The sequence below is a fragment of the Artemia franciscana genome, chromosome 2 (genome assembly GCF_032884065.1).
Source record: "Artemia franciscana chromosome 2, ASM3288406v1, whole genome shotgun sequence".
In the NCBI taxonomy this organism is placed as follows: Eukaryota; Metazoa; Arthropoda; class Branchiopoda; order Anostraca; family Artemiidae; genus Artemia; species Artemia franciscana.
In genome coordinates this window covers 20,914,761-20,986,849 of record NC_088864.1, presented here as the reverse complement: position 1 = coordinate 20,986,849, position 72,089 = coordinate 20,914,761, and the positions used below count along the sequence as shown (strand labels likewise).

The following is a 72,089-nucleotide window of genomic DNA, read 5'->3' as shown; positions in this document are numbered from 1 at the left end:
GGGGGGAAACAGAAATCTTGGAAAAGGAATAGAGTGAAAGATCGGGATGAAACTTGATGGGAAGAATAAGCACAAGTTCTAGATACATGATTGACATAATCGGAACGGATCCGTTCTCTTTGGAAGAGCGGGGGGTGTGTGTTAATTTGGAAAAATTAAGGTATTTTTAACTTATGAACGGTGACCGGATCTTAACGAAATTTGATATTTAGAAATTATTCCTGTCTCAGGGCTATTATTTCAAATTCCGACCAGATCTGTTTACATTGGGGGAGTTGAAGGGGGAAATTGGAAATCTTGGAAAATGCTTAGAGTGGAAGAACCGAGATGAAGCTTGGTGGGTAGAATAAGCAAATGTCGTAGATAAGTGATTGACGTAACCGTACTAGATTCGCTCTCTTTAGGGGAGTTGGGGGGTGGGATTCAGTGCTTTGGTGAGTTTGGTGCTTCTGGATGTGCTAGGACGATGAAAATTGGTAAGCGTGTCAGAGAGCTGCACAAATTGACTTGATAAAGTCGTTTTCCTTGATTCGACCATCTGGGGGGCTAAAGGGAGAGCAAAAATTAGAAAAAATGAGGTGTTTATAACTTACGAGTGGGCGATCGGATCTTAATGAATTTTGATATTTAAAAGGACATCGTGACTCAGAGCTCTTATTTTAAATACCAACCGGCATTAAGCCTCTGATTTTCCTTTTAAATCAATCTATTGATTCTTTGAATTTTGTTAGAGCTCATACCATATGAGCTCTTGCCTCTTCTGACCTCGTCACAAGTGCCATATGAGCTCTTAGCTCTTATTTCTCAAAGTATTACCAAAATTCAAGCAATGATCCTTTAAACTAAAGTTTCTAAAAAAAAAAATTAAAGTTTTAAAGCTTCTGTATTAGCATTGCAAAAAACCAATCTTTTACAAAGGTTTATTCACGAGCTTCTTGTTTGACATAATACCATTCAAACGAGTTCTTAGGACAGTTTTTTACTTATTTCTCACGAAATGTCATTACTGTAGCCTCTTGTACCCTTCTTTCTTTTTCCGTTTCAGCAAAAGTAGGCTTTCCTGTCGAGACTATTCAGCCCTTTTCCTTTCGACTCACTATGTGGGTTGGAATGAGCTTCTCCAAGTGGTTGCTCCTTATTAATTTGAATCTGATTAGATATCGTGCAGTAAATCTTTTGATTCTAGGAGTTGAAATATCAGAGTATCATTGAGTTCTGTGCTATGTGTGCAGGTATGTTCAGCTAGACTCTTAGCTGATAGTGAGATTTTGTACTGTTTGAAGCACTTTAAAAATTTACATTGCAGGGTAAGCTGTGCAGACGTCAGCATATTATATTTAAATAGGCAATGGTCAATTGTTTCATCTTTTATATTACAATTTCGGCAAAGAGGGGATGAGGGAATTGAGCCACGTGAATTAGAAAACTGACATGAAAACGCCTGAAAATTTAGCAGATTTAAGCCTGACCGAATTCTTTTATATATTTTAGAGAGGTCCTTATTGGGGAAGTTTGGTTTGTTCTTATTTAACATTATCTCTGATCATATCCAGCGGGTCATTGGTCTCCCACTTGGCTGATCAATATTTAGAGGATTTTTTTGCAAATTCATCAGCCCAATGGATACTAGTTATACCTGAGTGGCTTGAAACATACCAAAGGTATCTTCTTATGCCACTTGAAGAAAGAGTATCATAGGCAGCGCAATAGCGCTGCCTAAGTAAGCAGCGATGAGGACACAATGTGTTAGTATTAATATTTTTTTTGTTAAGACCAGGGCACTTCGTATCGAAGGAATTGTCGTGGAAACTTCAAAAGGGGCTCATTTGATCGGAACTTGAAAGGGTTACTGCCCTTTTTAATAGTCGAAAGTGATTGGGGGCAACTAACCCCCTCCCACGCCCACCTTTCCCCAAACGAATTCAATCAAAGTTTCGAGATATCCATTTTATTCAACGGAATTGGAAGATCCGGAAATTAGGTCTTTGGGGAAGACACCCCCCTCCCAACAGCCCACAGGGTAAGTGTTGTAACTTATGAATGGGGGGAATTTAAGATTTACTTAGACAAGGTGATTTTATGAAATTCAGAGGGGGCTCAATGGATTTGTGATCAGAAGTTCCAATGCCCTCTAGGATTCAGGGTGATCGAAGGGCGGATGAACCTCCCCCCCCACACCACGTATTTTCACGAAATGTATCTGATAGATATTTTGAGATGGCCATTTGTTGTCGTAGAAACTTTAAAAAGGCTCACTCAAATGGAAATTGAAGGGGCTTCTGCCTCTTTCAATAGTTGAAAGTGACTAGAGGGCAGATAGCCCCCCTCCTACCCCCCACCATTTCCCGAAACACATCCAATCAAAATTTCGAGATAGCCATTTTGTTCAGCATAGTTATAAGGTCTGGAAATTATTTCTCTGAGGATGACAACCCCCTACAGCCCTCAGGGTATGGGTTGTAAATTATACCCCGGGGCATAAAGTTTGTATAGAAAGTGGTCGTATAAACTTCGGGAGGGACTCATTGGATTGGTAATCACAAGTTCTAGAGTCATTTTTAAGATCCAAAGGGATCGGAGTTTAGATACCCGCCTCGTATTTTCTTGAAATGAGTCTAATAGAAATTTTGAGATGGTCATTTGTTGTCATAAAAACTTCTAAAAAAGCTCATCCGATTGTGAATTGAGGAGGCTAGTACCTTTTTTAATAGTCAAAAGTGATTAGCGGGCACCTTACTCCCCTGCCACGTTCACTATTTCCCCAAACCCATCCAATCAAAATTTTTAGATAGCCATTTTGTTCTGCGTAGTTAAAAAGTTCGGAAATTATGTGTTTTCGGATGACAAGATCACCCATCTCACATCCCTCAGAGCAAGGGTTGTAAGTTATGCCCTGGAGGCATACAAAATTTTTACAGAAAGGGCGTATGTAACGAGCGATGTGGGCAAACTGTTTTCTTTTTTTTGGTTTTATACCATGCTACTTCGTATCGAAGTAAGGGAGACAGGGGCTTTTTCGGACGGGGGCATGATCGGACAAACGATATTGCTCGTTCAGATATCGATACAAAAATTTGACCAAAATGTCAGTAGATGGCGAGCATGTAACGCACGTTCGATCAAATTCTGACTAGAATTCAGTAATAAATGTTCCTTTGAGAGGGTCAGATGCAAATTTGGAGGTAAATTTAAATTTCTAGCTGCATGTTCCTTGTCAATTTTCAGGCGTTCTGCAAGCTTTAGGGGAAAGCAGTTTCGGCAGGTAAGAGAGTTATCTATTGGCTACTTTCTAATTATAAAGTAATGTATATAATTTCATATTTTTTTTTTTTGGCAGCCATCTTTTTATTAAAGGTCACTGTGGGGCATTTCCGGACACAGATTACGGGGCATGTACGGACATTATTTCTTGCCTGTCCGAAAATGCCCCCATCATGTGAAGTTCAAAGTGAAGTGTTAAAACTCTTGCCAGAGTTTGAAATAAAGCTGCACAGACCTGCACAAGTTTCACAATTATTCTTATCAGTTCTAATACTTTATTTCTTTTCAGAAAACGGTACGAATGTATCAGCGAAAACGAGACAAACCACCCCCTGATCTAGCAACGTTACAAAGAGCAGTCGCTTCGATCGTCAAAGATGGTAGCTCTATCAGAGCAGCTGCGGAGAACTTTGGACTCAAAAAGTCAACAGTTAATGATGCCCTTAGACGATACCGTGCTGAACTGGATGCCCAGCCCGATATTCTGGAAACTGATAAATCTCCGGCTAAGGTCCTGCCATCTGAGAGACGTGGATTTTGGCAAGTTTTTACTAGAGAACAAGAAAAGCAACTAACCGAATATTTAAAAGCAGCATCGCTGATGAATCATGGGCTGACAGGGCTTTCAACTCGTAAGCTTGCCTATGAGTTTGCAGTAAAGCTTAATGTGAAGATGCCCTTAACGTGGACGGAAAAGGGAAGGGCAGGCCTAGACTGGTTCTCTTCGTTTATGAAGAGAGGAAATGAGCTATCAATCCGGTCTCCAGAAAATACTAGTCAAGCACGTGCTTCCGGGTTTAATGCTCCAGTGGTCAGCAAGTTCTATGACAACCTAGCAGAAGTTTACAGCAGGCATAAGTTTCCACCTAGCAAAATCTGGAACTGTGATGAAACAGGTATCCCTACTGTTTTGGATCCCCCCAAGGTTGTAGCCAGGAAGGGGGCTAAGCAAGTCTCACAAATTGCTTCAGCAGAGCGGGGAGAGAACACGACTATGCTAGATTTCATCAATGCAGCCGGACGGGTTATCCCTCCTGTTTTTGTCTTCCCTAGAGTTCATGTGAATTGCCGGATGTATAACCTGGGCCCACCTGGAAGTTTAGGTCTGTCTAACAAAAGCGGCTGGATGACGGATGACAATTTCCTCCTCTCTATCAAGCATTTTCAAAGTGAAACAAAATCGACGAAGAAAGATCCTCACTTGCTTTTGATGGATAACCACGGCAGCCATATCTCCGTTGAAATTGTTCACTTTTGCAGAGAAAACGGAATTGTTGTGCTGACGTTCCCCCCACACTGTTCACATAAACTGCAACCCCTTGATATCAGTGTTTATGGACCTTTTAAAAACGGGCTACGTAATAGTTTCAACGAATGGCTTATAGCACATCCAGGTGGCAGAATATCGATCCATGAAGTAGCCGAGCTATCCCGACAACCGTTCCTAGATAAGTTCTGCCCCAGCAACATTGTTGCTGGGTTTCAAAGGCCCGGTATTTTCCCATTCAATCGTCATGCTTCTGGCGAATCAGATTTTCTCCCTGCTCTCGTTACTGACGTTCCACTAGCTGCAACTACTAACTCTACTACAGAGGCAGCAGATCACGGTGAAGTTATCCAGGACTCTGAACCTGAAGGTCCCGCTCCCGGTACATCCGGGACAGCTCCTATCACCCCCGAGTCTGTAAGGCCGCACCCAAGGATTGACCCAACAAAAAGAAATCCTTCGAATGGAAGAAAAAGAGGAAAAACCCGCATACTGACAGATACCCCTGAAAAAGAACAGCTGGAAAAAGAAAAGCACAACAGAGAAGCGAAGAAAGCCAAGAAAAAAACGCCACAAAAGAAAATCACTAAAACCAAGAAAATGGTCGGTCGTCGACAGACCAAGGTGGGAAATAAGCGAAAACCATCAGCTTTCATCAGGCTTTCAGTTTCGGAGACCAGTTCATCAGAACCCGAACTGCCAGATGACATTTGTGATGATGAGTCGGACATGTCACTTGATTTGGGAGAGGATGATGTTGTGGCGAGCGACAGACCGGTTTCTCCCATCCAAATCGGAAAGTTCGTTCTCGTCAAGTTTGAATTAGGAAAAAGCAAGTCCTCGTGTGTGTATTACGTTGGGCTAGTCGAGTCCATCGATAACGATGTTGCTGACGTCAAGTTTTTGAGAAAGATTGGCCCGAAGTTCGTATTCCCAGAGATTGAGGACAAAGCAACGGTCGACAAAAAGGATATTGTCCTAGTCTTACCAGATCCTAGTTCCTCAGGTGGGACAGCAAGATCCATTGCTGGACATGTGTTTTCATGTGATTTCTCAGCCTTTAATATAAAGTGATGGTTAAGTACCAGTACTTTTAATCACTTTTCTTACTTTTACACAAATATACGAAGTTTGTTAACACTTGTGCAGTACTTTTCTTTGAGAGTTGGGGCATGTCCGATCATGCCCCGGGGGTGTCCGAAAATGCCCCATGGCGGGGCATTTTCGGACAGCATGACCAAACTTGGGAAAATCTCATTTCTGAAAATGTGGTTGTAGGTAGGACAATGAGGTTGTTGGTGTGGATTGCCAAATAGTTTACCTTCCAAAAGGAAGTATAAACACAGTGATCGGTCCAGTACGGAAAATGACACAACCGAAAATCTGAAAAACGTCCGGAATAGCCCCGGTCTCCCCTAGTGTTAGATAATTCTAAAAGTACTCATTCGATTGGAAATTATAAGAGCCCTTGCCCTTTTCAATAGTCAAAAGTGACAAGAGGGGCCCCCTCCCAAGCCCAACATTTTACCAAACATATTCAATCAAAATGATAGCCATTTTGTTCAACAAAGTTGAAAGATCCGGATATTACATCTTTGAGGGTGACACCCCCCCCCAGAGCCCTCAGGGAAAGGGTTGTAAGCTATACCCTGCGGGCATTTAAGGTCTATATAGAAAGGGTGACTGTATAAACTTCGACGGGGGCTCATTTTATTGGTGATCAGAAGTTCTAGTGAAATTTTAAAAATTCGGAGTGGTCGGAGGGTGGATATCCCCCCATACTTCGTATTTTCCCGAAATGCATCTGATAGAAATTTTGCAATGCAACAAATTTGTAATTTGTTGTCGTTTATACTTCAAAAAGAGCTGAATCGATTGGAAACTGAAAGGGTCAGCCCCTTTTTAATAGTCAAAAGTGAGTGGAGGGCAACTAACCCCCTCCCACGCCCACAATTTCTCTAAACGCATCTAATAAAAATTTTGAGAGAGCCATTTTGTTCACCTTAGTTAAAAGGTCCGGAAATTATATCTTTGAGGATGAAAACCCCCTCCATTCACAGCTCCCAGGGCAAGGGTTGTAAGTTATGCCCTGTGGGCATATAAAGTTTTTATGGAAAGAATGGCCATATAAACTTTGAAGGGGGTCATTGGATTGGTAATAAGAAGTTTTAGTACCCTTTCAAAGATTCAGAGAGATCAGAGGGTGAATACCCCCCCACACACACACAAACACACACACCTCGTAATTTTCCTGAAATGCATCTGATAGGAATTTTGAGATGGTCATTTGTTGTCGTCGAGACTTCAGAAAAGGCTCATTCGATTAGAAATTAAAAGGGCCTTTTTTAACAATCAAAAGTGATTTGAAAGCAACAAGCCCCACGCCCACACCCATCAATTTCCGAAACACATCTAATTATAATTTTGAGATAGCCATTTTGTTCAGCATAGTTAAAAGGTCTGGAAATTGTGTCTCTGAAGATGACACCACCACCACCCCCTTCCAAAGCCCTTATTGCAAGGATTGTAAGTTATGCCCCAAGGGCATATAAGGTTTTTATGAAAAGACTGGTCGAATAAACTCCCGAGGGGTTCATTGGATTGGAAATCAGATGTTCTAGTTGCATTTTTTAGAGTCAAGGTGATCTTGTCCCCTCCCCCCCCCCCCCAAGACGTATTTTCCACAAATGCATCCAATAAAAGTTTTGAGATAGCCATCTGTTCAAAAAAAAAGACCAAAGATCATATAATAAGGCCTGTGAGATGGAAAGAATCTCCCATAATCTGGGAGTAAGTTCTAATACTAAACAATAGGTTAGAATAGTAAGTTATAATACTAAGTTAAACAATAAACAGCCGAGTCAAACTCAAAACAAGCAAAAATTACCATGAGTGGGGATGATAGCCCCCATGCCTTCTCAAGACCAGAACGTAACTTGCGCTTTACTGAAAACAAAATACATTTTAAGTGTTTTCACTTTTCTTACTTTCAAAACAAATTTATTAAAACTAAAAGGAATAAATGTCAGTATATGTCAAAAAGCCGACAATCCACGGTCATTTTTTTTTTTTTAGTAAAGCGTATGTACTTGACAAAGAAATACAAAGTAGAGACAATAGGGAAAATCTTTTCAAGACAGTGTAAATCAGTTCTGCGGATATTTCGGCCTTATGTCCAAGGGCCGTCTTCAGCACAATACAAGAATAAGAGAGAAACAGGGACTTCGGGGAATACTCACTAAATTCTTTATACTCAAACTTAATTAAAATGATCTAACAAAATATTTTACTAAACCGATCTATAATAGTACTGAACCAACTACGAAAAGACCTTTGAGATAGGCTGCTAAACTAGCAAGATTGGCTCTAAGAAATTGCATCTAATCATTTTGTTCTCTTTAGTTTGAATGAGTTTATATTCTCATTTCATTCTTTTCGCCAGTCTTGGTTGAACTTCGTTGAAGTAAGGATGCTAGGGCTATTTTTAAAACAAGTTTTTAAAAAGTGATTTAATTATTTAGTTTTAATTCTCACAATTTGATGTAAGTTCATTTATATATATATATATATATATATATATATATATATATATATATATATATATATATATATATATATATATATATATATATATATATATATATATATATATATATATATATATATACATATATGTATATATATATATATATATATATATATATATATATATATATATATATATATATATATATATATATATATATATATATATACATATATATATATATACTAGCTGTTGGGGTGGCGCTTCGCGCAACCCCAACACCTAGTTGGTGGGGCGCTTCGCGCCCCCCCAAGCCCCCCCGCGCGCGTAAGTCGTTACGCGCCATATTAGTTATGCGCCATTGTAGTTGTGTCCCTGTGTCCCACCTGTGAATATAGATAGATTTATATATGTGTTTCAAACTACGTAAAAATTGCGAATAAACAACATTCTTGGCTTTCCCATTGTCTGTGCATATACAAAGCCGTATGTACTAATAATGACGTCATATGCAAACGCTCTTTTTACAAACAAAAAAACATGCATCCACACAACTCGTTTTTATATAGATAGATAGATAGATAAATACAATACAAATTAACTGCGTAAAACTTGCGAATATACAACATTCTTCGCTGTCCAATTGTCGCTGCATATAAATACATTGTCAGGTTTACCGACCCTCGAACATGCAACGTACAATTGTCCATGGGAAAAACAATCAGTATTAAGATCTATACCACATTTTTCTAATGATTGACCTTGAGCTTTGTTAATGGTGATTGCAAATACTAATCGAATTGGGAATTGCAATCTTTTAAATTGAAAAAGCAGATCCGTTGGAATCATGGGAATGCGAGGAATAAGAACAGCCTCACCCTCATAAGGCCCTGTCAAGATTGTGGCCTCTATTAGGTTTTCCATTGTTTTTTTTACGGCAAGTCGCGTGCCATTGCAAAGCTTTGGTGGGTTGATATTTCTTAAAAGTATTATTGGTACGCCTATTTTTAGTTGTAGCACGTGTGGTGGAAACCCTGAAGGATCTATGGAATTTAAAAATTCAGATGGATAATTAACCGCTTCATTTGGTTCCAAAACTGTGTCGACTGACTTGTAAAGGACTGCCTGGTCTCGAATCTTGGTCAAAACAATATTGTTGATTTCGTGGACGTCTATATTTTTGGGTGCGAGAATCGCTCTTTCACTTAGCCATTTATTATTTTTATAATTTTTTAGAATATTCGGAAATACTTTTTCAATCAATTCATTTTTGGACGTCACTAAATTACAGAAATCAGCAGGTAGTTGTATACGTCCTGAAATTGAGTCTACTGTTTGACCAGAGTCATCGTTTTGCAATCGGACACGCATATTTGTAGTTAATTTTAATATTTTTACGTGTGCCCATAAATTAGAATTTTTTAGGCAAGCATTCATTTCGTCTGCAGGAGTTAAACTACGTAAAAATTGCGAATATACAACATTCTTGGCTTTCCCATTGTCTCTGCATATACAAAGCCGTAAGTACTAATAATGACATCATATGCAAACGCTCTTTTTACAAACAAACAAACATGCATACACACAACTCGTTTTTATATAGATAGATAGATAGATAGATAGAATACAAATTAACTGCGTAAAACTTGCGAATATACAACATTCTTCGCTGTCCAATTGTCGCTGCATATAAATAGATTGTCAGGTTTACCGACCCTCGAACATGCAACGTACAATTGTCCATGGGAAAAACAATCAGTATTAAGATCTATACCACATTTGTCTAATGATTGACCTTGAGCTTTGTTAATGGTGATTGCAAATGCTAATCGAATTGGGAATTGCAATCTTTTAAATTGAAAAGGCAGATCCGTTGGAATCATGGGAATGCGAGGAATAAGAACAGCCTCACCCTCATAAGGCCCTGTCAAGATTGTGGCCTCTATTAGGTTTTCCATTGTTTTTTTTACGGCAAGTCGCGTGCCATTGCAAAGCTTTGGTGGGTTGATATTTCTTAAAAGTATTATTGGTACGCCTATTTTTAGTTGTAGCACGTGTGGTGGAAACCCTGAAGGATCTATGGAATTTAAAAATTCAGATGGATAATTAACCGCTTCATTTGGTTCCAAAACTGTGTCGACTGACTTGTAAAGGACTGCCTGGTCTCGAATCTTGGTCAAAACAATATTGTTGATTTCGTGGACGTCTATATTTTTGGGTGCGAGAATCGCTCTTTCACTTAGCCATTTATTATTTTTATAATTTTTTAGAATATTCGGAAATACTTTTTCAATCAATTCATTTTTGGACGTCAATAAATTACAGAAATCAGCAGGTAGTTGTATACGTCCTGAAATTGAGTCTACTGGGAGCTTTCCGTTTCCAATTGTCAGCAATTGATCTGAAAATGTTTGACCAGAGTCATCGTTTTGCAATCGGACACGCATATTTGTAGTTAATTTTAATATTTTTACGTGTGCCCATAAATTAGAATTTCTGTTCTTGTAATTCCTCGGCACGCCTTCTTTTTTCACTTTCTCTTTTAGCAGCAAGTCTGCTTCCGCGTTGCTCTGGTAGTTCCTCGGCACGCTTTCTGTTCTTTTTTTCTCTATCAGCCTCAAGCCTGTTTCCTTGCTGTTCTTTTGATTCCTCGGCACGCTTTCTGTTCTTTCTTTCTCTATCAGCCTCAAGCCTGTTTCCTTGCTGTTCTTTTGATTCCTCGGCACGCTTTCTGTTCTTTCTTTCTCTATCAGCCTCAAGCCTGTTTCCTTGCTGTTCTTTTGATTCCTCGGCACGCTTTCTTTTCTGACTTTCTCTATCAGCAGCAAGTTTTTTGGCATAGACTCTTTGAGCATCTTCATCGGCTTTTGCCATGGTAAGTTCATCAGTCATTGTAAACTTAAACATTAATAGATTTCTACGTGAACATATGTCTTAAATATCTTGAATGACGTCACCGTCAAAGCAAAAATGACGACAACTAATTTCATGACGTCAGTCAACACAGAAACATGACGTCACCTGATCCACAGACAGACACACAGACAGACAACTTATTTTTATATATATAGAAATATATATATATATGTGTGTGTAGTCTCTCTCTTATTCTTGTATTGTGCTGAAGACGGCCCTTGGACATAGGGCCGAAATATCCACAGAAATGATTCCCACTGTCTTGAAAAGATTTTCCCTATTGTCTCTCCTTTATATTTGTTTGTTATGGAAAGTCAGTGTGATCTTCTCGCTATTTTCTTATGTACTTGAATTATCATGTGATTAGGTAGGTACATATTTGTCAATTCATTTATGTTTGTTGCTTTCTGTGGCTGTTGTAGGCTTATAGACTAAACTAAATTAATGTTTAATATGAAGAGACTAATATGTTAGGTGTTCTGTATGTTAGGTATATTGTTCATTTAACTTATGTTCTGAAAGTGATTTTATATTCCACTGAAGCATTGAAATGTGATGCTTTGTTGCTTTAGTTTTCATTTGACTGTGCTAGGAATAAAACAAGATCCATTTGTGTTTGAATTAGCATGTGATTGGGTAGGTACATGTTTGTCAATTCATTTATATTTGTTGATTTCTGTGGCTGTTGTAGGTTTATAGACTAAACTACATTAGTGTTTAATATGAAGAGACTAATATTTTACGTGTTAGCTTGTTTGGTTGTTCATCGGTCTTACCATTATTTAGAGGATTAATTCCTGGTAATACTACTAATTTAATTCTGCTTAGAGGGGTGGCCAGTAAAACATCTTCTCATTGAGTGAAGAGGATAGTTGGCTCAGCATTGGTGATTCTCTTTGGTAGGATTGTGAGCTGGGGTGTTTTGAGGAACGACCATGGTAGGGGGTGCTTGTTGCTTTGGTTAGATTCGGGTTGTGTGTACTGTGAGTGGTAGCCTTGGGTTTCATCAAGGGTGTAGTTTAGGGTGATTGGGCTGCATTTGCTTCCAGGGCTGCAAATGGACAAGGTATCTGCTGCTATTTGGGTTTTAATGCTCGTTTTTTTTTTATATGCAGGGCATAATGTTTTATTGGAAGGATCATGGGGACCTTTGCAGTTGATGCATGTTGGCTGATCATTTTTACAATTTAACATTCCTTGGGGTTGGGAACTCTTACATTTACTACAGGTTAATAAGATTTCACTGCATTTGTTTGTTGTGTGAACCCAGTTTTAGACGTTTTTTTGGCATTAGATTGGTTTTGGCTTGTAGGCTCTGTGTGCTTTTATTGGTCCAAAGTGGAATATCTGGCCTAGGATATTGCTTTTTTTTTCTAAGAGTGAATAGGAAAGACTTGCCTGACATTTTGCCATTAGTATCTGGTTTGCCCAGTTGGATGGCATCTGCAACCGGGATTGGGTTGCCAGTTCTGTCAGAGAGCCCTTCCTTCAGCTTCTGACTTGGTATTCGTAGAAAAATGTTATACACAACTATTTTAGTTGGGTAGTGGTTTGGAGTCCAGAGAGCAGACTTCTTATGGTCCTCTTTTTCTCTTACCACGTGGTTGATACTAAAGAACGACCTTCGGTAGTCAAATTTCAGAAATACGGATCACATGACCAAGATATCTCCACTTCCTATACTAGATCACTCTGGTTATTAGTGACTGAGATGCTTTCAGTTGTATAGTAGGGTTTGTTAATTTTTGGGACCGGTGGATATTGAGAATGCACCTTAAATACATTTTTTCGAACGCAAGAAGTTTCTTTTCAAGTTGTTGATCTATGTGCCAAGTTTCAAAATCATAGCAAAGAGGTCCTTGAAAGAACTTCGTGGGAGTCATTTTCATTTTCAGCATGGATAGTGATATACGTCCCCACCTCCATCATTGTCTTATCCATTGAATTTGACCCATCATATGAGCTTTGAGAGAGAATTAATCAGCCAAGGTGCGACAAATTTGGTTTTTAGGGATATTTGAGGTAGGGTCCGGGGGGAATTTGGGGGATGTTCTTAGCATTGCCTATTTGAACAAGCTTTAATGCCAACGAAGAAAATTTGTAATACCAGACCATCTGCACTCCTGTGCATCCACAAAAAAACATCCATAACAAAAGCTAAAAGTTCATATGGCACTTAGTGACGAGGTTGGAGGAGTCAAGAGCCAAGACTTCATATGACATGAGCTCTAGCAAAATTCTAAGAATCAACTGATTGATTTAAAAGAAAAATCAGAGGCTTAATGCCGCTGGGGTTTTAAAATAGTAGCTCGGAGACACGAGGTCCTTCTAAAATATCAAATTTCATTATGATCTGATCGCCCATTCGTAAGTTAAAAATACCTCATTTTTTCAATCTTTCTTCTCCCTCCAGCCCCCCAGATGGTCGAAATGGGAAAACAACTATTATCAAGTCAATTTGTGCAGATCCCTGACACGGCTACGACCAAACTCGCTAAGCACTGGAAATCCCCCCCCCAACTCCCCCAAAGAAAGCGGATCCGGTCCATTTATGTTAATCACGTATCTAAAACTAGTACTTATTCTTCCCATCAAGTTTCATCCCAATCTCTCCCCTTCAAGCGTTTTCCAAATTTAATTAAGATGCGATCACCCATTTGTAAGTCAAAAAACTTATTTTTCCTAATTTTTCCTCTCCCTTCAGCCCCCCCCCCCAAATGGGGGATGAAGCCACCAAGATTTAAAGCTTCCCCCTCCAACTCCCCCCAATGTCACCGGATCTGGTCGGTATTTAAAATAAAAAGCTACGAACCGCAAGATCCTTCTAAATATAAGATTTTATTAAAATACGAACACCCATTCGTAAGTTGAAAATACCTCATTTTTTTAGTTTTTCCGAATTAACCGTCCCTCCACTCCCCCAGATGGTCGAATCGGTGAAGAAACTATTTCTAATTTAATATGGTCTGGTCCCTGATAACTTTCACTGTCCTAACTTATCTGGAAGTGCCTGAACTAGCAAAACCAGGACCGACAGACCAAGAGAAATTTCAATTGCTATTTGTTACTTGGTAAATATCAAGAGCCATAAAAACAAACCACCACAGCGTAGTCCAGAGAGTGGTTTGGTGCACGATTTGTTGGATTTCCTTCTAATAACTCGAGATAGATATACACTAAATTTTTCTGTAAATTTCTTAAGATATTGCTGTTGCTGTAATTTGTATATCCTAATTTCAGTTTTAAGACATCTTCCTATTCTTCCAAAAAATATTCAACTATTATAAACATCCTGCACCTTGGTTCTTCTACTTTTTCCATTTTCACTACATCTTTCATCCTTTTGAATCATACAACTGAGCAAAATGAAACCTTTCTCTGATATTGAACATTTCTTCTTTGTCCAATTTTACCCCAATTTACGAGACCCAGTCTGTTTATTGTTAATTTGAATACCTATTCTCGAGCCCAAAACCTCCCGAAGAATGTTGCTTACAGATTTGTGAAAATTTCATACAAATGGTTCTTTTCCTGAACTATACTAAAAACACCAGGGGACTGAGCTTTGATAGTGAAACGAGAAATATACTTTCTATCTCTTTTGTGAGACAACCTTAGCCTAATTCCATTATATTTTATTTGGGAAACTATTTTCCATATTTACACTGACAATATTCTATAGGCCTACTACTGAAAATTAAATTGAATTTTAATTTGCTTTTAAAATATTTAGCACAAACACTCATCTACAGCAAAATTTATTATTACTATTCAAGTATTTGTGATGTCGTATAATATGAAAATTAAGGTCCTAACGAAATTTCCCAAAGTCATGGCCTATCTAGATCGTTTTTATGGCACTTGGTATCTATGGCACTTTGTGTCACCAAGTGACACAAAGCGATCGCAGATTCTATCGGTCTGTCTGTCCCGGTTTCGCTACTTTAGGCACTTCCAGGTAAGCTAGGACGATGAAATTTGGCAGGTGTATCAGGATTCAGACCGGATTAAATTAAAAATTGTTGTTGGCCCAATTTGACCATCTGGGGGGGGAGGAGTGGGGGCGGTTGAATCGGAAAAATTAGAAAAATGAGGTATTTTTAACTTACAAACGGGTGATCAGATCTTAATGAAATTTGATGTTTGGAAGGATATCGTGTCTGAGAGCTCTTTTTTTTAAATCCCAACCGGATCTGGTGACATTGGAGGGGGAGTTCGTGGGGGGGGAAGGAACCTAAAATCTTGGAAAACGCTTAGAGTGGAGGGATTGGGACGAAACTTAGTGGGGAAAATAAGCAAAAGTCCTAGGTATGTGATTGAAATAACAGGAACGGATCCGCTCTCTTTGGGGTAGTTGGGGGGGGGGGAGTTAATTCTGAAAAATTAGAAAAAATGAGGTATTTTTAACTTACAAACGGGCAATCAGATCTGAATAAAAATTAATATTTATAAGGTTATCGTGTCTCTATGCTCTTGTTTTAAATCCCAACCGGAACTGGTGACATTGGGGGGAGCCTAAAATCTTAGAAAACGCTTAGAGTGGAGGGATCAGGACGAAACTTGGCGGGGAAAACAAGCATAAGTCCTAGATACGTCATTGACGTAATCGGAACGGATCCACTCTATTTGGTGGAGTTGGGGGAGGGGGTTAATTGAGAAAAATTAGAAAAATGACGTACTTTTAACTTACGAAGGAGTGATCGGATCTTCATGAAACTTCTTATTTAGAAGGACCTCGTAACTCATATCTCTTATTTTAAATCCCAACCGGATCCAGCGTCATTGGGGGTGGGCAGTTGGGTGGGGGGGGACTGGAAACCGTAGAAAATACTTAAAGTGGAGAGATCAGGATGGAACTGCGTGGGGAGAATTAAAACAAAGTCCAAGATACGCAACTAACATAACCGAACCGGATCCGCTCTCTTTGGTGGAGTTGGGGGTGGGGGGGGGGGAATAATTCGGAAAAATTAGAAGAAATTAGGTTTTTGTAACTTACGAACGGGTGATCAGACCTTAATGAAATTTGATATTTAGAAGGATCTTGTGCTTTAGAGCTCTTATTCTAAATTCCGACCAGATCCTGTGACATTGGGGGGAGTTGGAGGGGGAAACCCGAATTCTTGAAAAACGTGAAAATTGGGATATCTTTATCTTACGAATAGGTTATCGGATCTTAATGAAACTTGATATATAGAAGGATCTTATGTCTCATATGCTCCCTTTCCGACTCGAATTGGATCCGGGGGGACATAGGGGTTGGAAATGGGAAAATAAATCTTGGACAACGGTTAGAGTGGAGAGATCGAGATGAAACTTGATGGGAAGAATAAGCACAAGTTTCAGATGTGTGATTGACATAATTGGAACGGATCCGTTCTCTTTGGAGGAGCTGGGGGGTGTTAATTTGGAAAAATTAGAAAATTCAGGTATTTTTAACTTAAGAACGGGTGACCGGATCTTAATGAAATTTTATCAAGGAGGCACACTCGTGCCTCTATAAAGAGGCGACACACGACAATGTTAAGCGATCTTCGGTTCCAGTGGTCGCAGACGGATGGGGAGGGATGCATTTCGTAGCCCGAGCTCCAACTAAGAAACATGCAAAATTTCATCCCCCTCCAACTTTTTCTTCATGGGGAAAATCTGGCCGAAAGTTTCGACCTGTCAACCCAAGCCCCCCTTTAACGTTGTCCGATCGGGCTGAAATTCACAAGTTAAGGTCCCCTAGGGCCCAGGAGCTTATCCGCGAAATTTCAGCTTGATCCGATAACTCCTTCCCTGTTTTCCAGAAACCACGCATAGCCACTTAAAATTCATTTACTTTTTTTTTCTAGACGCCTACAGGTCACATCCGACATCGGATCTGGGTGTACGAAGACTCATTCGATGCGGAATTCTCCGAGTAAGTGCCCATGAAAGATTCGTAGGAAAATCTTAACCCCCCGAAAGTTTCGACCCTCCAACCCCCCCCCCACCCCTTTTAACGTTGTCCGATCGGGCTGAAATTCACAAGTTAAGGTCCCCTACGGCCCAGGAGCTTATCCGCGAAATTTCAGCTCGATCCGATAACTCCTTCCCTGTTTTCCAGAAACCACCCATTAGCTATTTAATTAACGGATTTCTCTCCATAAGAGCCCATGTTAATTTGAAATTTTTAAAAACTATTGAGAAGTTATATTTACACACATGCAAGTTATTAGCTCAGTTGGTAGAGCGTGAGACTTTTAATCCTCGGGTCAAGGGTTCAAGTCCCTTACGGGCGGTTTTTTTTCACAACATCAAAAAAAATTTTGATAACACCTGGACAGCTTATCATTTGAGAGATAACAGAATATTAGCTTCTTATGAGCAAAAGAAACATTTCGGTCATTCTATCTATTTTTTTGCTATTTTATACAATGATTGAAAAGCGGGGGGGGCGGCGGCCACCCAAGTTCCTCTCCTAATTCCTGTACGAGGAGTACAGGAATTATTAAATTACATCCACCATGGATTGTAGAAAAACGTACAGAAATAATATGAAAAAAACTTCGTTTTCTTAAAGAGTTAAAGAGGCTGTGTCCCAAAGTCGAACCTTAAAACGTACAGGAATTAGAAGAGGCAGTTGGGGGGCTGCCGCCCCCCAAACCCCCAGCTTTTAAAGACTCTTTTGTACAGGTTTTTTGTTTTTTTGCTAACCCCCAGCTATTGGCTTCGGAAAGGCCCTCTTTTAATTAACAAAAAATTGAAATGAATGAATAATGGAATAACTTCGAAAAATGTTAAACACAAGAGGACAGGAGAACCATTGCGCCGAAACTAATAATTAGTAACAATGAAGTCCCCCCCCCAAAAAAAAAAACCTGTACAAAAGAGTCTTTAAAAGCTGGGGGTTTGGGGGGCGGCAGCCCCCCAACTGCCTCTTCTAATTCCTGTACGTTTTAAGGTTCGACTTTGGGACACAGCCTCTTTAACTCTTTAAGAAAACGAAGTTTTTTTCATATTTATTTAGAAGGAACTCATGTCTCAGAGCTCTTATTTTAAATAAGAGCTCTGACCAGATCTGTTGACATTGGGGGAGTTAGAGGGGGAAATCGGATATCTTGTAAAACGCTTAGAGTGGAAGAATCGGGATGAAGTTTGGTGGGTAAAATAACCGAATGTCGTAGATATGTCATTGACGTAACCGTACTGGATTCACTCTCTTTTGGGGAGTTAGGGGGTGGGGTTTAGTGCTTTGGCGAATTTGGTGCTTCTGGACGTGCTAGGACGATGAAAATTGGTAGGCGTGTCAGGGAGCGCACAAATTGACTTGATAAAGTCGTTTGCCCTGATTCGAGAATCTGGGAGGGGGGGCTGAAAGGAGATGAAAAAATAGAAAAAAAAGGTATTTATAACATACGAGTGGGTGATCGGATCTTAATGAATTTTGATATTTAGAAGGACATCATGACTCAGAGCTCTTAATTTAAATCCCAACCGGCATTAAGCCTCTGATTTTTCTTTTAAGTCAATCTATTGATTCTTAGAATTTTGTTAGAGCTCATACCGTATGAGCTCTTGGCTCTTCTGGTCTCGTCACAAGTGCCATATGAGCTCTTAGTTCTTGTTTTCTCACCGGAAAAGGGTAGTATGCCAGCTTTAAGATAAATTTACATTGCTGTTTCCAACAAAAACCTACCTACAAATAAATACATTTAAACAATTATTGTTCATTTAACAAGATAAGATCGATTGCACACAACTTACTTCGTTTTGTCTAGGCAATAATTTTGCTGGTAGATTTGGAACACCTCCTAGCCTGAGTACTCCACTGAGAATTTCTTCGTTGTCATCCACTGAAAGCTTATCTTCACAAGTAATACCAAGCTGAGATGTTAATTTCTTATACTTATCCACAATAAAGTCGTAGTGACCACTTTCGTCAAGGACTTTCATAAATGGGTGCAATATTCCTTTCCTTTGTATTATTTGGCATATTTCGTTCATCTTTTCTCTCGGTGTCTAAAATTGAAAGTACAAATATAATAAAAATTATAAAGCTCAAGGTAAGCTTAAAATACATTCGTTCTAGCAAAAAAGATAAGAAAAGCAGAGTTTTTTTTGCAAAAGTAACTATCTGTGCCCAAAAACTGGTAGCACAAAAAGACAAATTGTATAAAGCAAATACCTAAAACATGTTCAGAAATCAATCTCCCAATAAAAAAATTAATGTGAAAATATTTTTAAGAAAGAAACTTCACAAACTTGAAAATCCAGAGGTGCCATGTCTGATAAATTTGAAATATTTTACAGGCGTCGTTTAGAATCCTCTACTCCTGATAGAAAGGTTGCTGAATAGAATTATTCCTTCAAAAATTAAAAATACACGGTTTACCAAATCTAATACAGTCAAAATACATAATGTATTTAAACACAGTATGAAAAGGAAAATACAAGAAACAGCAAACTAACAAAACTGATCAAACACAAGATGAACACAGTCATTAAATAAGAAATAAAAAGGTTCATAAGAAAACGAACTACAAAGATGAACTGGCCATTAATTAAAATATGAAAATATAAAGGTAGGCTACAACTCATTAGCACAGCCTTCAAGTGGAGTTGGAATGAGGCATAGTCTAGGGATCTTAAACCATAAAGCATTACGGTATATTTGATGTCCAACAACAAAATTTATTGGTATGTAGGCCGTTCACAACTTTATACCGATTTTCTTATTCCAATTTTTGAATATTCAGTAAGTATCCAAGTCTAATAAGAAAAAGTTTGGTTAGTTTCTAGCAATTAATTAAGGAACACTTTCCAAAAAAGAAGTTTTCTAAAGAAAATCAAAGGCCATATTAATCTTAAGATCAGAACAAATATAAACCTTCAATAGCTCAGACTCAAAAAGACCAGAAATTACTATTAAAGAATAAATGAAACCCAAAACAAACAGAAAGTAAATAAACAGTCAGAGGAAAAAAAAATACAACAGGTACTAACATAAATGAATAAATAAATCTTAAAACGAGTAAAGCTTAAGTTGAATATGCAAATCAAGCTTAAAATGAACAAAAATATTTTGCTATTGAAGTATAAATGAAACCCAAAACGAACAGAAATTAAATAAACAATCATAGCAGAAAAACAAACAACAGGTAATGAATAAATAAATCTCAAAAAGAGTAAAGCTTAATTTGAATATGCATATCAAGCTTAAAACCAACAAAAATATTTTGGTATTGAAGTACAAATAAAACCCACAACGAAAAGGAATTAAATAAACTAACATAGAAAACAAACATGCAATAAGTTCTAATGTAAATGAGTAAATAAATCTTAAAACGAGTGAAACTTAAATTGAATATGCAAATAAAGGTTGAAATGAACAAAAACCTTGACAAACTAAAGTTAAGGATTTGCCTCCTTCTCTCACTGTAAAAATACGGAGTAATTTCTGTTCGTTTTATGTATTAATATCTCTCCTTACTTTCAGTAAAAAAAAAACTTGTTTTTTTATTTAATTTCTGAACGTTTTTGAATTAATGCATGTTTTGATTTTGGCTCTTCGCACATGAATAATTAAAAAGAAATTTGCATATTAATTTATTTTTATGGCTAAATGGCTTTCTCATAGTCTTGATTGGACGATTTTGAGAAAAAAGGAGTGGGGGAGTAGACCTAGATACCCTCCAATTTTTTGTTATTTAAAATGGCAATAAGAACTTTTGATTTTTATGAACGTTTTTATTAGTAAAAATATACGTAACTTTTGAATTAACTTACGTAACGAACTTCTATATTCGTATGTTATTATTAGGTATATGAGGGTTTCACCCCCTCGTCAATACCTCGCTCTTTACACCAAAACTTAAATTTTGTCCCAATTCCTTAAGAATGACCCCTGAATCACAAAGGCCGTAGCATAAAGAGTTGAAATTATCAAAATTACTTTAGCGTAAAGAGGGAGGCATTAATAGGAGGTGAACCCCTCATATGCGCAATAATTTCTCTTCGTTTTAAGTTTTAATGCTGCTCCTTACTTTCAGTTGAAAAAACTTTTCCATATTTATTTTTTCATTGTTCTTTAAAAAATGCTAAGAAATTTCCTTTATGGAAATTTTCTTCCTCTATGACCAATTCCTCAACGGAAAGTTTCCCCCGCATAACCCCCTCCCCCAACCAAAAAATCCCCCTGAAAGCGTCCCCTCCCACGGGGACTGAGGGGGATTATGTCCTCCCTAAAGACATAGTTATTAAGTTTTTCAACTATGCTGAATAAAATGGCTATCTCAGAACTTTGATCCAGTGACATTGGGAAAAACGTAAGCTTGGAGGGGGCCTACGGGACCTCCAATTTTTAGTCACTTAAAAAGGGCACTAGAACTTTTAAATTCCAGTAGAATGAGCCCTCTGGCGACATTCTAGGACCACTGGGTCGATACCATCAACCCTAAAGAAAACAAAAAAAAAACAACCCAAACAAATAAACACGCATCCGTGATCTGCCTTCTAGCAAAAAAAACAAAATTCCACAATTTTATAGATAAGAGCTTGAAACTCCTGTAATAGGGTTCTCTGATACGTTGAATCTGATGGTGTGATCTTCGTTAAGATTCTATGACTTTTAGAGGGTGTTTTCCCCTATTTTCTAAAATAAGGCAAATTTTCTCAGGCTCGTAACTTTTGATGGTTAAGACTAAACTAGATGAAAATTAAATATTTAAAATCAGCATTAAAATGTGATTCTTTTTATGTAGCTATTGGTATCAAAATTCCATTTTTTAGAGTTTTGGTTACTATTGAGCCGGGTCGCTCCTTACTACAGTTCGTTACCACGAGCTGTTTGATTAAATAAACAAAAACTAAGAGCTCATATGGCACTTGTGACGAGGCAAGAAGAGCCAAGAGCTCATAGGTATGAGCTCTAACAAAATTCTAAGAATCAATAGATTGATTTAAAAGGAAAATTAGAGGCTTAATGCCGGTCAGGATTTAAAATAAGAGCTCTGAGTCACGATGTCCTTCTAAATATCAAAATTCATTAAGATCTGATCACCCAATCGTAAGTTATAAATATATCATTTTTTCTAATTTGCTCTCCCTTTAGCCCCCCCAGATGGTCGAATCTGGGGAAACGACTTTATCAAATCAATTTGTGCAGGTCCCTGACACGCCTACCAATTTTCATCGTCCTAGCACGTCCAGAAGCACCAAATTCGCCAAATCACTAAACACCTCCCCCCAACTCCCCCAAAGAGACCGAATCCAGTACGGTTACGTCAATCACGTATCAAGGACATTTGCTTATTATATCCACCAAGCTTCATCCCGATTCCTCCACTCCAAGTGTTTTCCCAGATTTCCCCCTCCAACTCCCCCCAATGTCAAAAGATCTGGTCGGGATTTGAAATAAGAGCTCTGAGACATGAATTCCTTCTAAATATCAAATTTCATTAAGAACCGATAATCTATTCGTAAGATAAAAATACCCCAATTTTCATATTTTCCAAGAATTCCGGTTTCCCCCTCCAACTACCCCCAATGTCACAGGATCTGGTCGGAATTTAAAATTAGAGCTTTAAAACACAAGCTTCAAAATCCTTCTAAGTATCAAATTTCATTAAGATCTGGTCACCCTTTCGTAAGTTACAAATACCTCATTTTTCCGAATTCCCCCCCCCCCCAACTCCACCAAAGAGAGCGGATCCGGTCTGGTTGTGTCAGTCATGTATCTTAGACTTGTTTTTATTCTTCCCATCCAGTTTCATCCTGATCTCACCGCTTTAAGTATTTTCTAAGATTTCCGGTCCCACCCCACTGCCCCTCCAATGACGCTGGATCCGGTTGAGATTTAAAATAAAAGATCTGAGTTACGAGGTCCTTCTAAATATGAAATTTCATGAAGATCCGATTACTCCTTCGTAAGTTGAAAATACGTCATTTTTTCTAATTTTTCAGAATTAACCCCCCCCCCCCAAAAAAATAGAGCGAATCAGTTCCAATTATGTAAATCACGTATCTAAGACTTCTGCTTATTTTTCCTACCAAGTTTCATCCCGATCCCTCCACTCTAAGTGTTTCCCAAGTTTTAGGTTTCCCCCTCCCAACTCCCCCCCCCAATGTCACTAGATCTGGTCGGGATTTAAATAAGAGCTCTGAGACACGATATCCTTCTAAATATCAAATTTCATTGAGATCCGATCACCCGTTCGTAAGTTAAAAATACCTCATATTTTCTAATTTTTCAGAATTATCCCCCCCCCCCAACTACCCCAAAGAGAGCGCATCCGTTCCGGTTATGTCAATCATGTATCTAGGACTTGTGCTTATTTTCCCCACCAAGTTTCATCCCGATCCCTCCACTCTAAGTGTTTTCCAAGTATTAGGTTTCCCCCTCCCAACTCCCCCCCCCCCCCCAATGTCACCAGATCCGGTCAGGATTTAAAGTAAGAGCTCTGAGAAACGATATCCTTCTAAATATCAAATTTCATTGAGATCCGATCACCCGTTCGTAAGTTAAAAATACCAAATTTTTTTTAATTTTTCAGAATTAACCCCCCCCCCCCCTAGCTACCCCAAAGAGAGCGGATCCGTTCCGGTTATGTCAATCATGTATCTAGAGCTTGTGCTTATATTTCCCACTAAGTTTCATCCCGATCCCTCCACTCTAAGTGTTTTTCAAGATTTTAGGTTTCCCCCTCCTAACTCCCCCCCCCCCAATGTCACCATATCCGGTCGGGATTTAAAATAACAGCTCTGACACACGATTTGCTTCCAAACATCAAATTTCATTAAGATCTGATCAACCATTCGTAAGTTAAAAATACTTCTATTTTTCTATTTTTTCTGAATTAACGGGCCCCCCAATCCCCCCCCAGATGGTCAAATCGGGAAAACGACTATTTCTAATTTAATCTGGTCCGGTTCCTCATACGCCTGCCAAATTTCATCGTCCTATCTTACCTGGAAGTGCCTAAAGTAGCAAAACCGGGACCGACAGAATTTGCGATTGCTATATGTCACTTGGTTAATACCAAGTGCCATAAAAAAAACTAGTTTTTTTTAACTGAAAGTAAGGAGCGACATTAAAACTTAAAACGAACAGAAATTATTCCATATATGAAAGGGGTTGCTCCCTCCTCGACGCCCCGCTCTTTACGCTAAAGTTTGACTCTTTCTCTCAACTCTACTTTTTAAAACAGTAAAACACTTCAGCGTAAAGAGCAAGGCGTTGAGGAGCGAACAGCCCTTTCATATACGGAGTAATTTCTGTTCGTTTTAAGTTTTAATGTCGCTCCTTACTATCAGTTAAAAAACTAGTTTTTTTTATTTAATTTCTGAAAGTTTTTGAATTAATAAATGTTTTGATTTTGGCTCTCCGCACATGAATAATTAAAACGAAATTTGCACATTAATTTATTTTTCGGCTAAATGGCTTCTTCATAGTTTTGATCGGACGAATTTGATAAAAAGGAGCGGGGGAGTAGGACTAGTTACCCTCTAATTTTATAGTTACTTAAAAAGGCAACTAGAACTTTTTATTTTACAAATGTATTTATTAATAAAAATTTACGGAACATACGAAAATAACTTACGTAACGAACTTCTAAATTCGTACGTTTTTATTACATATATTAGGGGGTTCGCCCTCTCGTCAATACCTCACTCTTTACACTAAAGCTTATATTTTGTCCCAATGCCTTAAGAATGACCCCTGAATCACAAAGGCCGTAGATTAAATAATTGAAATTAATAAAATTACTTTAGCGTAAAGAGCAAGGTATTAGGAGGAGGTGAATCCCTCATATGCATAATATTTCTATTCGTTTTAAGTTTTAATGCTGTTCCTTACTTTCAGTCGAAGAAACTTTTTCATATTTATTTTTTCTAATTGCTCTTTAAAGAAAATGCTAAGAAATCCTACATGGAAATTCTCTTCCCCCTTTAAAAATTCCTCCATGGAAATTTCCCCCCGAATAACCCCCCCTCCCCGACCAAAAAAAATGCCCCTTAAAGTGTCTGTACCCTTCCCAATAACCTTTACTATGTGTAAACATTGGTCAAAGTTTGCAGCTTGCAGCCCCTCCCACGGGGACTGTGGAGGAGAAGTCGTCCCCAAAGACATAGTTTTTTTTTTACTATACTGAACAAAATGGCTATCTCAGAATTTTGATCCGGTGACTTTGAGAAAACAATGAGCGTGGGAGGGGGCCTAGTTGCCCTCCAATTTTTTGGTCACTTAAAAAGGGCACTAGAACTTTTACTTGCCGTTATAATGCTCTCGCGACATTCTACGACCACTGGTCGATATGATCACCCCTGGGAAAAAAAAAACAACAAATAAACATGCATCCATGATCTGTCTTGTGGCAAAAAATACAAAATTCCACATTTTTGTAGATAGGAGCTTGAAACTTCTACAGTAAGGTTCTCTGATACGCTGAATCTGATGGTGTGATTTTCGTTAAGATTCTATCACTTTTAAGGAGTGTTTCCCCCTATTTTCTAAAATTAGGCAAATTTTCTCAGGCTCGTAACTTTTAATGAGTAAGATTAAACTTGATGAAACTTATATATTTAAAATCAGCATTAAATGTAATTCTTTTGGTGTAACTATTGGTATCAAAATTCCGTTTTTTTTTTAGTTTTTCTTAATATTGAGCCAGGTTGCTCCTTACTACAGTTTGTTACCACGAACTGTTTGATTGTTTATTTAATTTCGGTTTCGTTTGGGTTTAATTTCGGTTCGTTTTCATTACCCCGAACTGTTTGTTTTAAATGCATGTTTTAAACAGTCTTGGAAAGGACAAATAGAATGAAACTGAACGTTTGACATATAATGCTATTAATTGTTGAAAGATTATCAGTTCAAGATTTTATTTCACTTTAACTTTATATTCATTTTCAATGCTGCAATAACTGGAAAAGAACATAATTGTAACATAATTCGTTTTCAGTGAAGCACCAATGACGTAGTAGGCTTTAGACTTTTATAGTCAGGGAAGGGGGCAGTACCCAAACTCTTGTTTGTAGTAAGACTATATTTTCCTTGAACAGTCTTGGCAAACACTAATAAAATTAGTTGCTGAAAGCTCATCAGTTAAAAATTTTATTTTATTGTAATTTTAATGTTTATTTTCAATGTTGTAATAAGTAAAAAAGAAAATATTTGTAATATAATTCGTTTCCAGTAAAGTGCCAATGATTCAGTAGGTTTTAGACTTTTACAGTGAGAGAAGGAGGCAAAACCCAAACTCTTGTTTGTAGAGCTTTTTGTTTGTTTCAAGCTTGATTTACATATTCAATTTAAGTTTCACTTGTTTTAAGGTTTACTTACTCATTTATATTAGTATCTATTGTGTGTTTGTATGCTATGATAGTTTGTTTAATTTCTGTTTGTTTTAGATTTCATTTATACTTCAATAGCAAATTATTGTGTTGCGAGAGCAACACTTTGGTTTTGTCCCGGTTTTTTTTTTCCTATGCCGTCTATCTCAGCTTATTCCTGGAAACTGGTAAGGGTCTAACCTGTGCGGTTTTTACGGAAAGTGTGGACCTCAGGCCGGATTGATGAATATGACATTACATTTTGGAAAGCTCCGTAGAACTCTTGCCTGGGGCCAAAAAGGATGGTTTTTGCTTGTCCACGAGCCAGAGCCTATGATGTGCGAAGTGAAGTGGAGTTGTATAGCCTATGTCAGAAAGGAGTATCTGAAGTTGTGCAGCCAAGCTTTCGTTTCATCAAATCATGTTTCTGCTTTCGAGTGGAAAGCTCCGTTCTAGCAGGCAAGCAGGCAGGCACCAATTTCAAATTGAAGATGGACTAAAATCTATAAGTGTTAAATATATGCGGCAGTTCCCCGGCCCCACAGCCAATATTATCTTCTTTGAGTGATAAATCGAAAAATTTACAGAAACAAAAAAGTGCGATTTTCCCACGGGTCCGAAAGTGCTGCCATCTATTGTTTCTACCCATTTCTGTTCGTGATTTCAGCTGACTTTACCATTCTTTTTTTTCTACTTGGGATTGCAATAGAGAAATGGTATCAGATATGCCTCTTAAACTTTAAAAGTTCTCTCATTGCTAATGAAATTAGAGCTTATCCTTTGCTCCTTTTTAAGTGGTGGTGTTAGAAAGTTGGCCTCTGGCAAAAAAGTCAACTTTTGAACTAAGACAGATAGAATTTTTTTTTCAACGGCAATCGATAGACCTTGATGAGCTGATCAAAGTATATGTCATCCATTTTTTGGTACAAAAATTCCTTCATGAGATACATCAGTTTGAAAGTTTCAAGGGGTTGACAACTCCAGTGGTAAGGTACACACTTAAACCAAAAATAGGCCGATCCCAATTGTGATATATGTAGGGGACTTTCAAGCAACAGTCGACTATTAGCTTATAATCATCTTTGGCAATGAGGGGTTTGCAACTTTTGCTGATTGGTGTACCTATTATCTGTTTCTGGTGTAATTGATGGTACGAACAACTTGGTTCCCGATTGTAAGACATGTAGGGGAGTTGTAAGTAATAATCAGCTGTTACGCTACAATGATCTTCAGCGACGAGGGTCTGCAACTTTTGCTAGTTGGTGTACCCATTATTTGTTTCTGGTAAACTTGATGTATATCACGGGAGAGGGACTTGTAAGTAAGAATCGGTTGCTAGAGGAGGCTCAAGAAGGGCTACAAATTTGTGCAAATTGGTACACATCTATGGTCTTTTGATCCTGAAAAGTTACAGATAGCTTTATAACACCAACTAGATTATATAAGATAATGTTCCAAGTTTCCATCCGTCACGATGTCTACGATTGAAAAGGATAAAGTTCAACTGGCTGCAAACTCAATTTAGTCCCTTCTTCCGATATTCTTTTGCTGTTGTTTTTTCAACGCTGAAGAATTTGATCATGTGATTACTGATTGTGTTCTGCTTTGAATATGCCGTTTTGAATGCTTTGATAGTTTTGACAACTTCGGCATTTAACCGATAGCAAAGAAACAAAACCAAAGTGTTGGTCTCGCAACACTTTAATCGGCGAAGCCGGACAAAAGTTGCCGCAACACTTCACGTTGCCCAGGCAACGTAGGTGTAGTTTATGTTTGGTTTAAGCTCGATTTGCATATTCAATTTAAGCTTTACTCATAAGCATTTCCTTTTCTTTTTAGCCAAACATTGATATTTTCCTTAGCTTTTTTTTTACAAATGCTAATACAGTAATGTATACACTGAGTAAATATCATTTGTAGATGAAGGTCTATTGACAATATCAAGCAACAAAATCTTGGTGGCATGCCATGAATCATCTTCACTCATTGCATCAATGAAGGACCAACCACATTCTGCTAATTCCCTTCAGATAAGACTATAATCAGTATACACATGTTTTCTAAATAACAATATTTTTGGCTATAGTCTAAACCTACAGCTTATGATAATATAGTCACTTGCACCAAGTGGTGGTGAAGGTGCTACACACAGGACTGACTTATGGTCACTAGCTAGAAGATCAAGCAATGAAGGCACTTGGCTGTCCCTGTATCTAGTTGGAAAATTTACAGTCTAGTACAAAGAACGTTTTTTTAGACAGTCAAGGAAAGACATAACAGAGTCACTTGTGGAGTGACCACAACCATCTATCCATCAAACTAATGGAAGGTTAAATTCACCAGCCAAAATCACACTCCCATACATCTTGGTATTCTCTGCTATTGAATTAGTCAAAGCAAGGAGAGAACCTTCAAGGATGGGGGAACTAGGGCTTCTATATATGCAACCAATTCTTAAAAGCTCACAAGGCAGGTCAACAGTTATCCACAATTGTTCTACATATGGTTCATAATCAGAATTAATGTCAATGTTTCCTACCTTGATTGAGTTCCTTGATCAATCAATGAGGTTTTTTATTAGATCAAAAAGTAAATTGCACATAAAAACAATACTTAGCCCATTCCTGGACGTCAAGATCCTTAATCACTACCTTTTAAAATTAATGCACAGCATCTTCACCTCTCCTACTCTCAAAAACAACATTACCTCTCATTTATCCAACAGAAATACCAGTTATCCTCCTGCCCTTTGCCCCAGGGGAAACCGCCTCATCGTTATACCAATATTTTTTTTTTATTTCTATCTATTTATATTTAACTTTATATAAAGACCATTTTAATAACTATTATTTAACTAGTCTTTTCCAATTCTAATAAATGATTTTTTATTCTTCTTTTAAATGATGCGAGGGAGCTCCCACCTCTCAGCTCTTCTGGGAGCAGGTTCCATAACCTTGCATAAGTTATATTCAGAAAAAATCTATCATACAGTCAGAGAGAAGGGTATTTGCAGGTTTGATGATGATTGGTTATTTACATTATGCTGGTCCGAAATTGGTCAAAATAATTCTTTAAACGCAGATAGAAGTTCACCAGCTAAAAACATGAAAACAAAGCTCATGCAAGACTGATGATGCTGCAACTCCATTTACAAATACTCTTTATTTTTTCTTCAATTAATTTCAAAGATTGCTTATGAATCGAATTGAGCTTTAGCAGGTGAGATTTAAAAGTCGATTGCCAGATCATTGCACAGTACTGTATATGGGGTTTGATAAGAGCATTGTACAGCAGGACCAGTGTTTCCTGCTGCAAAGTGTTCTTTAGTTTCTTTATTATTCCAAGATTCCAGGATATCTTCAGCTCTACTGCTTGAATGTGATGCAGGACTGACAGGTTCTTATCAAGCAGGACTCCCAGGTATTTTGTAAAACGCTTTTCTGACCAGCTGATCAAACCTGTGGATGTTTTGATACCACACATCTCTGGATAGACGCTTCCTACTCAGTAACAAAATAAAACCCAAGATTTATCTATGTTAATCACAAGGCGGTTAGAATCGATCCAGAGATACGTCTTCTCAAGAACAGCCCTAAGCTTGGAAAATGAGCGCTGTTTTATCCCTTTCACGACTGTCTAGTGTGGTATCATCTGCAAAAGCTACAAGCTGATCATCATCTACATACTGAAAAGAAGCTTCATTGTGACATAGCTTACAGCAGCAAAGAATAGTGAATCAAGAACAGTACTGATCTTAATATTCACCCTTGGAGAATACCACAATTGACCAATACACTATTTCCTGGATTGACTCCCATTCCTATGCCTCTTATTCCTATGTGCTCCAGTTTCCTGAGGAGAATTGGGTGAATAAGTTCTGAGGCCATAGTTCTTTGACTATTTAGTTCTTTTTGAAGAGACAACTTTAATATCTATCGTAAATGGCCTACCGCAATCTTTTACAGAGGCAATAGAGATAAAAAACATAAATAGAAATTTGGCTATAAATAGAGACACAGAAGATATTTCCTTAAGCCCAATTTATAACAATTTAATATTAAAAGTCAAATTTAAGACAACCTGTCTGCATATCTAATAAAAACCGAAATTGTAGACAGACGAAATCTATTGCAAGGCAAAGGATACTGATTCAATCTAATTGGTAACTTCTCTTTCATTGATTTCAAGTTGGTTTTGTTGTTTAGATTCAGTGTCTTTTTTTCTCTTGTACAGTTCACTTAAGAAGGTTAGATTTTGTTGTTTGTTTCTTCTTTGATTCTTTTTTTCTTTTTCCTCTTTCTTATTTCTTTTTTTAGCACTGAGGACGACTTGGCGGAGGTCCTTGTCAAAATATTTGCTTGTTTCTCCTATTTTGCTACTGGCTGACAAAATCCTCGTTTTTCACCTATTTGATTTTTCTCTTTTCATTTATTATTTCCTTTCTTGTTTTCACACAAGAATTGGGTGGTACATACTATCAAATACTTTTCTGATATCAATCAGGACTGCTACAGGTAGAAGGCCAGAATCTATAACTTTGCTGATCCACAAACTCAAAGCCATTAGTGCATCTTGGGTGGAGTGTCCTAGTCTAAACCTAAACTGATGAGCATTAAGATACCCTTTTTCATCCAGACACTGGATTAGCTGCTGCTGCATTGGTTTTTCAAAAACCTTTGAAAAAACAGAACGAATGGAAATTTGTCTATAATTTGCAGGATCACACTTGTTTCTACACTTGGCTGCCCCTGTATCTACTAGGAAAATTTACAGTCTGGTACAAAGAATGTTTTTTAGACATTCAAGGAAAGGCATAAAAGAGTCACTTATGGAGTGACCACAACCATCTATCCATTGAACTAAAGGGAGGTCAAATTTACCAGCCAAAATCACACTCCCATACATTTTGGTATTCTCTACTATTGAATTAGTTAAAGCATGGAGATAATCTTCAAGGATGGGGGAACTAGGGCTTCTATATATGCAACCGATTCTTAAAATCTCACAAGGCAGGTCAACAGTTATCTACACTTGTTCTACATTAGTTCATAATCAGAATTAATGTCAATGTTTCCTGCCATAATTGAGTTCCTTAGATAAATGGATATTCTTCTTTCATCTTATTTACTTAGGTTGAAGTACAATTTATATCCCGCTAACTGTACCTGAGCATCATTCAGATGAATACCTGAGTGTTTAGGCTTAATTTCTCAAAAAGCATAAACATCCTAGAAGATAAATAATCAATATCTTTAACAATTTGAAATGTATTAACTAGGTCTAATCTATCCCACTGGATTGCAGAGATGGTAGGCCCAAACACCATAGTCTACACTCATAAGGCAAATACTTCACATAAGGAACAAATTTTGACATCTGTTCTTTCACTTTTTTAATAAGCTGTGAATCAGATTTTTTTTGTTGATACCACACAGATGTGTAGGCCAAGTATTCAACTATTGATCATATCATTGTCTTATACAGCATGGTGAAGCTTTTCAGTTTATTGTAAGGTAGACTATTACTTTTATTACAAAAGTATTGTCAAAGGATATCAAATGAAGTGTCCTCTAGATGGAGAAAGAATAGAGACAAGTGCTTCAAATATCTCTTTCCAGGAGATCTTTAAGGCTCTGGCTGGATCACCTTAAATTGCAGCTAGGAGCTAATCCAAGGATATTCCATCCTTGTAATGCTCCATTATGATTTCTGTAAGTTGTTTGATGCAGTTGCATGCTACATTTAAGTTGAGGGCTCAATAGCTTCCCAGTTGTACAGGAACCCTTGCTGTTGCCATTCTTTATTAAGATTTTTCTTGGGTTCATCCATTTAATCAGCAGCCCTGCATCTTCAGACAGTTGATTCCAAAAGTTTGTTACTTGGTGGCTGAAGAAATGACTTCTTTTTTGGATTGAGGAGTTTTTCTTGAAGATATTCTTGATATGGCCTCTTGTCAAAGAGACCATTCAGGGAGTGGGAGAGTGAGCAAAAAGACCAGGGAGAATATTTTTAGAAATAATCTTGAGGGGCATAATCATGTTGCCATATTTCCTCCAGTATGTGAGAGTAGGACAGTGGCATATCAAGGGGGGCATGCCCCCTTGACATAGTGGTGGATTTGTGTTGGAACCCCTTGCTCTGGTTTGGGTTGGGGTGAGAGTTATTTTATGTAATTGGCGTTTAAAAGGTTTTTAATTAAGACTGTTTCTTTTTGCAAACAAGTTTGAAACAAGGTTTTAGTTACTTTGTGAGGTCTCAGTTAGACTTTACTAATGATACATAAATCCAAAGAGTATTTAATTAAATTCAGTTTATCAAGGGAATCAGTCCATTTTACCACAGAAGCTAACTGGGAGGCGAAAATCTTCATTTCATAATAAAAGGAGGGGAAAATTTAAAATCCTAAATTCTTTAGGTTATCAAAATGTCATTTCAGGATTGTGCTGTCACAACAGGAGTAAATATTTTGCTGTCGCAAAATATTTACTTCTTTTTACAGTCAAAAATTTGTTTTTGACTCTTGCTATGGCAGTGTGGCAAAGAAATTGATATCATTACTCTTTTCAGCTGTCTGTTTTGGTTGTTTGGGTTTGCTTTTTTGTGAAGCAGGGTGGTTTTTACAACTTTGTTGTTTTTTGGGCAATTTGTATGATAGAAAGTAAATGTATGAGAAGTGAAAAATAATTAATTAAAGTTTTGGATTTTGGTGAGAAATGGTGGCCACTTTATTGCCTATATTCATCTAATTAAAGCCCTGCATTATATGACATATCACCTCCTCTGTTCATCCTAAAATATTAAAATAAAGGACATACTCTTTAAAACTTTAATAAAGGTTTGTATAAGTATATACTTCAAACTAAGTATATGAGTCAAAGGTCAGAGTAATCATTTAAGAAGAATAGATTTTCAAAAAATTGTATAAAAAAAGACAAATAACTATATACTTATTTTTTCATCTACCTGGTATAGATGGGTCTCAGAATTCTCAGTTTGAATTGGTGGAATGGTATCAATTTATTTTAAAGAATTTACCAATAAAATGTTGATAAAAAGTGGAAACTCACACAACTTGAGTCAACCAAAAAAACAGAATGCAACAGAAATATTACTTCAGAATTTCTCACGTTCTCAATAACAACCAGTCACAAAATATATGTTTTTGCATAGTGGTTGCATATATCTGTCCATAAAATTGCCTTAACTGTTATATATTCCAAAGAGGATTTTTATAGTTATTTTGATACATGCCATCCAACAATATTTCTGTAATTAGTTGTTTATAAATCAAAATTTTTACTGGACACTTCTCTTACTTAATGCTAAATCTGAATCAAATTTCTAATTTTTGTGCTCAACAGAAATATTGAGATTTAAACATTTGAGTTGAATATTGAAAAAAAAACAAGATTAAAAACAAATTAATTAGAAATCTCCACAGCTTGAAATACTGAGAATTTAAATAACCAATCTATACCTATAAAACGCAAAGATAACAAATGCATAATTAATTGTTTTTTAAGGAGATTTTGACTCATATTACTGTGTAAATCACAGTAAGAGCGAACATATTTTCACAGTAAACCATTTTTAAATCATTTATGGTATTATTTGTCAGTGTTTGCTGTAGTTGTTATTTTTCATAGATTTGTATGTGTATATTATGTTGTCAACATTGTAATAACTTCTTTTTATTATGTTTAGTGTGACAAGCTTGAAAGCTTACCGTATTTGGTATTAATAAATAAATAAATAAAATATAATAATTTTTTGACACTTAGTAACATGCATCTTTATCAGAGTTCATACTTTTCTGACACTTTTGGTCTTCATTCCAATATTTTAGGATGAATAGAAGAGGAAATACTAATGAAGAGCTCTAAACTGACAGGACTAGCCATTATAAACATTCACCAAAACATTGAAGTAGACATTGAAAATAAAGAAATAGACTTTTTCTTATAAAATTGTGAATTCTGTAATTTAAGTAAAATATATTGACCTTTAAAAAGTGGAATGATACATTACATTGTTGTGAAAAGTAAAATTTTGTTTAGTAAATTTTTGAGATTTTATCAAAGTTGACACTGTTTATTGAACACTACTGTTAAAAAGAAGCAGAGATTAGTTAATGCTTTATTGCCTACATTTAAAACCCTCATTTTCAATGTCTTCTATGCACTTCTATCTCTTTGTTCTGTTTTTCTTGTTACAACTCTAAAAGACCCAGTATTTAATGTTTATTATATCTTTTATGAATGTACAAGTTATATCTTTATTGTCATTTTCTAGTCTTCATTACTATCATAGTAAGTAAGCAATGCCACAAAGTTAGGTAACATGCTAAATGGTTTGACCTATACAAATTATCACAAAGAGTGCATGACCCCAAAAGATGGTTCAAGACCAATTGTTTTACAATAAAAAGCTTTACTCACTTGCTATAATGGTCCAAAGTGCAGACACAAAAAAATTATGAAGAAAATATCAAATTTCATATTTTTCTATAGATGGTGAACAGCTACATTTCTTATGGCAGTGCAGTTTTTATGACTATTTTTTGTATCAATATTTTCATACCATTTTAATTTAAAAAAAAATTATTAAAACTTTAACCCTCACCAGATTTTAGATTAAATTTATTATCATTTCCACTACCTACCTATGATACGTAATTATCAAGGTTTCCATTAAATTGAAAGTATTTCTTTATTTGCAAGTTTATCAAAACAACCTATTAAGCCTCCCCCACTAAAGAAAATCCAGGATATGCCCCAAGAGTAGGATGCTTTAAGTGATGTAAATGCTCTTTTGTTGCATTTGTTTGAGGCCTTCAACCATTTTGGTTGCTCTTTGTTGAACTCTTTCTAGTATTTCTTTGTCCTTCAAAGTAGGGTGAACCAGGGACAGTCCCCTCTTGGTGCAGGTGAACTTTGTAGATCTTCATGGACACACTTGGACGTCTGCTGGGGATAGTTCTTCTGATCATTCCAAGAGATAGGAGGGCAGATGATGGTACAGATTTGTGATCTGTCATGATGCATCCAGATGCATGGATGTTGAACTTAACTTGACAATCAACAATGACTCCAAGATCTCTTTTTTCAGAGACTGCCAATAGGGGGTTATTTGAAGATGATACTGCTGATGTGTATTGTGAATGCCAAAGCAGATTACATGGCATTTATCACTATTAAAAAAGAGGACCCATGTATGAGCCCAAGTCCCAAGAAAAAATGTATAATGAGTTGAGAAGACTTGGCCCAAGAATGGTCCCCTGGGGAATGCTGCTTAATACATTTGTAGAAGAAGAGAAATGAGGGACACTTTGGGGGTCATGTCCTCTTACAACTTGTGTTCTTTCTGGAAAGAAACTTTGCATCCACTTGACAATACCATCACCAACAGCTGACATTTTTAGTTTGTTGAAAAGGAATTCATGATAAACCCTGTCAAATACTTTTGAGAGGTCCAGGAGCTCTATGTTGACAGGTAAATCCTCATCCAACAATGATGAAACTTAGTCATATGTCTGTATTAGATTAGTATCAATGGTTCTTAAAGATCTGAAGCCATGTAGAGTAGAAGTGAAAAGGAAGTTAATTTTCCCAGTGCTGAATTGGAGACCTGTTGACAAACCTCTTGAGCACCTATACAGCTGCACAAGTAATGGTAACTTTTTGTCTGATCTTTAGGGCATTTTTGTGGATTGGTGTGATATAGGATGGTTTCTAATCAGACAGTATTTCTCCAGTCTTGGATTTGTTAACATCAAGTTTACCAAGGCTAGCTAAGACCATTTTTTCAGTAAAGGCTTTGGATCAAATATTAAGATTAATGGTGCAATAGGGATAGCCTAGTTGGACAAGATTGTATGGTGAAGGCAGGCACAGACTGGATATTTAATAGTCTACAGTAGCTTTACCTAGGCTACTGGTGATGAGTGGGTTACACCATTTGGTTTGAGGTCAAAAATTGTGTGATGGTTAGGGTATTTAGCAGAAACATGTCTCCAGGAGGATTTGGTGTTTTCCTTGATATCCTAGGCAAGCTTTTCTTAATGTTCAGACTTCAGTTTTTTTAACCATATTAGAGGAAATGTTCCAAGCCTTTGTATACTCTGTAAATTTTCTTATGTTTTTTTGTGTTCATGTGTTTATTGCTCAGAGTTCTATTCACCTATGCTAACTCAGTCAAATTCCAAAATAGAAAGAAAAATCTAAATAAAATTTTAAATTGTTTTGTTTTTTTCTACCTGGATTATGCCACTGCTAGCCTATAGCCTAGGCCTAGCTTTAGCTACCTTATAGCCTGACTATCTTGGAAAGGGTTTTCAGAACTAAAACAAGAGAAAAAGAAACTGATAACTGATAATTAAGGTAAAATATTGTCTTGTCAAAATTTCAATAGACCAGTTAAGCAGGCAAATTTCTAAGACTTAGAAATCAGAAGAGGTTTAACATTGAATCTTGGCAATACCTTCTCAGAGTGTGTTTTTGGCCCCAAATTCATTGCAGAAAGTTTCATTTCCCTAACCCAGCTCAGGATAGCAAAAAACAGCTAAACCAGAATTTTACCTTTGCTACCTTTTAATTAGGCTAGCCTAGCATGCTGGGTATCTTACTGCTGACTATTGATAGACTTAGAAAATAGGCTACTGTGCTAGTCAAAAGTAAAATATACTGATTGTTGCTTACTGATCTTTGCAGGTACACTTCATAGTCTTCTTGTGATAATATACCACTTTGTATTAGCTTTGCCACGAAGTACTTTGGGTCACATCCACTCAATTCATCATGTAACTTTCTAAATACTTCCTTTTCTTTTGCATTCATAGTTAAAGACTGGACTTAACCAATTTAGTCTTAATCCACGGTACACATATACTTTTTCAGTTATTTTCATTAGGTATAAGCAAGGTAAATTATGCTATCAACAACATTGCCTTTTGTTTCTTACAATACGTAACTATTTATGAATTTGTCGACAAAAAATAAATAAGCCAAATTACACATTGGTTTAGTCTGATAAAATTAGCCCAAAACTTAAAAGAATGTAAAATTCCAAATCGAGCGGTGCAAAAATCTAAAATATTTCTTAAAATTTACATGGAGAGAAAGCAATAAATGCTCTATATAATTTCAAAAGAGCTTTGGTCTGTGGATTTTTGACAAGCTTCAATATTCTATAGTACAAACAGTCCCAATAGAGATTATGGCACTTCGTATAAAGAGAAGAATAATTGGATTCAGTGGGGAGCTGGCGTCCCCCCCAGAAAATTTATACCATTGGCAAATTTTTCACAATAATTCAACTGTGGAAAACTCCCCCACGTGCTAAATTGAGCAGCACAGAAAAAGTAAAAAATAAGTGACTCAAAATGCCGATCAGACATCTTAAGGGGTAAAAAAAAATGCAAGGTATCAAATACAGTTTTAGGAAATGGGCTGGTTAGCCTCCAACGAATCTCGGCATATAAAAAAAGGACTCAAAGTCTTAGTTTCTGATCGAACGAGCATCGAAGTTTCAAGGCCACACAAAGCAGCTTGAGGATCAGGAAAGGGTAGCCCCTTTACTATAGGCAGAGGTGGAATGGAGCGAAAAGCTTAGAGGGTATATGGGTTAAGCAGCCCTAACTATGGTCCTGCTTGTAGAGGAATTTTTTCGTGTTTAATCAGCTATCGTTTTGTATCACGAAATTCTTGGCCAAAGCATTTTCACGGTGTCTATCCTCTTCAGAAGGATGAACAACATCACTGAGAGTTTTTCGACTTTCCATCATAACACAATATATGTATTTTGATCAGATATAAAACAAATTAACTCAGCTAAAAGAGGAAAAACCTATTGCACTGACGAAAGCGATGCTAAAGTCTGACTTTATTTTCACGTCTTCTAAAACATCTTCAAACTGCACTGAATCAAGGAGCTCCCACTCTCATGACATCAACGTGAATACTTTTAAGAAATCATCCGATATTGTAGTTCTTAATATTGTCTGAATGCGCTTCAGTTTGATGAAGGATCATTTACCGCTGACCTGAGAAAACAAAAACGTCAGCAGATATTCGAGGCTAGAAAAACTAAACTGTAAGCCGATGAGCATAAATTGAACCTTAATAGCAGCTGATGCACACAAGTTATGCAGTTGTTGCACAAACTACAGGAACTTGAATCTTGGACATCAACCCCTCCACATTCAGCGAAAAAGCCGAAGCTTTGGCTGTAATTACTTTCAACCACAACTATTGGCGACTTTAACTATTTAAGACTAAGATTAATTCTGACTGTGAATACTTGTGACTATGACTGTGGCTACTTGTAGCTGCGACTAATTACAACTACTTTTATTTTTTACTATGACCGCAACTATCTATGACAAAGAGCGCAACTACTTGGGACTACAATTGTTTGCGACTGCGACTACCACTACCGCTGCTACTACCGCGATTGTGACTATGACCAAGACTGGTGCTACTATTTGTGCTGCTACATCTACAGCTAAAACTACTTGCGACTACGACTAATCGTGACTTTGATTACTTGCACATGATAGATAGATAGGTAGATAGATAAACTTTTATTTTCACCAAAATTTTCATGGCACCGCCAAATTTCTTTTGTATAGTCACATTAATAAGTAACACAAAAAAAGACAAAAACAAAGAAAACAAAACATTAATCAGTCCTCCTGACTTTCGTTATACATTTGTACAAAACTAGGTATAAAGCTCTTTGCTAACCGCTGGTGGGCACAGCGTACCGGCTGAAATTTCTTAACAGGCATTGTAACCCTGCACAGGAGTCGTTCTGTTGCGGATTGAGGGGGGGAAGCGTTTTGTGAATTGGGTGGATTAGAGATTTTCTTCCGAAATCCATGCAGAGTTTCTCTCTTCTTTTTTTTTCAGAGTTTGCATTTTGAACATTATCAGCAGCTCTTCATATGACATTTCTGCCTGCTACGAAACTATCATTATAGCTCTGCAACTGTGACTTTAACTACTTGTGATTACTTGCAACTGTGACCGCAACCTCTTCTGAACACTACTACTGCAACTGCTGTGAATATTTTCGACCAAGACTACTTGCAACTACGGACACTTTTGCAAATACTTGAGACTGCAACTCTGACTTCTTGTAATTGTGACAGTGACTGCTCGTGACTGATACTGCTCAAGACTGCGACTACTTGTTATAGCTGTGACGACTAATTCTGAATATGACTACGACTACTAATAACTGCGACTTGGACTATTTGTGAATGCTACCACTTGTGACTACTTCTAGCTCTGAAGGCTTGTGACAACTTATACCCGTGACTGAGACTACGTGCAACTGTAACTGCAACTTCTTGTGGTCGCCATTACCTGGGACTACAATTCTTTCTGACTATGAATGCTTATGACTGCGACTATTTACGACTACAACTACTTGTGGCTGTGACTACTTGCAACTGATATTGCTTATGAATATGACTGTAACTACTTACGACAGCGAGTTCAAATACTTGAAACTACGACTACGTGCAACAGTGAATATTCCGACGGTGACTAGTTGTGCACGCGGCTATAACTGCAACTGTGACTAGTCATACTTTTCCTTTGACTGCTCAATCTTAAACGTTAGAAAAATTTTCTGGAGGGAAGTTGTCCGCAAGGGGGAATATTTGGGAGAAAATAAGGGACAGGGGAATACATACAGCACCGTTCAATTCAACTATTATTCAACTCGGCCACATACAGTATATGATAAAACAGTATATCATCACTTGCCTTCAGAAATCTATGGTCGACCTTTGAATAAGTTTAAACCAGTGCTGATTGGAGGCTAAGAAATTTGCTTCAAGATTAACTTGCAATTTTCACATTATATTGCAGTGCTATATTCCAATCACAATATTCTGCAAATAACCATATGAACAAATATAAGACATTGAATTAACATTAGAGCAACAACAAAATCAGCCTGGTGCGAGTGTTTGGGTCGTATTTTAAGTTGTGGTGTTCTAGGACCAGTGTTTTAGGCACAGTCATAGGGGATAAGTTTACCAGAACTGCAATGAATCAAGTTGTTACCCAGGACAAGACCATTTACTATTTACGTGCTTCAGGAGCAGTTTCAGACTTGTTTCCCAGTAAAGTAATTACTGTGAGTGACACTGATAAACCATGAATAACCAATGATCTATTGAATTTAATAAAAATATCGCTGGTGATACCCTCGCTTCAGCCAAGTTGCGTAGTCATATTGCTAAACTGAACAAGCGCGCCAAGAATGTGAGGGATAAAATTACTCCCTTACTCACAATAGACCCCCGCAAATGGCATTCCTCAGTAAAAAGACTTACTGGTAAGACAACACTCAGAGATCTAAGGCTGCTCAAAGAGGACGGTACCTTTACCTCAGCTGATGAAGCCAATTCTTTTTTTGCTGACATTTGTACCACATTTCCATCAATCACCAAATCAAAAATGAATAGTGTCATTGCTGGTGCAGAGATTGATGACGTATGTGAAGTCTCTGAATTCACTGTTTATAAGGAACTCCTAAGACTGAAAGCGAACTGTGCGTCCTACCCAGGTGAGCTTCCAGTAAAGCTGTTACGCGAATTCACCATTTTTCTTGCTAAGCCACTCTCTTCTATAATCAACCAATGTTTCCGTCAGCAAGTATTCCCTAGTGCTTGGAAAAGAGCATATGTCCGCGTTATTCCAAAAGTAAGGTGTCCAAAATCTTGTGATCAATTCCGGCCTATATCATAACTAAACCTTTCTAAAGTGGCAGAAACGTTTATTTACCACAAACTTATGTCACAGGTCTCTGCACATCTAGATCCGTATCAGTATGGATGCTTAAGAGGCAGCAGCACAACTGTTTATTTAGTACGGATGTACAATCTCATTGTCGAGTGGCTCGACCGAGGAAGTGCTATAGTCGACCTTCTCCTCGTAGACTACCGAAAGGCTTTTGATCATATTCACCATTCCGTTGCTATCACAAATCTACGCACCATGGGTGCGCACAAACATATTCTCCTTTTAGTGATCAATTTTTTACAAGCCCGCTATCAGTGCGTTTACAATCTTTTCCCAGGAGATACCGACTCCGAATGGGTCGAGCTTACATGCGGAGCCCCACAAGGTACTAAGCTCGCTAGTCTACTGTTTTTGGCAGTGATAGATTTCATCCTTTCCGGCTATGAAGAAAGATTTAAGTATGTAGATGACTTGTCAGTCCTACTGAAGTACATTGTTGGCTGTTCCCCAAAAGTTTCTTAGTCTAATTCTACGATCTTTCTTTTTCATCAGCTGTTCCTAGAAAATTGGGACAAAATGTCAAGCTTATTGTTTTCATGGTCTAGATGGATGTCTATTTGTTTGTTTTCTCCTTAAGGGTGATCTTATTGAACCAAGGCTCTAGAATATTGGGAGAAGGCTCATCAGAAAAAACTGAGTATTCTACTGACTTTTTTAATTACCAATAAAGACTATTCTGAAACAAGATTGTATTTTTGCCACACTGCGGTGTTTAAACGGAAATTTTAGCTTCAAGGTGACCAAAAGCCATCAAGTGGAAGACATTGCCGATCATTTTAAATTTATCAAAACTACTTAATAAGCCCCTCTTTATTTTCGAAGGCAGAAGTGTTCTGGAATATTTGGTACTAAACATGCACCTACTAATCACTTCATGCTTCCACAAATTAAACGGTTATTATACACTTCATTCCTTTTAGGTTTGAGAAAAATTATGTACTGTGGTGTATAATTGGACATGCATCAACGGTTATGGAAAGAGGACAGAGGATCTATTTTTATCTGTTTCAGCAAAGTATTTAGTAATTTGGTTTCCAATAACATTTGTCCCAAAGGTTATTTCTAGTATAGGCCCTCCAAAAATGTTATTAAATAGTACTAATAGCAAAATCAAACAAATTAGCTTCCATTAATAATTTTATAAAAAGAGACAAGTGATAACTGTTTAAAATTTCAAATGTTTGAATTTATAAACACTACAGCAATGGAATAAGGAATACGGCTATTTAACTCTATTGTAGATTTTCAGAGATGCAAACTAAATACACTTTGACTAAAACATATATAACTTGAGTTCAAAATTCAATAAAACCGCCAAAGACATATCCAAGTCTTTGTTCGGAGGTCCGGTCCTTGACCAACGTGGTCCAGCAGTTCACGTACTCGGGCTCTGTCATTGCTGCCGACAGATCCCTTCTCCCTGAACTATAAGCAAGAATAGTCAAGGCATCTGCTGCCATGGGGAGGTTAAATCGTCAATTATGGCGGAAACCAAGTATTAGTCAAAACACGAAGCTGTGAACCTTCAACGCCCTGGTTGGGTCTCTAATTCTTTATGGAGCAGAAACCTGGGCCGCCACAATCACAGCTCTCAAGATCATGGATGTGTTCCAGACGCAAAAGCCTTAGGAGGATCGAAGGCCTGAGATGGTTTGACTTCGGCAGCAACGAGAAGTTACTACAGACAACGCAGCAGACGCTGTTTTCCATCCAAATTTTGGAGCACACTCTACGATGGTAAAGTCATCTCCTTAGAATGCCATCAAACCTGCGAAAATCTTGCTGGACTTTAACCCGCAGAAGGCGGCTGGAAATGACCCCGCGGAAGACCGAAACACCGATGGTCCGATAGTCTTTTAAAATACTTGAAGCTGGCAAACATAGATGTCCACGACGCACCAGCGTTAGCTGCCGATCGCACCAGTTGAAAAATCCTGCTAATTAGCATAAATAACCATGGTTATTGCAGAATGATAATTGGTGATTTCAACAGCGACGACCATAGCGATTCTGTTCATCCCAAAATAGTTCTGGATTCCCTTCCCAGTGATTAACGAATTGCTCCATAAAGTATCAGCAAAAATATATTCATAACATTGGGGCAGTGTTTTGCATATGCTCATCGGATATAATCTGTTCAGATCCTCTACACGTCGATGAATACGACTTCAATAGCCCCCCCCCTATCCCTTATTGTCACCATCCCTGTGAATACTTCTAACAGTGAAAGCTGATCAAAAAGGAGGTGGTGTTCTAAACTGGAAAGGAACTAAGCTGATTAGTCGCTTTATCTAATAGCTTTGTCTTCCTTGCTTTCCGATCTGAAAGTGCCTTTTCATCTACTTTATTGTAACCAATGGTCATCACATGCCATAATTAAATTAAATCTGTACTGCTACCAAATAGTATTCTGTTTAAAGCAAGCTGATGAAGCTGCTGTACCAATAATTTGTGTTCGATTAAAAAGCCCCAATCTTATCTGGACAAGACTGACCTCAAAAATTGAGCAAAACCATGGTTGGGAATATGGATAGCTTGCAATCAGTCTCTTCAAGGAAAGTGTTTAAAATTAACCTTAAAACTAAAACTGAGTTCAAATATTACATCCTAAGAGTTCATTACAGAGGATAAGACTTTCCGTAATGTGCCACACAATGGGAACAGGTAATAAATTCTGCTAAAATTGATGCTGTCAAAATCAATGATTTTGCAGTTTCTTCCAGGCTCATTCTTCTAGCCTTGTTTCCAAACTCTTGATTCACAAGATAATGCAGCGTTATGTTACCCCCGAGTTTGTCGCATCTGTTAAAATGGTCAAGAAAGGCCGAAGTCTACTGATTTAAATGATGGTAATGCTTTCACTTTAGTGCTGATAGTTTGTCTCTTGCATTTCACTCGCAGCTTCTTTTCCCAATGTGTTTGTCCTTCTTTTCGTATGCCATATTCTTTTCTAAGTAGGACTCTTACGTCTATTCTTAAAGCACGAGAAAAACCACCCCGAGTGCAGATCCTACCACCCTATTACAGTTACATGTAACGTTAGACAGTTTTTCTAATATGTTTTAGTTCCATCTATAGCACAGTTTCCTGAAAAAGAATCGAATCCAGTCGGTTTTAAATTTCTAATTGGAAGTCAACAAGCCCACCGTGTCTGCTTTCGTTGCTGCGTGATCCACAGTCTCGTGGGCCTAAGTACATATTTGTACTCTTGACTTATCTAAAACGTCACGCCCAAGCATGGCACACGGTGACTGTTTTCGCCGTTAACCCCTCAGCAGTTTAAGTACATTTTCACAGAATATCAATTCTTAGAAAACAATGACTTATATTCTCTGAACATGTCAGGGTAGACTGTTATTCCTATATTTTTTAATGCCTGTGTTCACAATCAGCAACGTGAGAATTGAGCCAACGTGTCTTTTTGGTTCTTCTGACGCTTTGGATACAGCTAATGCCGATGATCTTTTGGTTATAAGACATACCAGAACGAATTTAGCGTCCTCCGTTAAACTGGTTTCTCATAAGTTCGATCTTTCATTGAATAAGGAGAAGTGCGAATCCTTAGTTTTCAATTCCAAGTATTTTTCTAAAGTACAAATTGGGGTATTTTTCTATTCGTTTTGTTTCACAGATACGGTTGCTAGAAATCCATGTTTATACAAGTGTATTGGCCGTGTCCCAGCTTCTTAGAGATGTTAAAGGGAAGCTTAAAGTCAGTTACGCCAAGATTGCTCCAAACCACGGGCCATACTCTCGGAAGGTTCTCGCTAGATTATATTCAAGTTTTTTAGATTATTTTGTTTCGTTCTTTATATTTATGGAGCTTTACCCACTTCTGAAAACATAAAAAGATGTTTATATAAGTTATTTTAGACGTCGCAAATTTTGCTTTGCGTTCCACGACGGTATCGTAACACCGCTATTGTCCAAAAATATGGTGGGACTAACATAATTTCATCTTTTGAGTCCTTAAGTACCAAGCTAAAAGAATTTTTTTTTTCTCCATAATTTAATTTGTCTGCTCGGCTAGTAAGTGCAATTTTGTCCCTTTATTTACTATTCTCTGATCATTGTTAATTTTTACCGTGTACCAACAATAGATTTCATTTTTATACCCTGATCATAGTTATTTTTGCCGTGTAACAGTAATACGTATGATTTTGAAGCCTAAGTTGGGATTCAGCAGTACTTGTCATAAATCTATTTCCCATCGCTCTTACTTCCATGTTTCATGAATATGGCAAACGTAACCGAAGTTTCTGGAGCTACGATTATAGTTAAAACCTGAGCTCCTTTCTGCCAGCGTCAATCGAATTTTCTGGTTTCCCTAAAACAAAAATCTAACCTGAAACAATCACAGCAAGCTCGAATCGCTGTAGACTATATAGTAATATATATAGCCTATATAAAAGTACCTATGATCTCATCAGCGGCTGATATATCACCCCACCCTCGATTTGAGTGTAGTTTTCGCTTCGATTAATTAAATTCTGAAAAAAAAAAAAAAAAAAATCATCGTCTGTGTCACGGGATCGGATTTTTCCCTATCAAAATAAGATGGAGGAAAAAGCTGCAAAACAATAGAATATTTGACAAATTTTAATTGACAAAGTGACAAAATTTATGTATATTAAAACATGACAAAAACTATACTAAGAATATAATTTTTCTTATATACAACACAGAGATTAGAACTGTTTCACACAGAGAAGAGTGTCGCCCGAACAGCGAAAAAGAAGAAAAAAGAAACAAGTCTAATATTTAGTAATTATCTTGTCCAACTTTGGGCCTAAGTAGTCACTTCCAACTCGTTTCTTTTTTGCAGTAGTTAGTTTTTTTGGTTCCAAAATATCTTCAAATGGGGAGCGTAATTATGGTAAAAGTATACTAAACTTAACCTGTGTATTTTGCATATACCGCACATGCGTTAAGGCACAAAGTGTGCCATCGTTGGGCTATATCTCCTGGATGAATTTGTGGTTGTAAATAATAGTTTTAGTAAACTGTTAGGCTAATTGATATAACCCTTAAGAAAGAACAATTTCTTTACAAATTAAGGCTATATACATAAAAAGGCGGTTACAAGTAAGTGAGAATGCACCAGCGAGCTTATTTAGGGACTCTAAAGCGAGCTCTATGTTTGAATTTTAACGGATTCAAGATATAAAAATGAACACAAAAAATCTTAGATGACCTTTTATTGCTTGTTCTTCACTCGTGCGTTTTTATGATTGAAAAGCTCAAAATATTTCTCAATAAACTCCACAAGAAAGTGAATATTGGCATTAAAATTTAAAACGTACATATACATTACTTAAAATGTATATAGGATTATTCTTACCTCCCCCTATCTTTTATTTAAGTGGTCTAACGTAACTAACGAAAAACTCTTTAAGTTAAAGTTTAGTTTGGTATTTCTGTGTCAAAAGCAGACTATATTTGAAACTTTAGATGACACGGAAAATTCCTCAAAATGTCTCCGATTGGCTTTCAAAGATTTGTAGCATAGTTTTCGGGGCCGTTCAAAGGAGAGAAGGCCCGAGACAAGCTGTCCCCGACACCGTGGTTGGGGTTGTCACGACTGGAGTTTCTGGGACTTTTTAATTATGTCTGAGTCGGAAGGAGGGTGCCACAACTAATTTTACCCGGGTCACCACCAGCCCTAGGAACAGTCCTGAAAGTTAACACTGTTTTATTACTCTTCAGGCTAATGGATCACTCCAAGGACTTGATAAATCCGTTCAGACCAGAACTTTTGATTCAACAAAGAACGATGATGTATCAGAAAGTGATTAAATCGAATGAGCTAAATTTTGACAAGGTGTATTTGTAACACAAATTCGCAATTCAATAAAACATTATCCATGTAATTAGTACTAAATCCCATATATTCCGAGGCCCAGATATTTATATATTTCTCCTCAACAAGTTATGATCGCGGCAACACTTACAGAAAACAACACTGCATACTATTTCAGGGTTGATGATATTTAAAAGGGTAAGGACTCGTTCTGGGGGTAATAAAAACACTTATTTGAAATTATTTTCTATTTTTATTCATATATTAGATTCTTTTATCCTAAGCAGAATACATTCCCCTTAATAATAATAATAAAAAAAAAAAATCAAACTTTCAAGTGCCTAAATATACAGATTTGAATTTTAAAACTTACCCACTTTTTTCCTTTTTAAATTATATTCAGGGAGATCTCTACCACCCCTCTAAATGTCAAGAGAGGTTTTGACCAACAAGCAGCGTAAACTAATATCAAAATGGAGAATGGTTATATAAGAAAATCCCAAGGAATCTTGAAGTTTTTAATAAGGGCACAGGGACAGACACTTCCTCTCTGAGCCTGTTTCCTATATTACTAGCATAGACTGTACTTCTGACAGAAAGAAACTGAAAGGATTTAAGAGCAAAAATGTAGGGCAATGAATACTAAGTGAGCTTAAAAATGAGATTCTTACAGAATACGGAAAATTGGATGAAATGAAAACGACCAAGCGAAGTCATTAAGTGGAGTAGATTTAGCTGCTAATCGGAAAAAACCAGTCCATGCATGTATAGGCTTTTTAATAAAGCAAATGAATCCAATTTGATCAGTTGCATTGTAATTCTACGTCAAATGAACTGACTGATAAGGGCAAGTAATCTCATTTCTTAGTAAGCAAATAATGTATGCTCAGTTGAACCAAAATTACAGCTCCTTTCTATCAAGTTAACAAAATTTAACTCCAGCCAAAATCAGGATTACAGTTAATTTCCATCGACTTAAAGAAATTTAGCTTCAGCCAAAATCAGAATTATAGCTCATTTCCACAAAGTTAATGAAATTTAACTCCAGCCAAAACCAGGATTCGTTCATTTCCATCAACTAAAAAGCATTCAGATAAAAAAAAAAAAAAAAAAAAAAAAAAAAAAAAAAAAAAAAAAAAAAAAAAAAAAAAAAAAAAAAAAAATCAAGACAAGATTGAGAAAACTCTAACGCTAGAATTATCCAGACTTATTTCTAGAATAACAATGTCATATCATCCTTATTAGTTTGATCCAGATATAACTATCACATCTGTGCATTTAATTTCCGGCCAGGTTAAAAATAAACCAAGTCTAAACATAACTAGCAATAATTTAGAAATTTCCACAATACAATAGAAACTCAAGCATCTGACCCTCAAGTACCCAAATTCAGGATCATCCATACTACCAGCTCCGGTAAAATAACTAAATTTTCAAGTCAAATCTATACATACACGGACAGGTCCGAACTGATATTATCCGCCCACGACGCGAATATCTACTTGACAAATTTATTGTTGTATTAATTTAGTTTCCAATTAAATACAATTTTGTCACTTCGCTGTGACATGTCCACTAGGTGATTTCAACCCCATATTTCTCGTTATTATTTTGCCATTATACATCATAGGATCAATGTGCCGTTTCACATATGTTCTTATATATGTCGAAACGTACAAGTGGCTTTGGCCTTTCAAGATAAATAAATATTATTGATTCATAAAAAAATGATAAGGCAGTCATAACTTAACTGATAAGTATAGGGTAGGTAGATCAACAATTAACGATGTTAAGAAGAATTTCATTCTTTAACAATTTTCCAGTGACACTGCTTTTTGTTAAATTCCTTTGGTGATTTTCAGAAATTACCTAACATTATGAACTATGCTATGATATGTTTTAAACTGCCTTTTCAATATATTCAATGATGCGGATACATATCGACCATATTTACTCCAGATAATCGATGTTCTACTATCCATCAGATCTCCAGTTTCATTACAAAGCCTCTGCAAAACGGCAGCTCAAAAATGAATAAACTAAGGGTTGTATATATATTTCCAACTAAAGTAAACCTAGGAAAGTTATAGCAGTGACACACAATAAAATAAGGAATACACTAATACAAAAACTAAAAGTTAATTTTTCATCGTTTTTAAACACTAGATAAAATGCAATATGAGCTATACACAACACCTTCAAGATTAGGTCAAAGAGAAAAATCGACATCAAATCGCTTCACATACTTCACCAATCGATTCAGTGGGTAAAAAAAACACACAAAAAAAAACAAACAATTCTTCGAGTTTAGCTAAAACTTGTGGATGCAGATGATAAATTTAACTGAAAACACAAAAAAAATGTAGGGAATATGTTATGAAATAGAAAGGCTGATAAGTCCAAGTCGTAAATCTGCATTGTATTAAACTTTAAAATTTCAACAAATCAGAGTACACATTGGATTGAACCTATATTTATTCCAATTTTATAAAATACAAATCAAATGACAGAAGAGAGGATTATTCTTTCAACCTTAATTATCAAAAAGAATTTATTTCTCAATAACATTATTCAAAGTATTTCGATGCATTTTCAATGTTTTCCAATTTTTTGTATTTTTTTTTTCATAGTAACTGCAGAAGAAATACTATTTACTAAGTCAAACGACATGATATTTGTTGAAAGCTTAGTAATGATGCCATCATTAGAATGAACAATTTTCACAGACGGGTTTAAGCATTTATTCAAGTGTTTTAATTCAACAATTGATCAGAAACAAAGCCTGATCCTTCCTGATCGTTTAGCAATAACATAATCAGCTTAAATAACTTCTCCTCCGTGTCCTGACGGAGGATTTATATATCCCTTTTCCTTTTTCCAGCGATAGGAGATGAAGCACGAGATGAACTCAGGGATGGAATCTTTGAATTTTCCTCATCATCTTCTTCATCATCTTCATCGTACTTCTTACCTTTGGCACTTCGACGCTTAGTTGTTCTTGAACTGTAAAAGCAAGTGAATGAATTAACAACTATAACAAGAGAGGAATACATATAGAACTACATCATATCATAAACACGTCCTTTAAGGTAATTTCACACTTCTGGGATAATTGCAGAGAAACTGTTTGTCAAGCTGTTTTCAAAGGGAGGACCATCAGGATACAGTATATTCAATCACTCTGCCCATCCTCCCTTTAAAAACAGCTAGCAAACGGTTAAGACAATTATCCCAAAACGTGCAAATGCCAGACACAACCCTTAAACGTAACGGCAAATGAATTTTATCCAACTTTAAATCAATGCAATTAATTATTTGATTAAGATACTTTGAATCTGTAAAGCTTAAAACTCAACGAAGTTATTTTATGGGAGAGGGGGAAGTTGTCAATAGTAGGCGAATGGAAATACAAGCTAATTTTTTTTCTAATCTTCGCACAACCATTATCATAGCCAATTTTCTCTTGAATTTCCGTTGTCAATCTGATACCAATTTTGTAAGAGTAGCATATTAGATCAGATTAACAAAATATGTTACATGGATGGTAACTGAGTGAAGGAGAGTAATGGGATTTAATGGGGTAGAGAAATATACTTAGCTGTATAGACCTCAGGCAGCTTGACGCTTTGCTGAGTATTTGAAGGATAGTAGTACATGAAGCATTGCAAAAACAAGCTTTACCTGCAAAGAAATGATGGCTTAAGGAAAGCACCATTCCCCCTCAAAGTTAGGAAAATCGTGTATTAGTGTGAACCCTAGTGACAGCTTTTCTTCAATTGTTAGGAATCTACCACCCAGAACTCTGTCAGCGAACTTCCTCAAATGGGATGAATAGATGCCATGACTAAGGATTTAAAGAACTTCTGGGAGAGAGAAAAGAGCTGAGCTTTAAAATATTTGGCTGGGTTAGGAATGGGCGGAGATGCGTAAGTCTCAAGTGAATTGGTACTCCAATGAGTAGTTATCAACAACTGTTTTTTACATTTAAACAAAAAAGGAGGTTATTCCAAAACCAATGGTAATAGAAAGGATATTTATATCATCAGCTACAAATAGCTCAATGCAGCATTAAGTTGCATGAGGCCAACATACCTACCCGCGCTCTTCCTCAATTCCAATCTTTCTTTTTTTTCCAAAGGATTCATCATTACAACAAAGTAATAATCATCAGTCAATCAATAGCTAATAGGATAATTAAGATCTACTCATAAATCAAATAAACATGGCATTTTTTTTACTACAAGAAGATTTTGAGATGATTTGTAAAGGTTTTGCCGATTTAGAGTAGACTGTCAGTTTTGATAAATCCTTTTTTTAGTGGGGGAGGGGGGAGAACCAGACGGCTTTCCTCCCCTATGTAAATACCTGCTATGCAAAGACTGATGGCCCAAACATTATCTGAATGTGACAATTGATTACAATGATGGGAGTTTTTTCCCCTTCCAGCGCTTCTTTTCCTCAGCATTTCAGGACTTCAGTCTCACACATGAAATCACTTGAAGAACATTAAAAATAATTTCATAGTTACCCAGTAGGTGTTGATGTTGACTTTCTCCCCTTGAGACTGATCTTCATTCTTACCCCTGATTGGCTGTCCGAATCAACATCTTCTGCTTTTTCAGGTGGGTCATCATCTTCTTGGGGGGCAGTTGAGACTTTCTCTTTGACAGTTGTAAATATCTAAAGAAAAAACATTAAATAAAAAAGCACGATCTTTTGACTTGACAAAAGTTAATCCAAACACCTATAGACAGGGAGTTAGAGGGATATCCCCTTCAAAATTGGTTGAAATTACAGAAAGTTTAGACAATGGTGGCCGGGCAGAATAATGTCGCCTTCTTTTTTTTTTTTACCATTAAATTGGGCTGAAGATAAAAAATCAAAAGGACAAAGAGGCGAAAGGGGCAGATGAGGTACACTGGTGTACATTTTTTTTTTCAAATCAGTAAATGTTCCATAGATTAACTTAGCTGAACTATCTTTTAAACCAGCGGTCGCCAACCTGTGGTCCATGGACCCCTGATGGTCCATGAAAATGTTTAGGTGGTCCACAAAAGGGATCATTATTAAGAAATATCTATTTTTTTGTATTTCATCAACATAAAAAAAAAATAAGGAAAATTATCATAGATTAAAAATTTAAAAAGCTTTGTTCCGACTAAAAAAGACTAAAACAAAATTGACATGGGGTTTTGTTTGCACATTTAACGATTTCTAGTCCTGTATAATTTTCGAATCAAAGTACATCTATGTAAGGATGCATCTAACGATTTCTACTGCTATACATTCTTGAATCACAATACTTCTATGACTGGACACATTTTCTTTTTGCCTTTCTATTTCGGCGAAAAAGTTTCAATCTGTTTCAATTTTCAACGCAATCTCCAGCATTAGTTAAGTTCCTATGAGACATGTACCTTCCTGATTTTCTGCGGCCCGGCATAAGCTCCGTGAAAGTAAACTAGTAGGCATACTTATGTGAGCTGTTGTTCTCAAAGTTGAAACATGTTAAGTACACAGCTACCAATTTGAAAATTATTTAATTAATGGACTTTCCTGAAACTATTGAGTAAGAAAACGCAAGGACCATAATGAGTGAGCAAAGGGATTATTTTGCATTTTTTTTTTAGAAAAAGTAAAGACAAAGTGATGAACATAGCAACAATATGAAGACTTAACTAAGCCTTGCATATTACAAGCCTATATAGCTGTTTTGGGAAAACAGGCACCCCAAGACTGAAGTTAGTTCCTATGTCTAATAACACTTTCAGGAGCAGAATTGAAGAAACTGGTGGAGCTATTGGAAATCAAGTTTTAACAATGGAAAAAAATGCACCATTTTACTCAATTCAACTCTATGAATCTATAAACGTCAGAAACAAAGCACTTGTCCTTTATGTAGTAAGGATTGAGTTTCAAGGAAAATTACAGGAGGAACTTTTCCCCGCTGAACTTGCAGGGTAGAGTAACAAGCTTCGAGATTTTTAAAGCACTTGATAGTTATTTCCTGAAGCGTAAAATTAAGCAGAAAAAATGAAAAGGCATTTGTATAGACGGTGCTAAAAATATGACTTGAGCATTACTTAGGAGTTGTTGCAAGAGTACAAAAATATTTGTCACCAAGACATTTTGTTTACCCATTGCATTACACGCCGTGAGCAGCTTGTGCTAAAAAAAAAAACCCAGAAATAAACAAATTATTATCCAGTGCTATAAAACTTGTGAGTGAAATTAGACATAAAGCTCTGAATTCTTGGATGTTTGAATGAGTTCTCATTACACACACCTTCTTTTTCACGTTGAGGTAAGATGGCTATCAAGGGGCAAAATGCTGAGCCGCCTTCTCGTCTTGCGTCAAGAAATTGGATTATTTTTTCAGCAGCAAAATGATCAGAAATTTCAAGGACTCTTGTCCGATGATGAGTGGGTAGCCTAGCTGGCATGCCTGGTAAATTTTTTTCTGTTAAATCCGCTAAACATATCTTTGCAAAGACAACTGAAGGACGTGTTTACGGTGCAAGAAATGATAGAGGTCCTCTAAAGAAAATCACTGTGGCAGACGCCGTTGGTAGATGGACATCTACAAATGTTTATAAGCATTGCTGAATATATGGAAGAGAAGGATGTCAACCGTCAAGCGGTATCCATGACTATTCAACAGCACTTACAGTCACTGACATAATATTTTCATTTTCGTTACACAAGGGAAGAAGATCCCAGACCTGGAAATATGTGGATACTAAATCCACTTGTATCAAAAATCGGAGAGGACAAATTAAGCATAAAAGAAACAGAAAGCCTAATTGATCTGTCTTGTGATGATAGTCTCGAATTAAAATTCAAGTCCTCTTTATATATATATATATATATTATATATATATATATATATATATATATATATATATATATATATATATATATATATATATATATATATATATATATATATATATATATATATATATATATATATATATATATATATATATATATATATATATATATATATATATATATATATATATATATATATATCGTATAATATAGTTAGTTTAACATAGTTTATAGTATATACTATTAACTATATTAAAACTTTTCTGATTATCATACGTAGTTACAATACCTTTCTTTTTCAATTCCATGTTCGGGGTCCACCAATTAAAAATTAATACATTTAGTGGTCCTTGAACGTCTAAAGGTTGGTGTCTGCTGTTTTAAACTAATATAAAAATTTTTAAAACAAGAGTCTGACTACATATAAAAAACCACGTTGAATACAATCATCTTCTGAATAGAAGTTTATATGGTTTTTACATTTTATATTTGGAATCAGAAGTTCAGTAAAAGTAGGTTTTTCCTGGTCAGTAGTGCTAGTGTTTTTTCCACTTATTAAATCTCTTATTAAATTCCCATGCTCTCTGTTTTGATCATCTTGGCAATAAGCCATAGATTTTTTCAATTTCAGACTCCCATAGATTTTTTCTGGCACCCTCATTCGGTTTTTACTTTTTTTTAAACTGGTCAATTTGGTCAATAATTAGCGTCATCGTCCCATTGCCCCCCTCCCCCGCCAAAGATTTTGCTCTAGGTGTGCCTTTGTAGGCTGAAAGATCGTCTGACAAGCAGATGCCCTAGTTGTTTAAGGATACCACAAGTACTGAAGAATGGTTTCAAAGCTGTTCTTAGCCGTTCTTCAGTCCTATAAAACTTTGGATAAATGATTGATGCTGAAATGTAATTTAAAAGGGCATATTCTATGTTTTCAGGCTAGTAACCGTTAATGGGTAAGACTAAACTTAATGAAACTTGTATGTTTGAAATCAACATAATAAGCCGATTCTATGCAACGTTTCTAAAGGGGGCGGATTTCCATTGTTCAGTAAAAGACGTCATATTCTACTGAAGAAAAATCCTAAATTAGTAATAAATAATCGTATTACAAACCAAATAATAGATACAGTGTTGCCAATCAAACATTTTGTTTGTTCGAATAAAAGATTTTCAAACTGTTGAAAACCTGGGCACTTCTGGTTGTGGAGTAACACGCTTTCTAGCAGAAAGTGGATTTTTTTTCGTTTGGTGGAATATTTTTTCAGAGACCCTCCCCTCTCCCTTATACTATTCATTTGTAGCTAACTAATTGATCTATAAACATTTCTTACATATGAAGAGGCTAACACGCCCCTCACTCCTCCACAATTTGTGCTTCAGCTCAATTTTTTAATAGAGGAAAAAACAAATTTCCGGTTAGTTTAAAACAAAGATTTCTCAAAGAAAAGGAGAGCTGTCATTCCTCAGCACCCATACTGCATACTACGCTGGTATGCATATAAATATAACATTATTATCTACCCTTCAAAGCTTTCCCCAATTCCCATGGCCAAATCAACTGCTGATGGAAGCAATCAAGCATTAGTCAAAATACATTCCTCTGATGGGGAGCGAATTCTACCTACTATCTTAATCTGAAGAGCCTCTAGTGAAAATTTATCCTAACCCCCAAACAAAATATTCACTTGCCTTATAAAGCTCAACCGAGTCTGCATAAATTAGGGAATTTTCTTCATTGTACACTTGTGCATTTCGACAGAGAAGAGAGAAGTCTTTTTCAAGATCATCTATTGTTTCATACCGGTCCAGTTCAATCCTTTTCAAAATTTTCTTGATGTCCAACGGCTTCTTTATAACATCATAGTAATCAGGCAATTCACGGCGAGTCGGAAGCTTTTGGAATGGCAAGCTTATTTGACGCCCTTCTCTAGAAGAAAAAGAATAGGAGAATATTGATTACCATTATTGTAGAATATATTAGTACATGTTTACTAAAATAGCTTTAAGATGACATGAGCATATTAGACAGAAAAATAAATTCAATAATTTAAGGAGCTACAAAACAGTAGCAACACAATTCAATGTACAAACTTGCCACTTTCCCGTAATCCTTGCCCCCAGAAGAATAAGCACGTTATCAGAAATACTGAAAATAAAATTAGGTATTCTAATAATTTTAATAGCGTTTTTTTTCTTTCTTCTACAAAAAAAAAAGATAAGAAAATAGCAAATTCTTGAATATAAATATATGTTTTTGCAACTGATTTGGCTAAGAAAAACTATAATTCTAATTGGCTAAAAAAAATATTAGTCAAAGTTAGGGCCTACCAAACAATTCATGCTATTGAACGGTAGGCAAGGGGATAACTTTGTATGAAAAAAAAAAAAAAAAAAAAAATCTAAGACCATAGGTTGTATAACAGTGTTTATAATGACAGGTATTTGCTTCCATCTCCAAATACGAAAAAAATATTCACCAGGCTTAACGGTACTATCAAATACTAATGACGTAATTTTTTTATATATTAAGAGAAAAATGAGAGGAGAGGAGGGTGTCATGATTGAAACTACAGTATTAAATTCAAGTAGTATCAGAAGTCTCTGAATCAGAGTTTTTAAATACTTACCCTCCCCCTAAAACAAGAAAGTATTTTTCAGGAAGGCAGCCACAGATACACGTCCTTCCCCCCACCGAGGGTAATCCTATCGAGCCAAAGGTCGTAAAATATCCCAAGAGGAATAATTTGAGCGAAAATTAAGAAATCTAGCTCATTTTTAAGTAACAGAAGAAACGGTGCCATAAAAATGTGCCAATTTTGATTTTATGCAGCGAAACTAGAACTTTGACTTAAATAGGGAGCAAATATTATCGAGTAACAATTCTGAAATGAAAAATCAGGTTGAATTTTTTTTTTCTGGCCTCTGAATTTCAGAGGCAACACTGTCGATGGGCGGCGCATCACTGCCAAAGCATATATAGGGTCTACATAAAGTGAACCAATGTTATAGATGGGTTGTCAAAGTAATAATAAAGCCAGAGGAGCATTATATAGCTTCACATAAGCTATTAGGTTTCTTCTTAGTGGGTCATTATTAGGTCCAGTAGGTACATTGCTAGGCCTACATTTTCCATTATTTCGCGAGAGGTCCTCTCGCCACTTTAAATTCAAATGAATGCATTTCGACTATATATTCAATATAGATTCTGGAGGGATGATGGCTGTCCTCTAATTAAAGAAATATTTATAATGTGAATCGAATAAAAGATATACATAGGACTAAGTACCTTTGTGGTAGACATTACATTGGCTGTTCCTCCCTACCCCACACTAAGCTGTGATAAGCTTACTCAAGAAATATTATCCTTAGAGACGCCCTTCGTCAGCTATACTATCCAATTGTACTATAGGCTACTTCTACTTTTATTAATGAGAATATGTTTGTTTTTTAAGACGCTATATTGGGTCAGAATGAGACCCAGATTAGTTATAAAGTTTAGATGGGTGCTTGAAGTGTTTCGATATGGGCTTTAATTTATATTCTATGTTTCTTTTCCCTTTGCTTATTAATACTCCCTTATTTTCGACGTAATACTTTCAATTGGGTTTATTTCTCCAGGACCACATAGCCTTTTCATGGACAAATAAACGCAAAAGTGGGGATGAGTCCATTTATTGGAGAGTGAAAACATATACAAAAGTATGGACATTTCGACCATATATACAACGGCCGTTATCAGGGGGAACACTAAAGTATTAAAACTAAAGCTAACATGTTTATACGCAACAAAATAACAACTTCCGGGTCATTCACTAGAATTGCCTGAAAGGGTTCAAAACACTGGGTTCATCTTAAGTCTTCAGTAATAAATTTATTCTTTAATATTGCCTAAAAGTATGCATGATATTGCAATCAATCCATAGCTAATTGGAAAAAAAGCCAAGACAAATAGTCAGTGAGAAGCACAGCTGGCATAAGACCTTTTCAGGAATGTTTAAAAATGATGTCATTTTCACTTGTTGATAGACAAGCTATCATTCATCCATCCATATTAGGACAGAACTAAGGTAAATAGTCATAGAAGTTTAGGGATGATCAAACCCTAAGATGGATGGATATATGATAGACTATCTATCAACAAGTGAAAATGATGTCAATTTTATACTTGCGCATATTTTTATACAAATAGTCTGAGTGCTTAGAAATTCAACATACTTTTAGGCAATATGAACGAAGAAATTAATAATTCAAGACGTAGAACGAACCCAGTTTTTTGAACTCTCAGGTAATCAAACAGTTCGTGGTAACTAACTGTAAGTAAGGAGCGACCTGGCTCTATAGTAATCGCAACTCTAAAAAACGAAATTTTTATATGAATAGTTACATTAAAAGAATCGGCTTATTATGTTGATTTCAAATATATAAGTTTTATTAAGCTTAGTCTTACCCATTAACGGTTACGAGTCTGAAAACTTTTATTAATTTCGAAATTAGGCAAAATCACCCCCTAAAGTCATTTTAATGAAAATCACACCATCAGGTTTAGCGTATAAGAAAACCCTACTGTCGATATTTCAAGCTCCTATCTGCAAAATTGAAACTTCTGTATTTTTTGCGAGAAGATTTATTTTTTCAGAGGTGATCGTATCGACCCAGCAATGCTGGAATATCGGGAGAGGGTTCATTTAAACGAAAATTAGAAGTTCTAGTGCCTTTTCTGAAGTGACCAAAAAGATTGAAGGGCAACTAGGCCCCCTCACCCACCCCTTTCCCCCCAAAAGTCGTCTGATCAAAATTTCGAGATAGTCATTTTGTTCATCATAGTTTACCATTGTTTACGCATAGTATTTGTTATTGAGAGGCGTGCATACATTTTAGGGTGGGGGACAAATTTTCTGAAGGGGTTTTTTTCCACAGAGGGAGGTTACAAGGGAGTAAAGTTTCCAGGGTGTGAACTTACCAGGGGAAATTATACATTGGAGGAATTTGCAAGAATTCCTATACAAAATTCTTTTTATAGGTCTTGCTTTATCTTTTCCGTCTCAATTTCACGTGTGGAGTAGTTAAGGGTAATTGTCCTGGGTAAATTTTCACCGGGATTGTATTGTCTAGAACAGCAGTCGCCAATCTTTAGATGTTCATGGACCACAAAAAGTATTATTTTTCATTTGGTGGACCACTAATATGGATTTGGAGAAGATAGGTACTGTAAATACATCCATATATGATAACCAGAAAGTTTTAACATAGCTAATAATAAATAAAATAAAGTTAATATATATATATATATATATATATATATATATATATATATATATATATATACTAGCTGTTGGGGTGGCGCTTCGCGCCACCCCAACACCTAGTTGGTGGGGGCGCTTCGCGCCCCCCCCCCAAGCCCCCCCGCGCGCGTAAGTCGTTACGCGCCATATTAGTTACGCGCCATTGTAGTTGTGTCCCTATGTCCCACCTGTGAATATAGATAGGTTTACCGACTCTTGAACATGCAACATATAATGGTCCATGGGAAAACAATCCGTATTCAGATCTATACCTCATGATTCTAATGATTGCCCTTGAGCTTTGTTGATGGTGATTGCTAATCGACCATTCCCTGAGTCGCCATCGTCATTTATATATCCCCCTGTGCACCCCGGCGTCCCCTTTGTAGTTATGTCCCTGTGTCCCGGTCGTCATTTATATTCCCTGTGTCCCGGTCGTCATTTGTGTCCCGGTGTTCCAGTCTGTGATTTCTCTTTGAGTGTCCCGGGCGTCATTTATATTCCTTGTGTCCCGGTGTCCCGGTCGTCATTTATATCCCCCTGTGCCCCCCGGCGTCCCCATTGTAGTTGTGTCCCTGTGTCCCGGTCGTCATTTATATTCCCTGTGTCCCGGTCGTCATTTGTATCCCGGTGTCCCGGTCTGTATATACATTCGTTTTTTAGTTTTGTTTTTCTCCTTTATTTTTTTCCTTTTTTCTTTTTTTTCTTTTTTAGTTTAGTTAGATTTTTAGATTTTTTAGTTTTTTTATTAGTTTTTAGTTTTTTTGTAGTTTTTACCATTTTTTTAGTTTTTTTTTTTTACTTATGTCCTGGTCGTCATTTATACTCCCTGTGTCCCGGTCGTCATTTGTGTCTCGGTGCTTTGTTGATTGCTAATTTATATTATATTTATATTTATATTTTTTATATTTATTAATATTTTTTTAGTTTTCTTTTTCTCTTATTTTTCAGTTTTTTCCTTTTTTTTAGTTTTTTCTTTTTTAGTTTTTAGTTTTTTTTTGTTTTTTACCTTTTTTTTAGTTTTTTTAGTTTTTTTTTAGTTTTTTAGCTTTTTTAATTTTTTTATTAGTTTTTAGTTGTTTTTTTTAGTTTTTGCCTTTTTTTAGTTTTTTCAGTTTTTTTTAGTTTTTAGTTTTTTACCTTTTTTTTAGTTTTTTTAGTTTTATAGCTTTTTTAGTTTTTTTTCTTTTTAGTTTTTTTTTGTAGTTTTTACCTTTTTTAGTTTTTTTTCTTCTTTTGTATTAGTGTGAAATAATTCAGACGTCATATGCGGACAAACACGACGTCACTCGACAGACAGACAGACAGACATAACCCACAAACAACTTATTTTTATATATATTTATTCATATTTTTTTAGTTTTCTTTTTCTCTTTTATTTTTCAGTTTTTTCCTTTTTTTCAGTTTTTTCCTTTTTTTTAGTTTTTAGTTTTTTTTTGTTTTTTACCTTTTTTTAGTTTTTTTAGTTTTTTTAGTTTTTTAGCTTTTTTAGTTTTTTTATTAGTTTTTAGTTTTTTTTTAGTTTTTGCCTTTTTTTAGTTTTTTCAGTTTTTTTAGTTTTTAGTTTTTTACCTTTTTTTAGTTTTTTTTAGTTTTTTAGCTTTTTTAGTTTTTTTTCTTTTTAGTTTTTTTTGTAGTTTTTACCTTTTTTAGTTTTTTTTCTTCTTTTGTATTAGTGTGAAATAATTCAGACGTCATATGCGGACAAACACGACGTCACTCGACAGACAGACAGACAGACATAACCCACAAACAACTTATTTTTATATATATTTATTCATATTTTTTTAGTTTTCTTTTTCTCTTTTATTTTTCAGTTTTTTCCTTTTTTTTAGTTTTTTTCTTTTTTAGTTTTTTTTTGTTTTTTACCTTTTTTTAGTTTTTTTTAGTTTTTTTAGTTTTTTAGCTTTTTTAGTTTTTTTATTAGTTTTTATTTTTTTTGTAGTTTTTGCCTTTTTTTATTTTTTTCAGTTTTTTTTTTAGTTATTAGATTTTTACCTTTTTTTAGTTTTTTTTAAGTTTTTTTAGCTTTTTTAGTTTTTTTTTCTTTTTAGTTTTTTTGTAGTTTTTACCTTTTTTAGTTTTTTTCTTCTTTTGTATTAGTGTGAAATAATTCAGACGTCATATGCGGACAAACATGACGTCACCTGATCCATCCACAGATCCACACACAGACAACTTATTTTTATATATATAGATATATATATATATATATATATATATATATATATATATATATATATATATATATATATATATATATATATATATATGTCGGTAATGTATAAGTACACTCAGTAATGTATATTCATTTTTGAGGGACCTAAAAATGAGTTCTTGATAAAGAGGACTTGAATTTTAATTTGAGACTATCATCACAAAGATCAGTGAGGCTTTCTGTTTCCTTTATGTTTAATTTGTCCTCCTCAATGTTAGATACTAGTGGAACTATTATCCACATATTGCCAGGTCTGAGATCTTCTTCCGTTGGGTAGTACAGATCAAAATATTATGTCAGAGACTGTAAGTGCTGTTAAATAATCATGGATACTTCTTGACGGCTGGTATATTTCTCTTCCATATATTCATCAATATTTACAAACATTTGCAGATGTCCTTCTGCCAACCGCATTAACCGCAGTGATATTCTCTTCCGAAAACCGTCTATCTTTCATCGTAATATAAACACGTCCTTTAGTTGTCCTTGCAAAGATATGTTTAGCTCATTTAACAGAAAAAAAAAATATCTGCCAGGCATGACAGCTTAGCTAATCACTCATCATTAGACAGGAGTCCTTGAAATTTATGATTATTTTCCTTAGTCGGTTCAGTATTTTGCCCTTCGATAGTCATCTTACCTCAGCGTGAAGAAGGTGAGTGTACTTGGAAACCATTTCTTCGCAGAGTATTTCAAACCTCTGGTAATTCAGAGCTTTGTGTCTAATTTGAAACCAAATTTTTATGGCATTGGATATTATTTCCCTTATATGTGGGGACGTACTATTTACCACAAGCTTCTTACGATGTATAATGCAACGGGTAGGCAAAATGTGCGGGTCACTGAATTTTTTTTACTCTTGCAACAACTCCTGAGTAATGTTCAGTCATGTTTGTAGCACCGTCTGTAAAAATAGCAATACATTTTTTCCACTCAATTTTGTGCTTCAGGAAATAATTATCAAATGCTTTATAAACCTCGAAGCTCGTTACTCTGACCAGTTTGAAAATATTCAAGTTATTTGTCAACCAAATCTAGGTGCTGAAATTTTAAGTTTGATGGTTTCATGACATTGTTCGATAAAATTTCATGATAAACAACCAAAAGAAGCCTTGGGTACACTTCACTACCAGGTTTTTGAATACATCCAAATTTCAGGTAGGCCGAATCCTATTTTCTTGATATTTTACGTTTTTCTTTTTGCCTCCTACTTGAATGTCCTTTGTAATGATGTCTGACAAGGACTGTATATGCTCTGGTAAGTCTAATTCACTAATCAACTTACTATTATTACTTTATCATATATCTTTTTTTTTCAAAGAAGAGCAAATATTCACTTGCCTTTTTATACCCATATAGGTCCTTGCCTTTTCTTACTCAATAGTTTGAGGCAAGTCCGTTAATTAAATAATTTTCGAACTGATAGCTGTACACTACACATGTTTCAGCTTTGAGAACTTGCTCACATAAGTATTAGTTTACTTTCAAGGAAATTATGCCCGGGCCGCAGAAAATCAAAAACGTATAGGTCTCATAGGAACTAAACTAATACTGGAGACTGGACTGAAAACTGAAACAGAATGAAACTTTTTCACAGAAATTTGTTTGCAGAAATAGAAAGGCAAAAGGGGATGCATCCAGTATTCCAGTCATTAATGAATGCTGATACAAGAATGTACAGGAGTAGAATTCGTTAAATGTATCCTTACATAAGATGTATGTTGATTCAAGAATATACAGTAGCAGAAATCGTTAAATTTGTCCACAAAATCCTCATGTCAATTGTTATTTTTTTTATTCTTTTTCAGTCGCAATAAAGCTTTATGATTTTAAACGTAACTATTAAATTTTTAATCTATGATAAGTTTCCTTTTTTTTTGCTTTATTTATGTTCATGAAATACAAAAAAAAAGACATTTTAAAATTATGGTCCCTTTCCTTCATGGACCACCTAAACATTTTGCTGGACCACCAGTGTGGCCCATGAACAATAGGTTGGCGTCCTTCTAAATATGAAGTTTCATGAAGATCCGATCACTCCTTCGTAAGTTAAAAATGCGTCATTTTTTCAAATTTTTCAGAATTAGACCTCCCCCCCCCAATAGAGCAGATCCGTTCCAATTATGTAAATCACGTATCTAAGACTTCTGTTTATTTTTCTCACCAAGTTTCCTCCCGATCCCTCCAATCTAAGCCTTTTCCATGATTTTAGGTTCCCCCACCCCAAACTCCCCCCAATGTCACCAAATCCAGTCGGGATTTAAAATAAGAGCTTTGAGACACGATATCCTTCTAAATATCAAATTTCATTGATATCCGATCCCCCGTTCGTAAGTTAAAAGTACCTCATTTTTTCAATTTTTTCAGAATTAACCCCCCCCCCCCAACTACCCCAAAGAGAGCGGATCCGTTCCAGGTATATCAATCATGTATCTAGGACTTGTTCTTATTTTTCCCACCAAGTTTCATCCCGATCCCTCCACTCTAAGTGTTTTCCAAGATTTTAGGTTTCCCCCTCCCAACTCCCCCCCCCCCCAATGTCACCAGATCTGGTCAGTACTTAAAATAAGAGCTCTGAGACACGATATCCTTCTAAATATCAAATTTCATTGAGATCCGATCCCCGTTCGTAAGTTAAAAGTACCTCATTTTTTCAAATTTTTCAGAATTAACCCCCCCCCCCCCAGCTACCCCAAAGAGAGCAGATCCGTTCTAGTTATGTCAATCATGTATCTAGGACTTGTGCTTATTTTTCCCACCAAGTTTCATTACAATCCCTCTACTCTAAGTGTTTTCCAAGTTTTAGGTTTCCAGTCGGGATTTAAAATAGGAGCTCTGAATCACGATATCCTTCTAAATATCAAATTTCATTGAGATTCGATCACCCGTTCGTAAGTTAAAAATACCTAATTTTTCAGAATTAACCAGTTCGTTCTAAATGTTAATGTTGCTCCTTATATTTAATTCTAGTGAATGAACCGAAAATTATTACTTTGTTGTGTATAAATACGTTACCTTTAATTATTATACTTTTGTGTTTCTGCTGATGAAGACGGCTGTATATGTGGTAGAAATATCCATATTTTGATCTATTTTCACTGTCTAATAAATAGACTTATTCTCATTTAAATGTTTATTTGTTAGTACTCCCTTGAAAATGTCTAGGTTTTTTTTATGTTATTTTTCTGCTTTCCTACGTTTTGAATACAAAAACGGCAGACAACAATTTTGCTAACATTCCATAGCTGATATTCAGCTATGGATATGAATATCCAACTACCAAATTTAAATTTGTGTACATACTTATTTAGGGTGAAAATGCAAAAATTGTTGGAAGGGGGCAATTTTCCTTTTTGAAAAACAAGTTTCAATCCTTCTCCAAGAAAATGTTTGAGTAAAATCAAAATTATGGCTCGGCAAATGAATAGATATGAAACTAACGAGTTCAATAATAGAAGTATCTTGTCCTTTCTCTGCAAGTTATCCCCGCACACTTGTCTCAAAACCACTTGTCTCACAGCAAAAATATATTTTAAGAAATAGCATCATCTTCACCTAACTATTTTTAGCTACTTAAAACAAGAATACATAGAAGACCAAAACTTCTAAATTTGGTAAGAATTTCTATAAAAAAAGAAAAAGAAAATGAATCATGGAACGAGTAATATTTTATAGGAGAGAATGCCTGTAGTTTAAACTGAGTTACCTCTAAGACACACTCATAAGTTTCCCCCCTATCTAAGTGGCGGAAAATCTCCTTTTTATTGCTCTGTTTTTCCTATTCCACAGAAAAATTAACTTACTCATCCGTAAAAGCCATAACCTTCTTCATAATTTTTTTCATTAGCTTTTTATTGGTCTCCAGCTCATCCTTTTCAATCTTTCCCCTCTTCTTTCTTGGCTCATCGTCTTCACTATCATTTCGACGTTTCTTCCCTCTTCTACCCCGTTTTCCATCCTCTTGCTCATCTTCTTCTTCGTCTTCTTGAGCGGCAGCATTTTCATCAACAGCCCCAATTGCTAGGATGAAACAAAAATATGAAATGAATAGACATAAACTTTTGAAGCTCAGGACACCGATTGAAAAACGAGCACGAATACCTGTGATAAAAACAATAAAATGACCACAAAACAATATCTTAAAAAAATGGTAAAGGACAAAAAAAAAAAAAAAATAGAAGGATATAACCAATGTATTTCAGTTTAACCTCCTTCCCACAGTCCACGACAATTCATATCATCTGATGACGGTAGTCCACCCCCCTTCCTCAACTGAACTATACTAACTTACACGTCAGCCAATTTAGCCTTACGAGATATCTAGCATCAGCCGATAGTTTCTCGATTATTTTCCATAGTATTTATTGCAATTTTTCGTAGTTAAATTCCACTGTGGTATGAGACAAATAGACTGGTTGATTTTTAACAAGCAATGATAATACACAAGTTATAATAAAAAAACAGTATTCTGTCACGTCTTAAAGAGCCATATAAGTTCTAATTTGTGACTGAGTGACCCCTAGCCAGTTTTCCACAAACATTTTTTTTATTCTAAATATGTATTTGTTTATTAGTAATTAGTGCAGTTATTAGAACACAAGAAAGTTCGTATAATTATAGAAAACAAAAGGAAAACAACTTAATAAGGGGCAATTTTGGTAAGAATATGCCGTCAACTTTTGCTTGCCTTGCAAGAGTACCCATGAGCTGTTATATGAAGCCGCTATAATCAGAAGAAATATTTCCCCTGAACGGAATTCTGGGAATTTCTGTATTTTCCCCCAGAACAGATACGTTTCTTTGTGTTTATTTTTTTTTCAGAAGTGATTGTACTTATCTAGTTGTCACTTTGAAAAAGATGTATTTTTTACAGTTATGAAGCATAAAGGTTTCAAATATACTGGCTTTTGGTATTCAGAATTAAATTAAAAATATTGAATTAAGCATTTTTGTTTGATTCTCTTCATGTTAGTTTTAATATTTTACTTTGAATAAACTACATTGATAATGCGTTAATTCTTATAAGCACTGAGTCTAAAGGCATTAAATATTTTGGTGTTGGATATCCAAGTTCAAAGCTGTCGAAATTGTTAAATAATATCCGTTCAACGCTTCGGCATTGCTCAACAGAACGGAATGCTGGTAGTTTATATCTTGGTTTTTGTAAGTAGGCTGTTGTTTTGCAGATTTTTATATTTACTTACTTTTTACTTTAATTGAAATACGTTTTTCAATGCCTTAAGAAAAATATTTGTCTCTAGGTTTCATTAAATAAAGAAAAAAAAGTTTTTTCAACTGAAAGTAAGGACCAACAATAAAACTTAAGACGAACAGAAATTATTATGTATATGAGGGGGGTTGCCTCCCTCCTAGACACCTCACTCTTGACGCTACAGTTTTTTGGTACTTTATAAAAGTTACTTATTGTTCTAATTAAATGACCCTTGCGTTTCAGGTGTTATTTTTTAAAGAATTGGGGCAAAATTTAAACCTTTGTATAAAGAGCAAGTTGCTGAATCAATCCATGATTTTTCTTCTGGCAAAAATTCCAAAACTCCACATTTTTGCAGATACGAGATATGAGCTACCCCTACATTAGGGTTCTTCGATGCGCTGAATCTGATGGTGTGAATTCTATGACTTCGAGGAGTCTTTCCCTCTTTTTTCAATTACCCATCCATCCGGAATTTTCACGATGGGCGATGTTCAATGAATTAAAGCTCAATCACCTGGACGCCGGAATCGGCCTGCAGCAGCCGTCAATTTTCCCACAACCAAAGATGGTACTTCTCTTGACCGAATTTCTACAAATATGCACGAATGTTACACCATACCTACGACCGAGGCTCCAATTGCAGGAAGTTACGACTTTTTTCTTGAACTTAACCCAACCAATTCCATTAAGATCGATTACAGTTCAACTGTAACCAGCAGTTGACTAATCACAGATGAGGGAGTTCTGACTTTTGGCCAATGGTAAAGCTGCAAAAAAGGGAAAAATTTCAAGATGCTAAAAGTAGTAATGAAAAAGCTACTATTTTCCGAGAAACTTTGCTTCAAAATTACAAGGCCTATTTCCCTGAGAAGTCAACAAAACCTTTCTCGTCAGATCGACCCTATATTACACAAGAAGTTAAGAAAATGGTAATGGAAAAGAGATGGCTTTTCCGTCATGGTAATACCCAACAAGCCAACAGGTTGAAAAACAAACTAAGAAAACTCACTAGAAAACACGCGAACAAACATGTAGAACGTGAAGTTAATCATCTGTTCGAGTCCAAACCAAGCCAGTAGTACAACCGAATCAAAAGGATGACAGGCAAGGTGGAAAAAGGAGTCGATTTTGGCATTGATGAAGATGACACCGTAACAGCCAACTCCTTTAATAAACATCTGGGTAACATTGTGCGATCCCTCCCGTCTTTGCTGAGCGAGGAAGTACCCAGTCCTCCTCCTGAGTCTTTTTATTTCCCTTTAATATCAGAGTCCCAGGTATTTTTTAAATAAAAAAAGGCTTAAAAGAACAAGCATTATCTATGTAGATATTCCCGTCGATCTCATCAAAGCATTTCCAGATTGTCTTAGTGGCCCCCTAACACTCCTTTTTAATCAGGTGACAAAAACAGGTGAGTATCCATCAATTTGGAAAATGGGTTCATTACACCAATATAAAAAAAAAATACGCCCAATGATTTTTCGGGTATCCGACCGATCACCATGACACCCATTTTTAGCAAACTGTATGAAAGTTTTGTTGCAGCAAGGTTGAAAGACCGTATTCTAGAGAAAATTGATCCGTGGCAGTTTGGAAATATGCCGAACACGTCTACATCTCATTATTTAGTAAGTATAATTGACAGTATTTTACAAAAACTCGATGAACCAGATTCTTGGATTAATCTTATTCCAGTAGATCTAAGAACAGCTTTTGATTTAATTTGCCGCAATATTCTTGTAAATAAAATTTTTGGACTAGGTGTACACTCATTCCTTGTGCGTTTAATAGCTATTTTCTTTCTGGTAGATGTCAATGGACAAAATATAAGTCCACCTACTCCGACCCCACTGCCCATTTTTTGTGGGGTTCTCCAAAGTACCGTCTTGGGACCACTTTTGTTTCTTGTCATGATAAATCATTTGGCCACAACACTGGATGACCACTGGAAGTATGTCAACGATCTGTCACTCATTGAATATTGTCGAAAAAAACTCCCAAGCAGAGCAGGTTCACTAATGAATGATATATGTCAAGAGGCAAAGGTGGAAAAAATGACTGTCAACTTTGACAAATCGGTAATTTTAACCATTTCTTTTTTTAAAATATACCCCAGTTTTTAACCCACTTGTTCCCAGCGCCAGTCACGTGACCGAAATTAAACTGCTTTGTGTTCATATCACTTCAAATCTGAAGTGGAAGAAAAATGTTGATGGCATGTTAAAAAAAGCTAATTCGGCAATCAGGTCTCTGAAGTTGTTGGCTCACCGTGGAATCCCTGCACCACACCTCCTACGCATTTATTTCTCTTTTATTCGCTCCACACTTAAGTACTGTTGCCCTGCATGGCATTTTGGGCTGACTAGGGAACAGTCGGACCGGGTTGAGAGGGTGCAATACCGTGCCCTCCTAGTAATCTCAAAAGCCCCAAAAGTACCGTACATATCCCTCCTTAATCAGTTTCAACTTCAAACCCTTCACTCCCGTCGTTTAAAACTCGCCCTATCTTTTGGTAATAAAATCCTGTCCAGCCCTATACACCGAAATATCCTCCCGCCCCAACATCAACCGGCACGGGTAAGGCCAATCAGGGCCGTTGCAGAGCCTGTACCGAAACTTCAACCTGTGACTGTGTCATATACTCGTTATGAGCTTAGTTTTGTGCCCTCGTTTGTTAAGTTGTTTAACACAGGGTCGACTTATTAATCCGGATTATTATTGTTAATTGTATATATTATAATTTTATGTATGTTAATTTTGACTTGTCGACTGATTTTCGTGTGTATATGACAACATATACTCATAATCGGCTCTGTCTGTCGCATGTTTTTTAAATGAAGTGGATTTGATATTTGAATTTAAATTTTCCTTGAAAAACACCTCAACAATTGTTGAAGCAGCTGTGAAGAAAAAAACAATTTGTTGAAAAAATCTTCGATTGTATAGAATTTTTCTTAAAAACCCTTCAACCCCCTTATATGAGCGTAGGGAATAACAGTTGTTTAATGAAAGTTTTTTTTTTGTGTCTAAGGGTACTGCCACTCACAGCGTTCGATCACTTGATATCTCCCAGTTCAACGAAAAGTTGTCCATTCACAATGTTTACAATACAATAGCCTTGTTTTATAAGAGATTTTTTTCATGAATTTTCATTGTTTTTTTCTCTCCTTATTCAAGTAAGCAACAGCAAGAAAAAGGCAGAGCTAAATGCACCTTTCCTATTCCTCCGTCAAAATAAAATGGTTGGGGTCTTTGATGGCAAAACAAATGAATATGCCACAAATAAGTTGGTGTGCACTATTGTGACAGATGTTTAATTGTCAACGTCAATTATGAGAGCAGCATTCAAATGGGATATATAAACAAAAACTTTTCTTCTACTTGGTTTTATTTTTTATTCCGCAACATAAAAACTCCTCGTAAATTCAAAAAACAAGAAAACTAAGGATCATTCCATAAAAATCAACAATTTTGTAAATCTTTTGGAAATAGTCAAGGTAAAAGTGTTAAAGAATCCCTACCTTTTAACCACTCTCTCTCAGATAGATGTTCACTGTAGTCCATATCGCGTTTCTTCCTCTCACCTCTACCTTCTGCCTTAATTCCAGTTTCCTCACAAAGGCGATCCAACTCCTCGTCATCACGTGTCATCCAGTCTGGAAGTTCAGTTTCTTCAACAAGGCGTGGCTTCCTTGCAGCACCCAATCGAGCCTCTTCACGACGACGATCAATGTCAATACGCTGGAACTGCTCAAATTCGTATTCACCACGGGCAATCATTTGGTTGACCTGGGGAAGAAATTAAACAGTAAAACAAAGTTCACCTAGGAAAAGTGTCCGCCGTAGGGAAGCCTACGTCTTACTGCTTCAACTTAAAGCGTCTCCACCATATCATTTATGTGTTTTTTCATTGAATACAATGAACTGTAAATACAATATGTGAACAGAAAAATGATCAATACAACGAAAATCTACAACGTCTTCGTCATGTCTCTACCGTAGAGACAACGAATTATCTATTCTCTAAAGCAATGCTTCACAGTTAAACAACCAAGCGTCTCGTTATTCAATGCTCCCTTAACGCGAACCATATGAAACTATCCCACCTAATGCAAATAAATAAAAGATGTTATTTATGTCTTCAAAAGAACAAATTGTTAAGAAAAAAGACGTTTTTTTTATTGATTTTTTCAGATTATTGTTTTATATTTTCATGTAATTTAGCAAGGAAGGAAGTGAATATATCACTTGATACCATTTTCTGTGCTTTTCCCAAATTTAGTAATTACTGTTGGGGCAAATTCCATTTTTAGCCCTTAATAAGGCCACAAAAGGTAGGTATTATCTTGTCTCATGATTTTTGGAATGATATATAGTTAAAAACCAATTATATATGAAATCAGATTTTAAACGAGCCCTTGAACAACTCTATGTTTCAGTGCCTCGCTTGAAAAAGGGGTACTTATCTGTTAGCCAGTACAAACCCATGAATTTGGATCTACAGGTACACAGTTGAAACAACTAAGACACTTGGGAGATAGTTATTATATATATATATATATATATATATATATATATATATATATATATATATATATATATATATATATATATATATATAGTTTGGGCTGTTACAAATTATAAAAAAAAACCATCTAGACATCTGTCTTTAAACAAACATATGTTGAAATATTTCTTAGTAGGATGGGCCAATAAGAAAAAAGTAACACGCGAGTATTGTCCCCCCTGTACCCATTTGTAATTTAAATAAAGTTAAGTGTAAAAATGGTACCTTCGCAGGTCGTTTTAAATTTCCCACACTTTTGTTAAGCAACGCTGCAAGTCTTAATTTTGACAAACTTAATGAATTAGACTCCTTTCCTAAAATATATAGATCAGATATAATCGCTATTACTGAAGTACACGCTCAAAATACACACATGTTAAAAATGAATAATTTCACCCAGTTTATTAAACTCAGACCCGAAACCCACCCTCTGGGTAAGAAAGGGGGTGGAATTCTTTTCTTTGTCCGTAATGATTTTTATCCTTCAGAAATATTAGTTCCTTGTCTTACTCCCTTTGATGAAATTTTGTGGGTTTGTGTTCGACCTAAAGTCTTACCACGTCCTTTCAACTTGATTGTCCTGTGTTGTTTTTACTACTCTCCTGGGCAGAGAGCGACTGAAAAAATTAATTTTATTGAAAAATTGCATGGTAGTGCCGACTATGTACTATCTAAATACCCAAATGCTGGAATTTTCCTCTTAGGTGATGCAAATGAATTAAAACTTGAGTCTACATGTAATACTTTTAGTCTAAAACAAATTGTAAAAGTCCCTACTACCAAAGGCAATTCTACTCTTGATTTAATATGCACCAATATGTCAAATTTCTACAGACCCGTCACCATTCTTCCCCCTCTCGGAGGTAGTTACCACTTTAGCCTACTCCTATCTCCACTAGCTACAATTAAACATTCCTTTACTATTACTGAAACCGTCTTTAGACCTCTAATTGACTCAGGACTCTACAATTTTGGCTCTTGGATCACTAGTGAAAATTGGTCCCCTGTGTACCAAACAAATGATGTCGACTTCAAGGCTTTGTCCCTCCAAAGTTTATTGAGGAATAATTATGAAGCCCATTTTCCGGTGAAAAAA

General features: G+C 36.2%; 2 protein-coding genes and 1 long non-coding RNA gene across 3 annotated transcripts in view; all 3 read right to left on the bottom strand.

Annotated features, from left to right (window-relative positions):
• Positions 1 to 18,188: 18,188 nt before the first annotated feature.
• On the bottom strand, positions 18,189 to 37,216 carry LOC136034260 (uncharacterized). The gene is made up of 2 exons (XM_065715402.1): positions 36,962 to 37,216; positions 18,189 to 18,953 (listed from the first exon to the last, which is right to left on the bottom strand). Exons 1-2 carry the CDS (start codon positions 37,097 to 37,099, stop codon positions 18,666 to 18,668), a joined length of 426 nt encoding a protein of 141 aa, XP_065571474.1. The 5' UTR covers positions 37,100 to 37,216; the 3' UTR covers positions 18,189 to 18,665.
• A 12,297-nt stretch (positions 37,217 to 49,513) lies between these two features.
• The window catches only part of LOC136038605 (ATP-dependent helicase brm-like), a 114,999-nt gene continuing 92,423 nt past the window's right edge, over positions 49,514 to 72,089 (bottom strand). Inside the window, exons 16-20 of the mRNA XM_065721818.1 lie at positions 69,948 to 70,215; positions 65,015 to 65,231; positions 55,401 to 55,638; positions 51,409 to 51,560; positions 49,514 to 49,883 (exon numbers count right to left, since the gene is read on the bottom strand). Of these exons, the coding sequence (XP_065577890.1) occupies positions 49,736 to 49,883; positions 51,409 to 51,560; positions 55,401 to 55,638; positions 65,015 to 65,231; positions 69,948 to 70,215 (1,023 nt within the window). The 3' untranslated portion in view covers positions 49,514 to 49,735. The remainder of the gene's footprint in view (positions 49,884 to 51,408; positions 51,561 to 55,400; positions 55,639 to 65,014; positions 65,232 to 69,947; positions 70,216 to 72,089) is intronic.
• LOC136038610 (uncharacterized) lies at positions 59,812 to 60,548 on the bottom strand. The gene is made up of 2 exons (XR_010620257.1): positions 60,441 to 60,548; positions 59,812 to 60,002 (listed from the first exon to the last, which is right to left on the bottom strand). It is a non-coding gene; the product is annotated as an uncharacterized LOC136038610 (long non-coding RNA).

Bases quoted from the DNA above. Each gene is read 5' to 3' on its own strand.
- LOC136034260 (XM_065715402.1), bottom strand. From the start codon at position 37,099: ATGAATGCAAAAGAAAAGGAAGTATTTAGAAAGTTACATGATGAATTG. The intron at 18,954-36,961 runs GTAAGCAACAAT...TTTCAATTTTAG, and splicing joins AAGTGTACCTGCAAAGATCA to ACACCGAGAGAAAAGATGAA.